Source organism: Medicago sativa, chromosome 6, assembly GCF_051527215.1.
Source record: "Medicago sativa cultivar Bolivia chromosome 6, Bolivia_mono, whole genome shotgun sequence".
Taxonomy (NCBI): Eukaryota; Viridiplantae; Streptophyta; class Magnoliopsida; order Fabales; family Fabaceae; genus Medicago; species Medicago sativa.
This window is the reverse complement of record NC_140754.1, coordinates 16,639,754-16,711,842: the sequence shown is the minus strand read 5'-3', so window position 1 is coordinate 16,711,842 and position 72,089 is coordinate 16,639,754. Positions and strand designations below refer to the sequence as shown.

Here is a 72,089-nt window from a genome sequence, read left to right as displayed (position 1 = left end):
TCGCTGCTTCAAACCATGCATTGAAGATTTTACTATATTGCTAGCCCTTTCCAAACGGACAGATGAGGAGAAAAGTTTTGAGGGGTTTGTTGGTTGAAAGATGAGAGAGCATTAGAGTGTCAACAAAATGGCTGAAGCGATAGAAAGTGTCTTTGACGTGTTGTTCCCTGTTCTCCCGAACAAATTCAAAGTGGAGAACAGGGAGTGAATAGCAGAATGGGGTCCATCGCTTGTAAAGAACGGTTGTAGTGAAAGCGAGTTTAGTTGGGATAAAAGAGAGAATGTAAGACAATAACTCATCCGATAAATCGTTGTTTCTATCCACTACCATCGTTGAGGCGAAGGAAGGAACCAATTGAAGGGTTTGGGAGAGCGGTATTGGAGATCAGTCAAATAGGGTGAAAGTAGGGTCATATGAATTAGGGTAACTTCTATTTATAAGGGACATAAACTTATTTAACCCTAATAAAAAATTGAAATGTTTCTTGCAGACGTACATATATTCAACTATGCTAGAGTTTTGACCCATGCGTCGCACGGGTTTTCTCGACTATAATAGAGACCAATAAATAATCATTAACCCGTAAGATCATTGATATGGTAGAAAATATTTTCTTCAAAAAAAAAGGCAATCGGATAGGAATGAAATTGGTGTGCAATGCATTTTTTTAGATGGAATTTGTAGGTTAAATAATTGAAAACCTAATAAAGCAAATGAGCGGGAAAAAATTAGGTTAAATTGCTGCAGACGTAACAAAATTAATAAATAAGGATGTCAAAAAAAAGGCATGAAATTAAAAAAAATCCAAAAAAAAAGTGTAAAATTCTTGACAAAAAAAAAGTATAAAATAGAAGGATCGTACCTGATCATTGATATGGTAGAAAATATTTTCTTCAAAAAAAAAGGCAAGCGGATAGGAATGAAATTGGTGTGCAATGCATTTTTTAGATGGAATTTGTTAGGTTAAATAATTGCAAACCTAATAAAGCAAATGAGCGGGAAAAAATTAGGTTAAGTTGCTGCAGACGTAACAAAATTAATAAATAAGGATGAGAAAGATGTGATTTAAAAAAAAAAGGTCAAATTACTACTAGGAATAGAAAACTCTTCTTTTTGGAAAAGGTATGCTCTTTTTTTTTTTCTTACTTTCTGGTGGTGGCCGGGCAGGGCTGGCCTAAGGGTAAGGCGACCCAAGCCCTTGCTTTGGGCCCCCGAATTTTGGACTTCGAATAAAGGCCTCACAATAGACAAATTTATGTATATATATATATACACAAATGAATAAAGGCATCACAACAAATGAATTATACAACTTTGTCATGAAGCAAAGATGGTAAACGTGAGACTTTATTCGATGCTTAGAACTTGGGCTCAACACTTCCCCATACAGCTTTACAATGCACACTATTTTTCCGCCGGTGCAGCACTTCCACTTATACGATGCAATATTTATTTTTCTTTTTAATTGTAATGTTTTTTTTTTAATAAAACCTATGAATTTATATTATTTTCTCATTAAAAAAGCCTCATATTATAGTCCACTTTAGGCCTCAGAATGTGTTGGGCCGACACTGTGGCCGGGGTTTGAACCCCGGAGCTAGCATATATATAATGTATTGTCCCTATCAACTGAGCTAAGCTCACGAAGACGAAAAGATATGCTCTATAACAAGTATATAATCCCTCAAGTTGGTTCTTTAAAAATATACATGGATTACCCGTGAATTAGTCTTGTACTCTATTTGAATTAAATATTAAGGATATGTTTTGTAAAGTATATCAAATTGTGGTCTAGATGGTAGGTTGTAAAATTCACAATTGAATTAAACGATAAATTTAAAAATATATTTTTAATTAATACTTAAATTAAAATACGCCATTTTGTAATGACCCGTGATTATATGGTGGGTTGTTGCGGTCTAGATTTCAATGTTTCTTTGTGTGAAGTGTGGATCCTCATGTCTGATCTATAACTCATATGAAGAGGGATGGTTGGAAGGTTGATTGGGGTGGGGTGGAGGTGGATGGATAAGAAGATTATTTTCTTGGGTTGTCACGCGCATCAATGTTTTGGTGTGCTTTTAAAAAGGAAGTTTGTTCTTTCTTTAAGATCGTGTGTGTTGGAACAAAATTAGATTTGTACAATTCCTCTAAAGTTTTGATGATAAGAAAGTAACAATTGGATACGCAAATATATGTTCAAGTGTGCATGATTATAGATTAAAGTTTAACAAGGTCCGAACATGTATAAAAGCATCAGCAACACAAGAGAAGCTAAAAGACTATGGTAGAAGAAATGAAGAAAGGTCAAACAGAAGTCACCATCTTGTATCAAAAGAAAAGAAGTCACTCAGAAGTTGAAGATCTGCATCAGACTCTGAACACCACCAAACTTTGAAGACCTTCAGACTTTGAAGAACATAAGATCCTGAGGGACCCAGAAGACACGTCAGATAGTACAATTTGTCCTCTTCCGACCATGTATAGAAACAAACAAAAGACTTCCATGACAAAGACATTAAACGGATAATTTCAGTTGCAGCAAATTAATTTCAAATATCTAATCAACGACATTATCTAAATCACAAAATAGTCCATCGTCCTTGATTTGAAGCTTCTTAACAACTCTTAAAGCGTTGGCACCTTAACGTCTCTCAAATCCTTACAAATATAAGGAGCTGAAGATTTGAAGAAAGACAACAAGACTTTGCTATTTTTATTGTGGCCTTACTCTGTCAAATTCAAAAGCGCATAAAACACTTAATAATTTCTTACAAAGTTCATATCTTATAAATTCTAAGTTCATAGAGTTTGTTCTGTCCTTAATTGTTTACATCTCTGATAGTATATCAAGTGTAAGAACAAATACTTTTATTTGTAATCTTTAGAAGTCTCTTTCAGTTGTGATTGAGCATTGGAAGTCTCTTACTTGTGTATTTGAGCATTAGAAGTCTCTTGGTTGTGTGCTTGATCAATTTGTAATTGGTTGTGATTATAGTGAAAATCCCTTGGAATTCCAAGGGGATTGGACTATTCCTGGATTGTAGGAGGTACAATATAATTGTTTTGTGTTTTCTCTCTCCATATATATATATATATATATATATATATATATATATATATATATATATATATATATATATATATATATATCTTTCAATGTTTTTCTCATCTTCAATGTATGGCTTGTCTTTGGGTAATTTGAAAAGAACTTAATTCTCGAATTTGTAATAACAAAGCTTCGTCTCAAGATCATCTTCTTGATAGTATTAAACTTTAGTCATGGGAATGGCTGAAGGCACATATTCCGTATTTTCCTTTTAATTTTCATTGTTCGTAGTTTTTGTCGTCTCTCTATACAAGGTCTACCAATTTGTAATTATGGTTTATGGTTTGGTGTTATTTGTTGTATTTTGGACTCTTTGGTTTACTTCTCTTTAGGCACATCTTGTGCTTAATTGGGTTGGTTTTTGTAATAAGTTTCTCGATTGGCTTTTAAAAAAAAAATTAATTATATTTGGGTCTTGTTAACGAGTGTCTCTAGGGAACTCTTTAAACATTTTAATTCAAGAAATTATCCACTAAAATAGTTAATTTTTTCAATTTTCAATGCATTAAATACGATAATTCTCATAAAAATTTACTATTTAAAGGTCTTAGAGAGTATACCGGGGGCACTCGTTAATATTTTCCTTAAATTTTTAATTAAGGCAATGAAAGGAAAATAAAAAGGTATAAACTATATAAACTCAAACGCTACAACTTGAAGTAAAATCCAAAAAGGCACTACAAGTAACTCGAAAAACAACCATGCACTTACTATGAAAAATATACTCTCCACCTATGAGCTAGCATCGGGGCAAGCGATCAGTTTGCCAAAATCGGAGATTTATTGTAGTCGCAATGTCCCTGACGGTCTCAAAACTACTATCACTGACATTCTTGGAGTTCAAATTGTATTAGGTACAGGTAAATATCTGGGGCTGCCTTCTATGATTGGTCGTGATCGTAAAGCCACCTTTGCTTATATTAAGGATAGAGTTTGGCAGAAAATTAATTCTTGGAGTGGTAAGTGCCTTTCGAAAGCAGGTCGTGAGGTAATGATAAAGTCTGTTTTGCAGTCTATTCCCACTTATGTCATGAGCATTTTTCAGCTACCTAGCACGTTGATTGATTCCATTGAAAAGATGATGAATTCCTTTTGGTGGGGACATGGTAAAACGACGCAGAGAGGGATACATTGGATGAATTGGGAGAAGCTGTCGGCACCAAAAATTCATGGAGGTATGGGATTTAAGGATCTTTCTGCTTTTAATTTAGCTATGTTGGGGAAACAGGGATGGAAATTCATTACGGAACCGAATTCTCTTGTTGCTCGAATCTTTAAAGCTCGATATTTCCCGTCTGGTTCTTATCTTTCGGCAACTGTTGGACATAATCCGAGCTATGTCTGGCGTAGTATTATGCGTGCTAGATTTATAGTTCGTGGGGGAGCAAGATGGAGCATAGGCTCAGGTGCTTCCATTCCAATTTTGAACGAACCATGGCTGTCAAATGGGGAGATTATTAGCAGTACTATTCCAGGTGCACACTTTGTCCATAATTTCACTATTAATAGCTTGATGAATCTCTATGATAAAAATTGGAATGAGCAGGTGGTTAGACAGGTTTTTAGCGTGGATATTGCCGATAAAATACTTCATACACCACTTATTTCTCAGGTCGAGGAAGATAGTTTTATTTGGAAAGCAGAACGGAACGGTCGTTATTCTGTTCGTAGTGCATACCGATTGTGCTTAACAGATCTAATTGACTCTTCCCACTTATGGCGCCCGGGGTATTGGGCTGGCATTTGGAAGCTTAAAGTTCCACCAAAGGTTAAGAATTTAATGTGGCGCATGTGTCGAGGTTGTTTACCGACTCGTGTTCGTCTGTTGGATAAAGGTGTAGTATGTCCCACTAATTGCTCTAGCTGCGATTCTATTCATGAGGATCTGTTGCATGTTTTCTTCGACTGTCCTTTTGCTATACAGGTATGGAACAGGACTGGTCTTTGGAGCTCAGTTCAATATGCTCTCACTAATACGGTTTCAGCTACGGAAGCTATTTTCTATCTTTTAGAGCACTTGTCTACTGAGTTATCTCAACGTCTGTCCACTGTCATGTGGAGTTTGTGGAAACATCGCAACCTTCGAATTTGGGATGATGTTACTGAAACAAGTGCGGTGGTGGTTGAGCGTGCTAGGAACATGGTTACAGATTGGCAACTGGCGAATGCACCGGAATCACTTGCTTCACATTCGTCCTCTCAGCATCTAACGGACGTGAATATGGGGAGCTCTACCTCACGCCAACGAAACATCATCAAGTGGCAGCCCCCTATGTCAGGTAGATACAAATGTAACATTGACGCAGCTTTTTCTTCTCATCTTAACCGCACAGGTATTGGCGTCTGTGTCCGTAACTCGGAAGGTACGTTTGTTCTGGCTAAGACTCTTACGCATCCTTGTACTGTTTCAGTCGATGTGGGGGAAGCCTTAGGGCTTCACGCTGCCTTGCAATGGTTGAGCGATATGACGTTTGACAATGTGGACTTTGAAACAGATTCTAAGTTAACAGTTGATGCTTTCCAATCTACTCGCAACGACTTATCTGAATTTGGTTGTATCATTTCTTCTTGTCGTTCTTTATTTAGTCACTTATTTTCTAACTCTAGGGTGGAGTTTGTTAGGCGACAAGCCAATGCGGTGGCTCATACTCTTGCACGAGAGGCCACGCATTCAGCTAGCTCTGCCATTTATTATGAAATACCCGATTGTATTGAATCTCTTATTATCAATGAAATGCTATAAGCATGTTTCTATCAAAAAAAAAAGTAACTCGAAAAACAAAAACACTATAAGCTTGTGAGTGGACAAATGCTCTTAACTTTAGTGATTTTGCTGGCCAAATCTAATTCTCTAAGTTTATGTTTAAAACACTGTCACTCTTTGTTTGTTTTGACTACATACTTATTTAACAAAGAAGCATAGGAAAAAGAGAAATAAAACTAACCTAATCAATTTTTCTAACTATTAAAAGAAGGAAAATTAAGTTTTCTAACTCCAAAGGGGAGAATCTAAAATATTAATTTCTATATTCTTCTTTAGATTCATGTAAGAAAATTCTGAATGATATTTTTCCTATCTTCTTTGTTTTGAATATTAGTCTTTGGCTTTTGTTTCTTCATCTTTGTTAGTTTGAACTTATTGCCATGCTGCTCAAGAACATTGGATGGGACAAAGTGGTTATACTCTTATTGTGGATATACGGCCAATTAATATAGGCTACTCTCGCGACCAATTAATAAATCTCTTTGGCGAATTCATCATTCTCACTTCTCTCCCTCGCTTTGAAATCGTCACTCTCGAGACCTGGAAACTGTGAAGACGAAATTGTTGCTTCCTCTGAAGGGAGGGAGAGCAGGGAAACGAGAGAGAAATAGAGAGAGAGAGAGAGAGAGAGAGAGAGAGAGAGAGAGTTAGAGTATGTGAGAGAGAGATTTCTATGATTCAACATGTTATGGTTTAGTAAAAAAATTATTGGATATGGATATGGATTTGGACATCCAAGAAAAAACCGGAATCATTGAAGTGGATAGCCAACCGTTTTGAAATTGACCGGTGACTTTTGTGTGCAATAATCTTGTTATTTGAATATGGTTTTGGATTTGGATGTTATTAGAGATACATAGTTTAGTTACAAGGAGTACTAGTCCTATTAGTATATATAGGTGTAACCTCCCCATAAGTGGGTTAACTTTCTCATTTGTAATATTACATTTCACTTTCAATAGAACAATTCTATAAGCCTTTCTCTCCTTCATCAATGGATGCCATGTTTCCTAACATGGTATCAGAGCTAATTTGGTATCCACCTTGAATGAATTTTCCGCCGCATTTTCTTGAGAAAATCCGATTTTCTCATAGTTCATTTTTTTTCTGTCAATTCCTTTCACTTTCACTGTTATTTTTTTTCCTCTTTTACTTTCTCGGGAAAATTTCTTGTCCACACTTTGTTCTGATTCTGTTACAATCTCAAATTGAGATTCAATATTCCTTCTTTTCATCTGTGTCCCGTACTCGAATTCAGGTAATGTTCTTGATTTGTTCGATCAATTTCGTTTTTCGTCTACAGCTCAATTTCATCTCCTTCTGCGTTTGATTTCTTGCTGCAATCTCATTTTCGTTTAATTTCTTTGCTTCAATTTTGTTTTCCGAGTCTGATCCTTCATGATTCTGTTCACCAATCACTTTGATTTTGTTTTCATAAATTTTCCCCAATTTCTAGGGTTTCACAGTTCTGAAATCATCGTTTTCTTTTGTTTCGATCCGTTTCTTTCATAGTAATTTCGTTTGCTCTTGTTCCTGATGCCGATCACGATTCTACCTTTCTCCATTTCTTGCTGGGAACAGTTATGAATGATGAATCAAAGCAAGATTTGCTGATTCAACTCATTTTTTGTTCTTTCGATTGTTAATTTGAGGAAGCTTCTTTGTATTCGTTTCATTTTTCAACTTCGACAACTTCGACTGTGTTTGTCGTTGAGATTACGTGATGTTGTTGATTCTTATGTGCAATTCTTGTGCAACTTCAGACTTGGTTTCGTTCAGTGACGTGGTGAGTATGTGTTTTGTTACACGTTTGGATCAGAGAATTTCTCCTGTGCACTGATTGGATTCATCTCAGTTGGATTCATCTCTGGTTGCCATAATCTACATCAGGTTGCTTCAGAGGTTTCACTCTTTCCATATTGCTTTTCAGGTTCAGTTTTATTCAATCATTATCTTCAAGAAAATTGTGGAGAAGATTGTGATGAGTATTGAGCAAGTTATGGTTTGTACATTCTGCTCCTGCGTCACAGTTTCTGATTTGGAAGCCTCATTGTTTGTGATTTGCAACTTGAAACAAAATTGGATATGATTGAGAAAACTTGTTAGTGCTTGTTGTTGGGTAAACCTGTTGCTGCTATTTCAAAGAGTACTGATTGTGACATTTTGATTTTGCTTATTTGGACAAGGTTAATGTCGACACCAATTGCTTTGTTCTCTTCGCACCATTGTGTATATAATCCATGCTTTTGGGTTACGCTTGTTGCTTAGCATGATATGAAATTCTTTATGCTCTAGTGCATTGAATATCTTTCCCTTCCATCATGGCAAGTGATTTGGCAGATTAACACTTGGTGTAAATCCCAACGTTATATGGCTGGTTGTGGCAAACTTCTTTATTTCTTTCATGGTGTTGCTATCACAATTGGTAGTCTTTGCATACTGCTGGGCTAATGTTTTTTTTTTTGGCATTTGATTACTTATCATGGTACTGGATTGATATGGTCAAGCATTCTTCAATAGTAATTGCAGAAGCTCTTAGTACACTCCAAGTTGTTCATATGGTTTCTTTATATTTTGTGTGAAAGGAACAAATGCAATTGTGAGGCTGACATTGTGACCAACCTTCATGCTTTAGTTGCAATTCTTTATTCATTTCTTGGTGGCTTCGGATATGTTTTGGAAGCCTTGGTTTGGTATTTGGTGAGGTTTATGATTTTGGCTCAGTTTTGGATTGTTGGAAGATTCTTGGTTTGATTAATTTTCCTCGGTTTCTTTGTCCTGGATCGTTGTTTGGAGTGCTTCATTATTGGAAGCATTAGTTTTGGCCTATGGTTTGAATGCATCAACATGGGTTGTTTTCTATGGTTTGAAGACACATCACATGGCTATGCATCTCTATTGATTTGGTTTTTCTTGTCTCGGCTTGGCATAGGAGGGCATCACTTTTATCTTTGGAAGCTTGGTCTTGTTGCTTCATGGTACTTTTGGTGTGAAGTTTGTTCAACATATGACCCCCTTCCATTGTTGACTATGGCTCTTCCTTGCATTTGGTTTTTCTTGTCTCGGCTCGGCATTGGAGGGCATCACTTTTTATCTTTGGAACCTTGGTCTTGTATATGACCTCCTTCCATTGTAGACTATGGCCCTTCCTTGCACTTTTTTCTTGTCTTGTGCTTCTATCTTGAGTGATTGGACACTCTTGATGGTTAAGCGTTGTGCCTTAATTGGCTTTGTTGATATTGGCTTCTACCGGATGGTGGTTAAGCGTTGCTTTGATGCTCCTTCCTTCAATTGGTTCAACCTTGAGTTGTGGTTGCTTCTTGTTGGATGAGCACTTGTTTGATATTTTTTTTCTTAGCCGATGTATTTCCGGCATCTTTCCTTGTATTTTCTCATTTCAAGTTGGATGTGTTTTTGAACACCTTCCAACTTGAGGGGGACTATTAGAGATACATAGTTTAGTTACAAGGAGTACTAGTCCTATTAGTATATATAGGTGTAACCTCCCCATAAGTGGGTTAACTTTCTCATTTGTAATATTACATTTCACTTTCAATAGAACAATTCTATAAGTCTTTCTCTCCTTCATCAATGGATGCCATGTTTCCTAACAGATGTGATTTTCTCCGTCTAACCGGATATTTTACACACCCCTACTACTGTAGTCACCTATAATTTCAATGAATCTGAGCCCTTTTGTTCTCACTCCATATCTATTTAGAGTTAGAAAGGATATAACACATATTTATGTTTTAACAAATGAAATTCAGGACAATAACAAATCAAAAAAGAATGTTATAGAACAACCATTATGACGCAAAAATTTCAAAGAAAATGGACAAGTGACAGATATTGAGTCATAGGCGTAGCAATCCAAAATGGAAAATATCAAACCACAAGCTCCTTAATGGTGCCAACATATTCTAGTAACAAGCACAATCAAATGACTCTGGCAATAAATTAAAAGCATGCAAACAGAACCATTATCAAGCCACAAAGGTAGTCCACCTTGGAATTCTTCAAAACGAAAAGACCATCATCCTGGTTAACTTGATTGGTTATATGTCATAGAAAAAGAGATATGTTAATAAGATAGTAATCAATATGAGTAAGAAGCGTACATCACAGAAGGCATAAAAAAATTTCCTTCAACAGAAAGCAGACCGTTATGAACTTTGGTCCCTTTGGGAGAGAAGAGTAAATTGAATAGAAAACAAAGGTGAAGACTTTACATTCACAGAAGAAGTATCTACACTACGTGCAGTAAAAGCAGACTATTCATAATGAACTTTGGTCCCTTTAAGTGGGGTGTGTTTAAATTCAGAAGTGGCAGGCAGAAGTACGCGCACAAAATATATTTAAAAAATGAGAACCAACTTATTGACTTGCAGATTGTAAAGACAGTGCCACAGAACTTCGGGAAATGTATGCTAATCAACAGCATATGACCCAAAAATGGCAAAGAAAATGGACAACTGACAGTTATTGAGTGATAGCAGTAGCATTGAGAATTAAACATGAAGTGAGTGATAGAGATGATCAAGGAAATCTAAAATCGATGCATAACGGAAAATATCAAAATCACAAGAAAAACAATACTTGAACAAAAAGCCCCTTAATAGTCTCAAAGATATTCCAGTAACATGCACAATCAAACAACTGTAACAATAAAAAAGAATTGGAATAATTAACACTTTCAAAGCAATAGAGAAAAAAAAGATTAAAAGCAGGCAAACAGAATCATTAGCAAGCCACCATTGCAGTTCGGCCTAGAATTCGTCAATACTAGAAACTCACGTTTATTAATAAAACCAAGCCTATATATGATGTCCAAATTCTCCTTAAATTATAGTAACTAAATGGTTGCATATTGGAATAGAAACTAATGGAAAGCACTGGTAATTCTAGTAACTATCCTTAAAGTCAAATGAAACTTCACATCCTAAAGATAAAATTGGACATGAGGATAAATTCATCTATAATCTGACTTTTTTCCAAAAGCATTCTATTAGTAGTAACACCAATTTTCATGTCTTGTAAGTGACTCGCATTCCGCAAAATATATTTTGTAAAACAAAGATCACTTGCCGAGCCATTAAAGTTTCAAATAGTACATGATCTGAGGTGAGATGAAACACATTCAATAACCGAGGATGGGCATTTCCATTTCTTGGATAAGGTTGTATTCTTCGACTGTCAAGGAGATAAAAAACAACATTTATATGAAATATATGAAGAAGAAAAAAAGAACAAGCAAACAAACAAACATACTACTCAGCAAACCTTTATAATAGAAAGAATTTGAAGCTTGGGAGAATGGCGGAGCACTTCTACTACATGATCCCATTTATGAAATGAGTAACGACAAAACAACAGGTCAATATGAATTAAGTTTGAAAACACTTGAATGGCTTTGATAAAATCCTTTTGATCTATGATTATACGTAGAAACTTGACATTTTTAATGACATTAAAGTGAGCATCTAGCACATTGATACTAGCTCCAACCAATTTAGATAAGGGCAAGGATTTCAACCCTTCAGATGTATTGTTTCGATCAAGTTTCCTAGAACAAACATGTTTGGCATGCAAATCTTCCAGGTTGGGACAAGCAGAAAGAAAACCTATGTAATCTTTCTGATTTTCAAAATAAACTGAGCTTAAATGTAGGGTTTTGAGCGAGGGAAGATCAACACAGGAGGTATCATTTCCAATGTCTAACTGCATAAGTTTGAGAACAACAAGGGTTTGAGAGATGAAAGTTATGGGATTTAAGATGTGAAAATACATAGTTAGATGAAACTCCTCAACACAAAGTTGTTTCGCCGCTTCAAACCATGCATTGAAGATGCCACTATCTTGCTCGATGTTTCCAAAACGACAGTTGAGGAGAAAAGTTTTCAGGGGTTTGTTGGCTGAAAGATAAGAGAGCATGAGAGTGTCTACAAAACGGCTGAATCTATAGAAGGTATATTTGCGGTCATGCTCAGTTAGACACAAGTATTCCCAACCAAACTCAAAGTGGAGAACGGGGAGTGAATAGCAGAGTGGGGTCCATCGCTTGGAAAGAATGGTTGTAGTGAAAGCGAGTTTGGTTGGAAGAAAAGAGAGAATGTGAGACAATAAATCATCCGGTAAATCGCTGATTCTATCCAACATCATCATCGTTGAGGTGAAGGAAGGAAGCAATGGAAGGGTTTGGGAGAACGGTATTGGAGATTAGTCAAATAGGGTGAAGGTAGGGTTTGCGACATCATGTGAATTAAGGTAACTTCTATTTCTATTTTTATGAAAGACTACTGAATCAAATAATCCTTATCCTTATTTATTAATTTTGTTACGTCTGCAGCAACTTAACCTAATTTTTTCCCGCTCATTTGCTTTATTAGGTTTGCAATTATTTAACCTAACAAATTCCATCTAAAAAAATGCATTGCACACCAATTTCATTCCTATCCTCTTGCCTTTTTTTTTTTTGAAGAAAATATTTTCTATCATATCAATGTTCTTACGGTTAAAGATTATTTATTGGTCTCTATTATAGTCGAGAAAATCCGTGCAACGCACGGGTCAAAAGTCTAATATTGTTGGAAGAAGTAAACATAAAAAAACAGGTTTAGAAAAAAAAGTAAACATAAAAAATCCGTCAAAAAAGTCATCATAAAAAAATTTCAAATCTTATATGATACGATTAGAGCTCTGATTTTATATATATATATATATATATATATATATATATATATATATATATTCTCTAATTATCAAACTTAAAATGTCCAACAGATAGATAATTTTGCTCAAAATATTAAGCAAAATTATCTTCTTTTTTTTTTCCCTCAAAAAAGATAGTTTTGCTTAATATTTTTGACACCTCAACGTATACTTTCCTTTTGTATCTTTTGTAACAAAAGAACCTATTTAGATGAGAGAGAGAGAGAGAGAGAAAATGACATTCAAAAATTGATGTGATTTTGTAACAAAAAATTCCTTTTCTAAACAAACACAAAATAGATTATGATTTCTTTATAAAAATTAAAAAAAAAAACTCTAAACATTGAATGTCAAATTTTTTTTTTTATTTTGAATCGTAACAAACAGGCACTATAAGATTTTTTTTTTTGTGGTGGTCGGGGTTTGAACCCCGGACCTTTCATATAGTTCCATCCTTACAAGTACTTTTTTTTTATCAAAGTAGTGATTGTTATTACGATAAACAAACAGAAAATTGATTATGTTTTTTTTGAAAAAATCTCAAAAAACTAATCTCTAAATTGAACGGGGAGAATCCTTTCATCTTAGGGAATTAATATTATTAATAGAACGGTTGTTTTCAATCCTTTAACTTTTGGCACTGTTATGATGAGAATCATGGTGTGAAATCAGAGATGAGTTGATGATTATTAGGGTTGTTGTTTGAGAGTTTAAAAGTGAGGGCACAAAACTAGGATAATAAAATTGAGAATTTAACCATGTAAAATATTGTTGTAATTAGGTGGACTAAGTGGAAATTAGTGTTTGGATGTTAGGGTAACCTTATAGTAATGTTTGTGGACAATTTGGGTGTGTTTGGGGTCAAAATCGGAGTTGGGGAAGCTCCCACGTCGAAAAATCGCAAAATCTGTTATTTTTGCACAACCTATACACTGAGCACATCCGTGCCCTTAGGGAATACGACTCGTGCTCAAATTTCTGACTATTTTCATTTTTGCGTTATTTTGGGGGGCGCACGGTTATGACCCCTGTAAGCACGGTTGTGCACCTTTCCTAGACCTAGAAAACCTTGCTTTTATGCCTTAAATGAGTGCCTAAAGTGTAAGACAAGGATCCTAACCAATGTACCCAAGTGAGGGGAGTGTGTTTAAGTGTCTTGGAAGAGATCCCTTAAAGCAATGGAGAGCCTAAAACATGAATAAGTTAAAGAAGAGAAAGACGATGATCGGAAGGAATATGGAGTAATTGTTTAGGATAGTTAATAAGGGCAAACATAATTCCCTCAAAACAATAAGGAGCTTAGGAAAGTTGTAGGTTGAAGAGTAAAAGAATTAACATAAACGTTAATGTTAAAGAAGCGATAAGACGGATGTAAATGAAAAACAGGGAGATGTGAGTTAAAGAAACGAGTAAGGTTTGAGATGGTATTAGAGCTAGGGAAAATATCAAGTTACTTAAGGTTAATAAGATGAGACTTTAAAAGTGTAAATAGTGTGGTTACTTGATGAGTCTAAAACACGAATTAGTTGAAGGAGTATAAGATGATTATCTCACAATAATTAATGTGAAAAACTTTAAAACCATAGAAAAAATAACGGTCGTTGTAATGAAATTTTACAGCATGTAGACTTCTCTCAAATAATAGCCGATATTGCGGTGCTATAGATTAGTGGACTTCAAACAAATCATTATTTTCCGCAATCTGCGCTTGACAACACTAATATTTTATCAACTTGTTCAAGAATTTCATTAAAAACTTAATAGTTAGACCCTTTTATATTTCAGCCTTGCTATATGGTACGAAATACATGCACACGACCTGCACACGATAAAGCGTTGGTAGTATTTTTACATTTTTAAAATAAATAAAATTAAAACACAGCCTAAATCCGATGGTTATTGTATATGATCCTATGACTGCAATGAATTCGTTGCTTTTCGTCATATAACCATCGTACCATTAAGCTTTTTCCTTTATATTTATGTGGTGCAAAGAAGGTATGTTATTTCAGCCCACCAATGTATGTAGTTGGTAGCTGCACTTCCACTCGCAAAGGTGTTAGTAGTTTGTCTTATAATTGCGTTATAATGCTATAGAAAAATTTAAACAAATTGTTTTTTTTTTTTTGACAATTAAACAAATTGTTATTGGTCCATGATATTCTATTTAGTTCAAAGTATTGTCAAATTGGCGTTATAGCACACGGTAGCATAGCAAAATTTGAAAAAAATCATTTAGAATTGATATGAATTCATATACACAACTAATCACCTCATTTTTTTACTTGATTTAGAATTCATATCACCTCTTTTGAGAAAAGTTAATCATTGAAAACATAGATAGACCTAATCAGCAACATCTAAATGCAACTCATCATTTATATTCGATCAGTATGTGATCTTTTTTCTAGTCTTATATGTTCTAGAAAATCCCCTCCCTCACCGTTGATTATAACTCATATTCGCGGATGACGGTGGCGTAGAGGCAATTAAATTAAATCGGGACCATAATATTTACGTAGAGATTCTATTTTATAACTCTAACAATTGCATACATCAGTCACTCCTCTATTGGGGGCGTAGACACAACTGGCCAAACTCCACAGTCAATCATTGTTTTCTTGTGCATTTATTTATCTATTTACTTTAAAATAAGATTTTTTATATTCTTACACTCACAATGCCTAACAGATCCTTTGATTATCATTTTCAATTATGTAGTAATTTTATTGAACAAAAAACATAGACAACTCTTTGCAAAGCATGTTCAACCATGGACAAATTAGAAACAGGTCAAGGGCTGCAATTTTTGAAATACAAAATCTTCGTCAATTTGTCACAAACTGAATATGGGTGAACATGCAAGGAAAATGGAAGGTTTTCTACCCCACGACCCCTTCCACATACATCACATTCATTCTCTTCCATTTCGCATATTCTTCTAGCATCACACTCCATACAATGGGCTTGCGCAACCGGTTAACTAATTGAGTATCTTGTTAAGCAAAGAGATGAGTCTCTAGGGAACATCAAATCTTGACCAGACGCTTTTTGAGGTATCTTAAGATTCTAGTGGCAGTTGTTTGTAACGCATTACTTCTATTAAAGCGATCAAACACGCGAATAATACAAATATTGAAGAAATAGACGTTACGTCTTCAAGAGATTCCAAAACATGCATATATAAATTTTCTCAATAGTCGCAGCGGATATATAAAACATACATCTTCAAAATATACATGTCATAAGTCAACATACACCACCAAATAAAATCTCCAAAACCCGACATATGGGTAAAATCTCAATCAACGTAATCAATCCAGAACAATGTAAAAACGGACATCCTAATCAGAGCCTAATTTAAGACTCCAACAGGTAAACAGAGGAAGCTCCCGCTATCCTCGAGCAACTCACCAAACAAGCAACTACTCCTGCACTCCGTCTACCCATTCATACAAATGGGTAGGCGGTCTAAACCACTGGGAGTTAGCTTCAAATCAATCATAATCAACGTAAGCAAGTAAGACATGCAAAAGGAGCATAGTTCAATCATTTGCAACTATCAACAAAGTTTACCAATGTACATATACATTAGTCCACATAGTCAAAATATTCAATAATTTCACCAATGCACAAATTCGCCAATCACATAACCAACTTATGACACAACTCATCAATTATTCAAATGCATGCAATGTTCTAGACCCTTCTAGATGCATGCGGTACCATCACCAACAGCAAAGGCCGTCACCTCATGATGCAACAAAAATATCATATGTAAGATTTCACACCCGTCTTACGTTTCAACGAAGTAAAGGTTCACCACCTACAACAGATATGACTCAATATGACTATGATGTATGGACGTACAAGCAAAGACTCGACAATGCAAAATCACCACATATATATTCAACAAATTCATCGGCTCTCAATAGTGAATATGCATATCCTAGGAAATAAAAGAGATTAGTAGTGGTCAAAATCCGAGAAAAACAAAGGAGATTTAAAAGAAGTTGTTAAAAGATATTTGAAGTGGTTAAAACCCAAGGAAACAAAAGCACCATCACCGATCTATTCCTTGAATGATATGTTAATATGGGTCTTGCTTGCAGCAACTCAATTCAAACGATAAGGAATAAATATATATATATATATATATATATATATATATATAGAGAGAGAGAGAGAGAGAGAGAGAGAGAGAGAGAGAGAGAGAGAGAACAAAGATCAAAGAGCAAGAGATGATAAAAAAGGAAGATTATAGAAGAATGGAACGAAAGAACACATACCATAAGGCGGAAGTGACTAGCGCTGAAGAAGATGACAATGGAGAAACTTGTGCATAGGAAGAAGACTGAACAGTTTGGCCTAAAACATTAACGAAGGAAAAAAAACATTGTTGATGATAAAAATGGTTATGAGAGAGAGAGAGAGAGAGAGAGAGAGGGAGAGGGAATAATTAAGAAGATGAATGAAGATCAATTGAGAGAGAAGGTTCGAGATCTTGACAAAGATAGAAGTTGTATGTTATTTTTTTCTTGGAAATTGAAGAGGATGAGATAGTGCATTTTAAATGAGATAGTATTTACAATGCAATTAGGTGGGATGAAGGAAACATATGAATTTGTGCATGGGAAATATAACATCATTTAATGCAAAATAAGGTTGCATTAATGCAATTAGGTGGGTTGAAGGGAACATATGGATTTGTGTATGAAAAATATAACATCATTTAATGCAAGATAAGGTTGCATTAATGCAATTTGGTGGGTTGAAGGAAACATATGAAATTGTGATTGGGAAATATAACATCATTAATGCAAGATAAGGTACATGTAAAGACTTAACCCTAAAGGATTCATTGGGAAATTTGAAATTTAAATTTGTGTTGTAATGTGTGATAGTTCGTTGGAACAATAATTACATTGATTAAGGCAAAATTGGCGCCCAAAAAAAAGGGTCAGGGTTAGGAAATTAGGTTTTCAATGTTAAGATGGATTAGATAATAAGAATAATAATAAGGATAAGGATATGCATGGGGAAAGTTTCGAACCCCGAACACCCACTTCTCTGCATTTAAATGCATAAGCTCTAGCAACTAATTCATTTGACAAAAAAAAAAAATTATACACATGTTAGCATTTTTTTCAAGGAAGGAAGGATATACGCATGTTAGCATAAAATAAAACAAAAAGAGAAAACATATAGGCAATAGAGTGCCCATTTGCATGCTAGTATACTATACTCCCTTCGTTCATGTTGTAGCTTTACGATATGCATTATTAAGACTAGCGTTTAGTCCTTTTAAACGGGCATTTGGTGCCCGTATGACCTCTCTTCTTATTGCGCTAATGAGTATAAAATTACAATCAGTCTACATTATTTATACATGTGTGGAGTGATAAACTGTAACGTATATTTAGGAACAAAGGTTTGACTAATTAATAGTATATAAGTTCCCCTATTTTTATTTAATATTATAAATTTGACTTAATTGAGTAAAAACAGGTTTGACTTTAATTTTATTTATTTTCACTAGAAAAAAGAATTAACAATTTTATATAATTTGTGTATATAACAGCATAATCGGCTAAGGTTACTCACACCAACAAAACTTTTAAAGCTTGAAAAGATAACAATTATAATACAAGCATCATGAGATTTCAATCTTTTTTTCTTATCCTTGTTGTTTTCTTTGCCTCAACGGCCACAAACCAAGCCCAACACATCAGAGACTTGAACATCAGTGATCCATTCGTGATTGATATCGCTAAATTTGCTGTTACCGAACACAACAAGCAAGTTATTGAGGCAAAATTGAAGTTTGAGAAACTTGTCGGTGGTTTAGCCTCTGATGTGAACGATGAGGTCCACTACATCTTCAACATTTCTGCAAACAATGGTTCAACTTCTAACAACTATGTATCATTTGTGGGTGAGAAGCCACCAAATCACTTTTACCTCGTTTTCTTTCATATTCTTCCCAAATTAAATTATTAAATCGTACTTATTATATGATCATATAAAAATAAAAGTTTATGGTTTGTGTATCAAACTAGATTTTTGATCTTATAATGATGTTTAAACTTCTTTCTGGTTAGGATTTTATGAAAAGTTCAAGTGGATTATATATTTGAGCGTCTGATTATTTTTGAGAGGAAATTGTAAGTATTTTTGAAATGGGGTAAAATACAATTGACAATCAAATAAAAAATAATATCATGTTTGACCATAGACTACTATTTGTCAACCTTGGCCTAGAAAATCATGAGTTTACTGTGTATAGATGTGTCAAATTTTAATCTTCATGATTTCTTATAAAACGTTTCTTTTTGAGTGAAAACTTGTTATCATCTCTAATAACATGATTTAAAAAAAATCTCAATTTTGCAATTCTAAAGAAATAAAACATGAAATACATGCCATATCACAAATAATCTGAAAATACGTTTGCAATTTTTGTAATTTATAACCAATAACATATATAGAAAAAACAAATTTGTTGGTATTTCCTATGTTAATTTTCAATAATACCCTTGATAGTTCATGCAACTTCCGACATAGTCCTTTATATTTGAAATAACATATACATAGGAAAACATACATAAAAGTGATAATTTAATCAACGAAATCTATACTATGTATATAAATAAAATAGGTTTAAAATACATGACTTTGAGTTGACTTTTTCATTACCTATTTTACCCTTGATTTAAATTATTTTATTTACTATTTTATCCTTTAATAATAATATTCTAAATTTTATTTAAAAAAATTAAATCCAATTGAAATAGAAAATACCCCACTAGAAACAATATCAATATTATATATGTCCTCGTGAGCTTAGCTCAGCTGATAGGGATAATGCATAAATATATGTAAGGTCTGGGTTCAAACCCCGGCCACCACAAAAAATAAAATATCAATATTATATATACTAGCTCAAGATGAACTGAGACCGATAAATCAAAGATTACAAAGACGCCGTATATAGGCGGAACATCCAAAATAAACACCAATAAAGACACGAATACAATCATCACCTAACTAATGATTGAACCTTCAACACCCAAAAGACCCACCACTACCGAAACCAACTTCACCACCTAAACAAAACTCCAACGCAAACAACCACCGTAAACAACTTTGGTGTAATATATATAGGTTCATCTGTTAGCTTTGATTTGGTTTCATTTAATTTGATTTAAGTCTTCTACTAACTATGAATATAAGCATGTAGGTTAATACAAGACAAATGAAGTATTTAGTGTCATCATCTAGTATTAATGTTATGGTTATAAAACGTCAAGATCTGAAGTAGACATATGACTATAATTGAGGTAATGACAAGTGGTCACCAATATATAAAGAGAAGCTATTCAAGTTGGATGAATGTTTTTGTTGGTGGTTATTACAATTTTTTCTATTGACGTTTATCTTCCTTCAATGTGAATTTCAAAAATCAGTGTGAGTGGTCACAAAAATCACACATAAAGAAAAAAGGTTTTTGTTCTTAGTTGGAATCAAATCAATTGTAAAGGCCAAGAACAATTATTCAGAAGCATATTGTAAATCCTCTCAAAGTGAGAGTTAGCCTAGATTCATTGTAATTCAATCATGTAGTTTGTGTTAAGTTGCTTTTAGCGGCATCAAAATTTAGTATTCCAATTCATCATATTCGTAGGTACTCACGCGATACAAAAGTCATTCAACAATTAATACTTCCTCCGTCCCTTAATGTAACCTCCCTTTATTTTTTCACATTTCTTAAGAAAAGCTGTCAGTGTAATTATTATGTTTGTTTTGTGTGTTGATATTACCATATTGTCCTTTGTTTGTATATGTATTAAATTTGACTTTTTAAATTTCAAGATAAGTTAGTAGTATTAATTATGGGTATGTTTAGGAAAAAATAACAAATGCATCTTGTAATTTGAAAAGAGTTTTAGATTTAGGGACAAAAATAAAGTCAAATGAGTGGTTAGATATAGGGACGGAGGGAGTACTATTTAGAGTATGGAAAGTTGGTTTGTGTGAACATATATTTTAGTCTGTGCGATGTAAGTAAAGAAATAAGAGTGAAGAGATTATATGGTCGGTACTAAGCTTTGTTAACTAATCGTTTAATGTCCTTTTCATTATTCGATTATATACTCAACATATTTCAATTATATATCCATCTATTCTTCATTGTACAGTGACATGTTTATCTAATGACGCGAAATCTATTATATCAATTAACCTTTAATTCTAAGCAAAATATTTGATTGATTTAATTCCATATGATCGAGCAATGTGTATGAATGCAAACCTAACCCTATGTCTAGGCATTAGCATTTACCAGAGTAGTCAATAGCAGCAGGGGCGGAGCTACCCCTTGGTGAGGGTGTGCACCTGCACACCCTGAAATTGTCTATATTACCCTCTATTATTCAGCTTTACTACTACTTTGCACACCCTCAATTATTTAATTTGCACCAATCAACCGGCTCTCCCACTTTCTGCACTTCAAACTCAGTGTTTCAAAGTAACTTCTTGTTTTTACGGGAGCTTGAGGCATGGAGCAGCAGGACTTTCGGATCAACTTGCCTTTTACTGTTTACTTTTTATAATAGCTTTTGTCTTTTGGTTATTAATTTAATATAGCAACCTCTTTATTTAATGCTTGAATCATATAAATCTAAAGTCGGGCATAAGTAAACTTAATAACTCATATAGTGGCACGTAAATATTATTTTTCAGTAAAACCACAAAACTAATCTAGACATTTTTCCTTCTTTTAAATGACAAATATTATTAATTAGTTTGATTAATTAATATCTACTTCTTTGTAAGACCTTTAATTCTTTTTCTTTTAAGTCAAACGAGTTCAACTACTCATCTCTTTACTAGTCTTCGACTTTGTAGAACATTTTTAAATAGATCTCGAAGACCGTAAGTATTTTAGAAAGATTCATTTTTTGGTCAAATTTCACTTATATTAATCTTCCTGGTATGTTAGAAATTAAATTGATAGTAATTTTTTTTTTTATATATAAGGAATAAATCATAGTATATTGTCAAGATATAGGAACTTAATTGATAGTAAGTTGTTAAATGTACGAACCAACTTACATTTTAATTGAATTGGAGACCATTTTAAAACATTTATAATTCAAGGAACCTATTTGAGACCGACTAATTTGTGTTTGCACTCAAAATTGTATTATTTCAATATACATATATATCAGAGTTAAAATTTTGCACCCCCTGACTCAGGGTCCTGGATACGCCACTGAATACAAGTGCTATAGCAGCTACGTACGCGTAGTGTTGCGGAAATGGAGAACTATGCTAGCCGTCATAATGTGGCTACTTTTTTATTTGATCCTTTTATTCTTCTTCCTTTGCATTTGTTCCATCTTTTCCTTTGTATTTTTTCATACTTTCTATTCTTTGTTCCTCTGTTCACTGCAGGCACATCGTGGAAACAATCTGGTCGATAGAATCAGCGATTTACCAGATGAGTTATTGCTTTATATTCTCTCTTTATTCCCAAAGAAACGGGCTTCTGCAATGGCCATTCTTTCCAAACGGTGGACCCCACTTTGCTATTCACTCTTCAAAACGATTCGCATAAAGTGTGATCAGTATGAATACCCTCCGAAAGAGAGAAAATTTATTGTGTCAAAATGGCTAAAAGCCGCAATACAGCGTCATATAGAGGAAATTCATATCATATTGCCCTCTCACACCTTGAAGCCCCGTCTTTTTGTCTCTCAATCCCTTGTTGATCTAAAACTTAAAAGCGTAGATGTTGAAAAGGATACTTCGTGTGTTCATCTTCCATCACTCAAAACCCTAAATCTGAAATCAGTTACTTTTGAAAATCGGAATGATTACATCAATTTTCTTTATGCTTGTCCTATCCTAGAAGATTTGCATGCTGACCTTATCTTTTTTATGAGACGTGATAAAAACAATGCAATAGAAGAAGAAGAAGAGCTTAAATCCATGACATTGCCTAAGTTGGTTAGATTGAGTATAAGGATAACGGATGGTCAGTTTAATTGTATTAATAACGGTTGGTTTACTGACTTATCCGAGGAATGGAAATGCCCAATTTCGGTTCTTGAATGTGTTTCATCTCACCTTAGATCATGTACTATTTTAAACTTCAATGTCTCGGCAAATGATATTCGATTTTTAAAATGTATTTTACAAAATGCGAGTCTTTTACAAGACATGACAATTGGTATTAGAGATACATAGTTTAGTTACAAGTAGTATTAGTCCTATTACTATATATACTTGTAATAACCCCATTAGTGGAACAACTTTCTCATATTGTAATATTCATTTTCCTTCAATACAAAGAGTTTCATAAGCTTTTCTCTCCTTCATCAATGGATGCCATGTTTCCTAACATGGTATCAGAGCTAATCTGGTATCCTCCTTGAAGGATTTTCCGCTGCATTTTCTCGAGAAAATTCAATTTTCTCACTTTCATTTTTTTCTCTCGTTCCAATTTTCTTTTCATCATTTCATACTCCTTCGTCTTCTCTTCATTGATTCTGATTCCTTTTGCATTGTTTTTCCTTTTCTTCTCGATCAATTTCACTTTCGACTGTTCTTGATTTTACATAACCGTTTTCCCCAATCCTCAGGTCCTTTCTTCAATCCGATTTATGTTCTCTTGCATGATTCAATTCTTCAAATCAGTTTCTTAAGTCTTGTTTGTTTTTGCTTTGAATCACCTTTCTGTTCCAATCAATTCTATTTTGAGATTTCTGTTCGCAATTCCTAAATTCTAGGGTTTATGTTTTTTGATTTCGATCGCATTTCGTTCCAGTATGTGATTATGTTTCATATTTTGATTCGTTTTCTTGCGTTCTGTCCTTGATTCATTTCGATCGCGATTCCTTTCTCTCACAAATTTGTCATCACTGTTGCTGCTTGAAGTTTGGTTCAAGATGCTTTGGACTATGGTTTGTTTTTGGTGTGAGGCAATATTGTGCTCTCACGGTGTTTGTGAAAAGTCTTCACTGAAGCAATTTGTGAATTTCTGCCTGGATTTGAAGCATTGTTCTTGATTCAATTAGGTTGTTTGGTTTGAGCGTTTATTGTGATTATTCATTCTTTCTATTCTGCTGGAAGTTCAGTTTGTTTGGCTTTGAATTTTGAGTTATCAGTTATGTGTTATCTGCTTCGGCCTCATCATTTTTTTTAGCCTCCGATTGGATTCTTGTCCTATCTGATTTTGTTGAAAATGGTGAATGCTTTTGATCAATGAGAATGGTGCTTTTGTCGTCTGGATTATGTGTTCTATTACTCATTTGCATTACAGAATTTCTCCTGTGCGTATTTGGATTCATCTCCAATAACATTGACTGCTAAATCAGTTTTACTTGAAGATAGTTTTTGAGATTGAAAAGTGTGGGATTGGAAATATATTCATCTCTTGTGATTCCTAACTTCATCTCTTCATTTTGAATGGACTTTTATGGTGACTGGAGTTCTTATTTCCTCCCTGTTAGTGGTGTGTATTGCAACAACTATTTGTCACATTCAGCCATGTATTAGAATCCTCTTGTCTGTGGAATGGAGGATCAGAAAAATTTGTTGTTTGGTTTGATGATTTCCTTGAATTCTTCGGTTAATTTTGTGACTTGGATTATGGTCATGGATGTTGAGATGGTGCATACTCATTAATTTGAAGTCTCCTATTTGGTGATTTGGACCATTATTCACAGCCTTTGATTCTTAGTGGATTGTTTTTCTTCTTTTGAAAGTACAAGGCTTGCTGCCATTCATCAGTTGGTACATGTTGACTGCATAATTGTACCCAGCTTTTGTATTCTATTTCTGCTTTTCAGCAGCTGCACGTTACTGGAGATCTGATCCACTTTATACCTTTTATATGTTTTGTGTACATGGGCTGAAGACAAATACAAGTTCTTACTCAGAGGATTGTTTAATTACAAACAGTTTGTTGTGGATATGTTTGAGTTTCATTGTTGAAGGTTTGTCTCTTATTGTGACAATTGAAGACTTTTGGATTTCTGTTATGCTTCTTTGTTGGAAGCATTGGTTTTGGTCTCTATTTGAGTGCATCCACATGGATTTGTTTTCTATGGTTTGAAGACACATCACATGGCTATGCATCTCTGTTGGCTTGTATTTAGTTTTTTCTTGTCTCGGCTCGGAATTGGAGGGCATCACTTTTTATCTTTGGAACCTTGGTCTTGTATATGACCTCCTTCCATTGTAGACTATGGCCCTTCCTTGCACTTCTTTTTGGATATCATCATTGATTTTGGATATCCTTGTATTTCTTTTCTTGGCTTCTGTCTTGAGTTATTGATAACTCTTGATGGTTAAGCGTTGTGCCTTAATTGGCTTTGTTGATATTGGCTTCTACCGGATGGTGGTTAAGCGTTGCTTTGATGCTTCTTCCTTCAATTGGTTCAACCTTGAGTTGTGGTTGCTTCTTGTTGGATACGCACTTGTTTGATGACTTTGGTTTTTAGCTGATGTGTTTCCGGCATCTTTCCTTGTATTTTCATTTGCTTGATGTATTTCCTTGTATTTTCTCATTTCAAGTTGGAAGTGTTTTGAGCACCTTCCAACTTGAGGGGGACTATTTGAGATACATAGTTTAGTTACAAGTAGTATTAGTCCTATTAGTATATATACTTGTAATAACCCCATTAGTGGAACAACTTTCTCATATTGTAATATTCATTTTCCTTCAATACAAAGAGTTTCATAAGCTTTTCTCTCCTTCATCAATGGATGTCATGTTTCCTAACAATTGGCGTTACTACTACTTATGTAATGCATTTGGAAGAAAGTAAAATTAGAAAAGAATTGTCCTCCTATCCAAGGATATCTCCAGGATGTAAACTTTGATTAGAATTTACTAAGTATTTATTCTAGAATCATCAGTGTTTTTCATTACTTTCTTAATTAGTTTGATAATGAAGATGTTCGGTGACCTTGCATGGAAAGGAAGATCGTTTCTACTTGTTAGTTTATTTCATTATGTTTTATTTCTGAATAAATTTTATTTGTTGTTGGTATCCAATGAAAATCAACATTGTCAATGAATTCACCTTTATCTTTTTCTGTTCTCCTTCACTTAAATATGATAATTTGAACAGAAATTTTGTTGCAGTCATACGCTGTTGATTTGCATACATTTTGGCACTGTCTTTATAATCTGGAAGTTAATAAGTTTGTTCTCATGTTTAAAATACACTAATCTTTTATGTGCATGGGATTGGCGTTTCTGTTATGTTACTAAGAAATATATATAAATTTGAGTTATGCAAAAGTACTTATCTACTGTCAAATAGAAAGCTATATTTTAGAATTCAAAGATTTTTCCATGGGATTTGCCCAAAAGTTTTTTATTTCAAGGTTGTCATTGATTCTATCGAATGGTTAAAATTCAAAGATTTTTTCATGGCTTTGTCTTTTGTGGCAAAAAAATGTGCATGTTTGATATCACATTATATTTGTAGTCACAGTTAGTCACCTTCATAATGAACATGCACTAACATAGACAATAGTTATTTCTGTCATCATTCATAGCATATGGCAAATCTGGATCGAACATAACAATCGGTATTTTCATGACAAGGAACTCAATATCCCTATCATGGTCACAAACATCATTGTAGAAGTTAAGTTTAGCTCCTCTCTGATGTCTGGAGATAGTGTTTCCACATTTTCTTTTACCTTTGTTACATAGAGATTCTACAGGTTTACCATTCCTTAGAACAGTCACTGTAATTTGTAATTGGTGCCAGGCCATTCCTGGTGTTTAATTTTCATTACCTTATCCAAAAAAAAAGACTATAGTTTTGATTACCAATTTTCCCTCATATTAAGTTATGCTGTATGTCAACTACCTTTCAGTAATAGTTTGAAATGTGTTTACAACAAGCAAAATGGTGCCAAATACAATGTTTTTAGTGTATATTTGAAATATATGTAAAGTGTAAAATATAATTATGAGATAGAGATATACATGTACGGTATCGACATTTTGATGTTTAAATAAAACGCCTGTTACAACAATCATAGTCACATTCCAAAAAAAAAGTCTTGTCATGTTTTGACAGTTGTGTGATATCCAATCTCAGATAGAGATCACTTTCATAAAACTAAATATACCAATTGAATTCCAAAACGTCAAAAAAATTATGCGAAAATTATGCTAAAATACTATAGGTCTAACGTTTTTGACTGGACGGACCAATTTCAATGTTGAATAGGCCAAACATTTAACAATTTAAGCGAAGCGAACACTTCTACCGAGCGTACTTGCCATCAAAGAATCACAAGAACAATGCTCATTTGACTTGCAAAGTTATATGTTTTTATCATTACTTTCTATTCTAATATGCTGCAGCCATTTAGTTTGATAGTTTGGACAACATATATCTGGCTCGATGATGATTCTGTTTGGATGCTTTTAATTTTAGTTTTCTCTATTGTATTGAAACGTGAGAATGGTTCCAAGTCCTATTTGTTGACAGACGTGTTTGATTGTGCTTGTATATACTGGAATTGTTCCGAGTCCTATTTGTTCCAATTCATATAGGACACTTGATACAAAATTTAGAAAGAAACCTCAAACTAGGCAACGTTGACCAAGTTAAAAGCATTAATTAAGTATACTAAAGGTAAGGACACATAAACAATCCTACATGCCAAATTTGAGGGATTTTAAATTGAATAACTAAGTATGTTTAGGCACTCCTCTTGCTATCGATGATGCTACTCTTAGTAGAAGATTTGGGGTCTTTGCAAGGGTGCTTGTAGATGTTGATCTATCTGAGCAATTATTTGAGTCAGTGGTTGTTGAAACTGAAGGGTACGCTCTATCCATTGATATCCAATATGAGAAGCAGCCTCCTTTTTGTGTCAATTGTAAAGTTCTGGGACACAATCTTCAAAATTGTAGGAAACTGAATGTAGAGGTGTCAATATCATGGGGCCTTGAAGTTTTGGCCCCAGCCCACATAGTAATGGGGCTTAAAAATCCACAAGATTAAAAGGCCCACATTCATGCAAGCCCACAAATCAAAAGCCCAGCCCCAAAATTTCTATAAACATTTTCTTTTAAAGTTTTTTTTTTAAAAAAAAAACTATTTTTAAAGTTTTTTTTTTAAATTCAAAACAGCTTATTTATACAAAATAGCTTATTACGATTTCATTTTAAAAAACAACTTATTTATGCAAAACAACATATTTATGCAAAACAACTTATTCAAAACAGCTTATTTATGCAAAACAGCTTATTCGAAACAACTTATTTATACAAAATAGCTTATTTGTACAAAACAGCTTATTCAAAACAACTTATTTATACAAAACAGCTTATTTGTGCAAAACAGCTTGTTCAAAACAGCTTATTTATACAAACCAGCTTATTCCGATTTCATTTTAAAAAAAACAACTTATTCAAAACAGCTTATTTATGCAAAACAGCTTATTCGAAACAACTTATTTATACAAAACAGCTTAGTTCTGCAAAACAGCTTATTTATACAAAACAGCTTATTTATACAAAACAGCTTATTTGTGCAAAACAGCTTATTCAAAACAGCCCATTTATTCAAAACAGCTTATTTGTGCAAAACAGCTTATTTATGCAAAAATAGCTTATTCGTTAGAAGCTGTTTTGCATAAATAAGCTGTTTTGAATAAGTTGTTTTGCATAAATAAATTGTTTTGAATAAGTTGCTTTTTAAAATGAAATCGGAATAAGCTGTTTTGTATGAATAAGATGTTTTGCAAAACAACTTATTTATGCAAAACAACATATTTACGCAACACAACTTATGCAAAACAGCTTATTTATGCAAAACAAGTTATTTATGCAAAACAACATATTACAACATATTTATGCAAAACAACTTATGCAAAACAGCTTATTTATGCAAAACAGCTTATTCGAAACAACTTATTTATACAAAATAGCTTATTTGTGCAAAACAACTTATTCAAAACAACTTATTTATACAAAACAGCTTATTTGTGCAAAACAGCTTATTCAAAACAGCTTATTTATACAAAACAGCTTATTCTGATTTCATTTTAAAAAACAACTTATTCAAAACAACTTATTTATGCAAAACAGCTTATTTGAAACAACTTATTTATACAAAATAGCTTATTTGTGCAAAACAGCTTATTCAAAACAACTTATTTATACAAAACAGCTTATTTATACAAAACAGCTTATTTGTGCAAAACAGCTTATTCAAAACAGCTCATTTATTCAAAACAGCTTATTTGTGCAAAACAACTTATTTATGCAAAAACAACTTATTCGTAATAAGCTGTTTTGCATAAATAAGTTGTTTCGAATAAGTTGTTTTCCATAAATATGTTGTTTTGCATAAATAAATTGTTTTGAATAAGTTGTTTTTTAAAATGAAATCGGAATAAGCTGTTTTGTATGAATAAGCTGTTATGAATAAACTGTTTTGCACAAATAAGCTGTTTTGTATAAATAAGTTGTTTTGAATAAGCTGTTTTGCACAAATAAGCTATTTTGTATAAATAAGTTGTTTCGAATAAGCTGTTTAGCATAAATAAGCTGTTTTGAATAAGTTGTTTTGCATAAATATGTTGTTTTGCATAAATAAGTTGTTTTGAATAAGTTGTTTTTTTTAAAATGAAATCGGAATAAGCTGTTTTGTATAAATAAGTTGTTTTGAATAAGCTGTTTTGCACAAATAAGCTGTTTTGTATAAATAAGTTGTTTCGAATAAGCTGTTTTGCATAAATAAGCTGTTTTGAATAAGTTGTTTTTTAAAATGAAATCGGAATAAGCAGTTTTGTAAAAATAAGCTGTTTTGCACAAGTAAGCTGTTTTGTATAAATAAGTTGTTTTGAATAAGCTGTTTTGCACAAATAAGCTATTTTTTATAAATAAGTTGTTTCGAATAAGCTGTTTTGCATAAATAAGCTGTTTTGAATAAGTTGTTTTGCATAAATAAGTTGTTTTGAATATGTTGTTTTTTACAATGAAATCGGAATAAGCTGTTTTGTATAAATAAGTTGTTTTGAATAAGCTGTTTTGCACAAATAAGCTGTTTTGTATAAATAAGTTGTTTCGAATAAGCTGTTTTGCATAAATAAGCTGTTTTGAAATATTGTTTTGCATAAATATGTTGTTTTGCATAAATAAGTTGTTTTGAATAAGTTGTTTTTTAAAATGAAATCGGAATAAGTTGTTTTGTATAAATAAGCTGTTTTGAATAAGCTGTTTTGCACAAATAAGCTGTTTTGTATAAATAAGTTGTTTTGAATAAGCTGTTTTGCACAAATAAGCTCTTTTTTATAAATAAGTTGTTTCGAATAAGCTGTTTTGCATAAATAAGCTGTTTTGAATAAGTTGTTTTGCATAAATATGTTGTTTTGCATAAATAAGTTGTTTTGAATAAGTTGTTTTTTTTAAAATGAAATCGGAATAAGCTGTTTTGTATAAATAAGTTGTTTTGAATAAGCTGTTTTGCACAAATAAGCTGTTTTGTATAAATAAGTTGTTTCGAATAAGCTGTTTTGCATAAATAAGCTGTTTTGAATAAGCTGTTTTTTAAAATGAAATCGGAATAAGCTGTTTGTATAAATAAGCTGTTTTGAATAAGTTGTTTTGCACAAATAAGCTGTTTTGTATAAATAAGTTGTTTCGAATAAGCTGTTTTGCATAAATAAGCTGTTTTGAATAAGTTGTTTTTTAAAATGAAATCGGAATAAGCTGTTTTGAATAAGCTGTTTTGCACAAATAAGCTGTTTTGTATAAATAAGTTGTTTCGAATAAGTTGTTTTGCATAAATAAGCTGTTTTGAATAAGTTGTTTTTTAAAATGAGATCGGAATAAGTTGTTTTGCATAAATAAGTTGTTTTGAATAAGCGGTTTTTAAAAAGTCATTCTAATAAGTTGTTTTGCATAAATAAACTATTTCGAATAAGCTATTTTGCATAAATAAACTGTTAAGAAAAAAATTATAATATGGGGCTTTATTAAGCCCACAAATAAATAGATTTTATAGTGGGCTTGACCCCAAACAATTCTTTTCAATTAGGGGGCTTTAATTTAGTGGGCTTGGTGGGGGCTTTTTTAAGTGGGCTTTGAAATTCGGGGCTCTATTGACACCTCTAACTGAATGGATCAAACAACACTGAAGGACCTGTCAAATTGAAAACCAGAAATGATTTGAATGGCAAGAAACAGGTTGATGCTGACATGTTGGGCAAGGTCTCTGGTGCTCGAAAAGACTCACACTCTCTGCCTAGCAAGAATCTAGACGGCTCTGATTTGATTCATAAAGATACTGCTGAGCCTGTGAACTCCCCTGTTAAGATTTTCGACCTTGAAACCACCAATACTGAAAATACACAATCTAAACAGGCTGCTACTGAACTACACAACATAACCAACTCCTCTGATTCTCATTTACGACTTGGAAGCTTGAATGACCTACATGACACAGAGAACTTGCATGAGGAAGGAGATGAGGAGGATGTAGCCATCACTGTTTTCATGAAAGATGTGATTTCAAATCCTCTTTTTGGGATGAACTCAAAATCACCCTCTGCTTTAACTCTACATAATCCTTTTGACAGGTTGCAGGAAGATAGTGCAGTTCATCTTGAGAAGAACCCTCTAATGGATCAGATTCAATGTCAACCTGTTGCTGATCAGGTGCATGCTATTTTGGAGCCTGTTCTCAATATCCCTCGGAAGGATGTTGTCCCTATTCCTTATAAAAGCACTGCGAAGCCTGGTGATTTTGGGGAAACTGAGAGGCCGTCATTCCTTAGTGTTGCCTCTGCATCCATCTCTTCAGCTTGTGAACTGAGACCACGCCTAATGCCTGTTCCATATACTACTATGTATGCTGAGTTGAGTATTGATAAGAGACCTTTTACCACAACACACAACTCTAAGACACCAACAGCTGCAGCACTTAAGAGTGTCCAAATTTTGAAGCAATTTTGGGGAGATGTGGGGGATGATGACTCTGACACTGAAGACCTCACTATTACGCAAACAGGTGCTGATCAGTGCTTGTTGAGTGACACTGAAACAGTTGGCAAAGTCAAGCGTGGCAAGAAGAATAAAAAACAGAAAAGCCCCAAGTCTATGGCTAAAGCAAGTTCTGCTAGAATAAATACAAGATCCAAGAAAAATCTCAATATCACCACATCCTAATGAAACCGTTTGTGTGGAACATCATAGGCATTGGAAAACATGACTTTATGTTTCTAGGAAGAGTCATTTAACACAAATGGATGGCTTGGTTCGCCCACATAAATGTTGTCTTTAGGAGCTTTCATCTGAGTTGTGCTCTTTTTATTAGCATAGTTTTCTTTTAGTATAGATTGGTCACAGTTGGCCTACATATATGTTGTAATAAGGTTCAGGCCTCCTCCTGATTTGCATTTTAATTTTTTTTTCTTTGATCAAAAAAAAAAAGAAAAACTAAGTTTGGACAAGTTAGTTACTAATCTGAATTTAATATCAGCCGTGGCAAACTGGTGTGATCTACATTACTAGTGTTATTGGTTAAGCATACGAGAAATGATTTACTCGTAATTAATTGTTATTAAGCATATGCAAATCAAATATCAGTTGAAGCGTCAGACCATGTATTACTATTTCATTTAACATTCAAATATTAAAATACAAAGTAACATATAATTCCAATAACTAGCCTTCCGAGGATACTGTCAAATGAAATAGCATCTCAGAAACTTTGATACATCATGAGGACTAAACAAAAACTTTGTACTTGCTAAGATGGGAGATTGGCGGGATAACAAATAGGACTGAAAACTGTCATGGACCAGGTGGCTGAACTCAGTAGAAGCTAGTCTGGCTGCTGTTCTGTCTACTCTGGTGCAGCAGATGCGTTGGTATGGATTCCCGATCCTGCTTCAGGTTTCTCGGTTGAAACATGTTATAGAGAGATTCTTCAGTTCTGTCAATCTGCTGGTGTGGACAGCTTGATTTTAAACGATGTCAATCAATTAAGATCATCTTGGCACTACGATTTCTAGGATTGACTTGTTTACGATTTAGTTGTTTCTTTGTCACAACTGTTTTTGTTCATGAGATAGTGATATATTTCTTTTGTAACACCCATACCAGACGTATCTAGAAAGTCTAGCATGTGCGTTAATTTAGTACTGGATACATTAAAAATTTACAACATAAAAACTTCGAATGAATATCGTATACAACAAATGCGTTCGTACAATAAGATTATAACTCGACTTTTCTAAAATATAATAAAGACATCCTTGAATATCCATATCCTGCTGCAGCTGGTACGAACGAACACTTGCTGAAACATCCATCCGGCTACTAGCTTGCTAATCCATCTTGATATCTGAAACAAATAAGGATTGGGATGAGACATAATGTCTCAGTGAGTTCCACCTAACCCTAGGCTATAGGCAACCACGGGGGAAACCTACGGTCACCACGTGTCTACAATACAACCTGCCGGTTGATTATACATGTGTGGGGACTTGCTTTCTTAGACGGCGGTGCTTGCTAGGGCCGTCTTAATATTCTTAACTTGTTATAGGCTTCTCTTCTTATACGTGCCATGGCGGTTAAGGGGATCTAAAACCGCATTGCCAAGATACGATCTACGCATCAAGGCCTTCACTTGCTAAAATCATGACACGACTCTAACCGGACGATTAGGGAAAACCTAAGATCGTCGACGGTATAACTCTCTTAACTTGCTTATAAAAGTGACTCTTTCTAGCTTGCTAGCTTTTGACTTTCTACTTCTATATTCTTTCTAGTTCTTGACAGTCTATGCCAAGGCTCTATGACATAACACACATAAATGTATGATGAATATGCATAGTTAGCTTCATTGATTATGTTAGCGTGTAACAAACAACTTATTTGAGTTCATTTTACGGATTAGTCCCGAGTGGAGTAACCCCGGAAGATAATCCCTTACTACCGGTGAAATGCTTAGCAAGAGCGCACCGGACTCCCTTAGTGAACGTGCGGGTCCCTTACGGCTTACCCCATTCCCCTTGGAGAACCTTTTGTACCCAACCTTGGAAGGAATACAAAAGACACGACACCTTAACTTAGTGAAATGCGGCTCCCTTGCGGCTTAACCATTCCCCTTGGGGAACCCCTTGATTCCAATTTGGATAACAAGAGACATGACACTCTTTCTTTCTTATAAGTCTTAGTCTTATGCATGAAAATTAACTTAAACATGCTAACTCTTTTACCTCGGATCCCTAGACAATCCCACTAGAGGTAACTATATGCTTGCTTAACTTACTTTGTGAATGGATATAAAATCGATTCACGTCTTGCCATACTCGTATGGCACTTGCTCTACGCGAAGATAATACTCACATTACCTCACGTCTTATCAAGCATATTACTAATGCATAGCATTCTATTTCTTTCTAACTATTCTAGTTCTCGATAACTATATCGAGGCTCTAGTTCTTCCCTTTCCTTAAAGATTATCTTGCTACCCGATCGTAAAACCTTTACTTCGCTCATATGTCATGCTATACTACACAAGGAAAATACTTGCTTTACCTTTAAGAAAACCTTTTTACAACCTATATGCCTTGGAATCATGATTGAGGGTTTATAGTTTAAAAAGATTGCTTGAAAAGAACCGCTCGCGAACGCCAGAACCACCCGGAAGCGAACAAACAATGAGCTGCCCCACTGTTTGCTCGCCATGGCGAGTGATTGTGTGTGGGAGGCGAGCACCTGCTCGCCACTGCGAGTAGGAGGCGAGTGGACACCCCCATTCGGCCTTCAAGCTCGCCTCGCGAGCCATTTGCTCGCCGTGGCGAGCTGTGACAGTCCAGAACTCTCAAAAATGATATTTTTCACTCAAAAACCTCAATTCCAATCATTCCAAAGCATATCATGGCACTAGGGATCATATACAACTTGTAAAACAGTCATTGAGCAAGTATTCACATGTGTAAGGTTACATGACATGAAAGGGGCAACTTTCTATGTGTAAACCCTAGAAAATGCATAGTTATCTTACAAGAGAAAACACATAAACCATGGGTGGTAATCTAACTAAGGAACTCACCTTGCAAGTTATCAAAGCAATTCCAAGCCTCAAGCTCAAGCAAGCATCATCTTCCCTTTACATCCAACCCTAGTTTGCTTCCTTGTTTCCAAAGCTTCAAGTTTACCAAGAACACATCCCATACTCTAGCTTGTGCTCAATCTTCCACTAATTTCTTCCAATTTTCCATACATACCATAAACAACCTCAAACCCTAGCTCTTGGTTCACAAATCTAATCTCCCAACCAACTTTATCTTTAGCTCTTAACCATGAGATCACCAAGATAATTACTTAACCCCAAACTCCCAAGCATCATCCTCTTCTAGCATCAACAACCCTAACTTCATAATCTATTCTTGATGGAGAGAAGAAGAGAAAGACAACTCAATACAAACTTCTAATGATTTGGTGTCTTGAAAGATCATAAGGTGAAGCCTTGCCATAGATGGAAGAAGTTAGAAAGGATAGAGGAAGAGAAAGAGAGAAGAAGGCGTGGAAGAAGAGAGAAGGAAGAGAGAAAATCCTTGCCAAAAAAAACTAGAGAGAGAAAGGATAAGTGAAATGGGATATTTTGGTGCCTTTACCAAATAAATATCCTTTCCCGCGCAATTACCAAAATGCCCTTGCCTTTAAACGTGTTAAATACGATACTGATACTTTTCCCGTGTTATGCTGACATGTCATAAAATATTGACTATTAACCACTCTCCCTGAATTATTTCCTCTGGCACGATTGACGGGTAATATTCCGATACTAGCAGGCGGGATATTACATTCTACCCCCCTTAAAAAAAATTTCGTCCTCGAAATTTAGAAACCAACTATCAATCTTTGGGACTAACTTGTCTCCTTCAGTTCTTAGTTAAACATAATCTGTTCATACTCACTCCAAAGGGTTCATAGCATACTTTCCTCATCAAACACGTAACTCATTCTTCTTTCTTAATCCGCGAAAACGAATTTAGTCTCTTCAATCTTAGTACCTTCATCAAAATCACAGAACTATCTTAGAACATTGTGATTGATTCTTACCTTGTTTCATGTGAAATGGTTGTCTTGGATCCACATCTTAACTATTTAGTATAGCCATCAATAAGTAACTTATCACTAACTGAAACACTTAGGATTTGCCTTTTAACTGGGGTCCTAACGGAATCCAGGTTTGCCCTGCAGTGCTTACTTGCATCTGAAACATCTTATCATGCATACATCTTACTATGCATACATAATCTTTCTTACCGCATCTTGCGATTTATATTTCTTACTTATGTTACTTATCTTGATGATTATATAGATCTCTTAACTCTTGCAAGCTCTTCAAAAACCTTTCTAATTTGACACGAAGAAGCGAAATCCATTACGTCGGTTCACCTGACAACTTAATAACTAGTTATTGTGGTTCACTTTCCCTCAAAACTTTCTACTAAGTCCTTTTGCACTTGCATTGAACACTTTGAATACAAAATCATGCTTCCTGTATGATATTGGTATCACACGAACATTGCCATTTCCTCTTTAAAACTTTATCCTCATAATGCTTGTACACTTCCACATACCGTTTCTTGTTAGTTAATAACGATACCCAACCTAGTACTTTGCTTCAAGAAATTTCTAAACTTTGGTACATAGGTTCTTGGAACGAACATTTACTTGAATAAAGAAAATCTCATTTTGAAACCAAGCTTGTAATGGTACCTCAGAACCACAGGACGAGTCTCTAAATTTTATTAAAAAGGTTTTACAACTCGCCTCAAACTTGTCTATATCAAGTTGGTTCTGAAGTCCTTATGTCTTAAGTGAGCTTGCTCACATACGGCGCAACTCATCGGTTTCGTCAATGTAAAAAAAAAACATATTTTAAAACATCTTCGTTCCCAAGTTCCTTGATACCAATCTTAACTTTAAGAAAGTTATGCTCATAGCTTGACACTATTCTAACAAGTATCGTTATCATTTAACAAGTTTGATATAGGAGGGTATGTACTTCATCGTGAAAACCTCATATATCTTATTCCATTATCACAGCACATACTCTTTCCGGACTAGCCAATAGCTCATCTACACATTTAACACCACCAGATAGGCAATCCGATTACTTTCTTTGTGATAACTCTAGTCTTTCTCATCTTACTTAAGCAAAGATACTCCCTTTATACTTCTACCTTAATCAACACTGACCGTGTGAGTATCAATACTTACTTGTCACATCGAGAACTCCCCGTTCGTTTCATAGTATTCCTCACTAAAACTGTATTACCGACTCGAATATTCTTCACGAAGATTCTTACTACAACATTCCATGTTCCATTGTCACCGTCCACAACTTTACCGGTTAATTTCCGTTGCGCTACCCTGATTCCCTTCGGTTGGCTTAAACTAATACTCTAATCCGTTGAGATGTGTGTAACTTCACACTCTGTATTTCATTTCTTTACTATCTTCTTGAACTATTCTCAAGACTTTCCATGTTGCAACCACGTCACAAATTTATACTTACCACTGCTTATAAGATCAAAACTCATGATAAACTTATCGCATACTCATAACACTTTACTTGGGAATATACCTTACGTTCTTGCTAATTGGGTTCACCTCCTGATATTTACATATCATACTTGAACTTGTTTCCGAGCAATCTCAAATTCTCATAGTAGACTTATTTTGCACTTGGACATACATTCCTTAACCATCTAACCTTGTACCTTAGTATTCCCGCGTACCATATTTTGCTTAATCATTCCTATGTTTGCCCGTTGGTTTTTCTTTTAATGAAAACTTCATAACTAACATACGGGTCATTGATATTGATGATTTTCCACTAAATAATTTATACTAATTTTAAGCCCAAGTCGTTACTCTAAAATCATAGAACAAGTTGGTAACACATGCGTGCCATCAAGTCTTGGTTCTAGTGAATTTAGCTCACTCTATGTGAGTCGTAACAATCTGGTACCTACAAAATTTTCTTTGAATTTTCAAAACTGTCAACTTCAATTACCCACATGTGTATGTCATTCTAAAATCTTGTAAACTTTATGATTCAACATCATAACGAGCCTTAGCAAGTTAGTTAAGCAAAACGTAGATTCGGGGAATACTCATAACTCCACAAAATCCAAGAACCTTACGACTTCGTATAAGTCTTCACCTCTTTAACTTCTTTTTTTTTTTTTCAGGTCTTCACATTCATGTCGTCCATTCTAAATACTGGAACCTCTAAACTCTTAGTCTGAACTCCTTCTCTACCCTTGACACATTAACTTCCAAAGCTACCTTAACCGTATCGATTTTCGTTAATAGTTGCTCATGCCTTTTCCTTTGAAAATCTTAGGATGTGATATGCATTCATTACTTGATGTCATAAAAGGTTTTCATTGCTTTAAATATTGTGAAGATAACTCTCCAATAGTTACTGCAAATCCTAGAGACGAACTAACGGTTTTCGGAAAACTGGGAATTTCGCCTCAGGTTCGCTATTGGCGAGTTTCTTCAGTTCAATCTCCTTATAAATATACTTTATATGAAAATTCTTATTTCTCAAGTAGTCCAATGCATATCATTCATTCCTATCAACATAAAATATTCTACAACATATGCACAACAACCATCAACCTATTTCAATACAGTTCTCGACTCGCCGGAAATCAATGCCTTAGTCCTGATGACATAAACTTTCGCTTAAATCCTTAACTCCTTCTACTATGAGTAACTTGCCTCGCTACATTGCGAATTAACGCACTTTCAGAACACTAGAACCTTGTCCACTCTGAGCTTACAATCCCATAACCTCATTCACATAACGCTATCCCTGAGAGCCTACTAATTCCGCCAGCCTACATCAACTTCTTTCTAACTTGCAGCCCTGCGTTGACGTTCTGGAACACAAATCCTTCCTATACAATAAATCTGTTCCAACAACAAATCTTACTGAAGCTTCAGATCATACTTAGACATTTCCAAACTCTTTACTCACGGGTATACGATTCATCTACAACATCTTACCCAACGCTGTCTGAACGTCCCTTATTAACATTACCTTACATTCCCGTAGAATTCACCTTTCTACTACTTAGTTCACCGGCCACCTATTGGCACAATCGAACTTCTTACTAATACTCAATCCAAGTTCTTACTCCTATTCTCACACCTTCCAGTGCATCTTCATCATATACTTCGTTCCTCCTGGGTCCTATTCAGCTCTCAAGCATCCGTTCTAATCGTCGATTGTTAAATTGAGTTGATCAGGCTCAACTAACAACAACAACTAGAACATTTACCCGGAACCCAATGGTCCCACTACCTTTGTTGTAACTTAATGACCCAAGGCACGGTCTGAATCGACCAGCTCTGATACCAAATGTAACACCCATACCAGACGTATCTAGAAAGTCTAGCATGTGCGTTAATTTAGTACTGGATACATTAAAAATTTACAACATAAAAACTTCGAATGAATATCGTATACAACAAATGCTTTCGTACAATAAGATTATAACTCGACTTTTCTAAAATATAATAAAGACATCCTTGAATATCCATATCCTGCTGCAGCTGGTACGAACGAACACTTGCTGAAACATCCATCCGGCTACTAGCTTGCTAATCCATCTTGATATCTGAAACAAATAAGGATTGGGATGAGACATAATGTCTCAGTGAGTTCCACCTAACCCTAGGCTATAGGCAACCACGGGGGAAACCTACGGTCACCACGTGTCTACAATACAACCTGCCGGTTGATTATACATGTGTGGGGACTTGCTTTCTTAGACGGCGGTGCTTGCTAGGGCCGTCTTAATATTCTTAACTTGTTATAGGCTTCTCTTCTTATACGTGCCATGGCGGTTAAGGGGATCTAAAACCGCATTGCCAAGATACGATCTACGCATCAAGGCCTTCACTTGCTAAAATCATGACACGACTCTAACCGGACGATTAGGGAAAACCTAAGATCGTCGACGGTATAACTCTCTTAACTTGCTTATAAAAGTGACTCTTTCTAGCTTGCTAGCTTTTGACTTTCTACTTCTATATTCTTTCTAGTTCTTGACAGTCTATGCCAAGGCTCTATGACATAACACACATAAATGTATGATGAATATGCATAGTTAGCTTCATTGATTATGTTAGCGTGTAACAAACAACTTATTTGAGTTCATTTTACGGATTAGTCCCGAGTGGAGTAACCCCGGAAGATAATCCCTTACTACCGGTGAAATGCTTAGCAAGAGCGCACCGGACTCCCTTAGTGAACATGCGGGTCCCTTACGGCTTACCCCATTCCCCTTGGAGAACCTTTTGTACCCAACCTTGGAAGGAATACAAAAGACACGACACCTTAACTTAGTGAAATGCGGCTCCCTTGCGGCTTAACCATTCCCCTTGGGGAACCCCTTGATTCCAATTTGGATAACAAGAGACATGACACTCTTTCTTTCTTATAAGTCTTAGTCTTATGCATGAAAATTAACTTAAACATGCTAACTCTTTTACCTCGGATCCCTAGACAATCCCACTAGAGGTAACTATATGCTTGCTTAACTTACTTTGTGAATGGATATAAAATCGATTCACGTCTTGCCATACTCGTATGGCACTTGCTCTACGCGAAGATAATACTCACATTACCTCACGTCTTATCAAGCATATTACTAATGCATAGCATTCTATTTCTTTCTAACTATTCTAGTTCTCGATAACTATATCGAGGCTCTAGTTCTTCCCTTTCCTTAAAGATTATCTTGCTACCCGATCGTAAAACCTTTACTTCGCTCATATGTCATGCTATACTACACAAGGAAAATACTTGCTTTACCTTTAAGAAAACCTTTTTACAACCTATATGCCTTGGAATCATGATTGAGGGTTTATAGTTTAAAAAGATTGCTTGAAAAGAACCGCTCGCGAACGCCAAAACCACCCGGAAGCGAACAAACAATGAGCTGCCCCACTGTTTGCTCGCCATGGCGAGTGATTGTGTGTGGGAGGCGAGCACCTGCTCGCCACTGCGAGTAGGAGGCGAGTGGACACCCCCATTCGGCCTTCAAGCTCGCCTCGCGAGCCATTTGCTCGCCGTGGCGAGCTGTGACAGTCCAGAACTCTCAAAAATGATATTTTTCACTCAAAAACCTCAATTCCAATCATTCCAAAGCATATCATGGCACTAGGGATCATATACAACTTGTAAAACAGTCATTGAGCAAGTATTCACATGTGTAAGGTTACATGACATGAAAGGGGCAACTTTCTATGTGTAAACCCTAGAAAATGCATAGTTATCTTACAAGAGAAAACACATAAACCATGGGTGGTAATCTAACTAAGGAACTCACCTTGCAAGTTATCAAAGCAATTCCAAGCCTCAAGCTCAAGCAAGCATCATCTTCCCTTTACATCCAACCCTAGTTTGCTTCCTTGTTTCCAAAGCTTCAAGTTTACCAAGAACACATCCCATACTCTAGCTTGTGCTCAATCTTCCACTAATTTCTTCCAATTTTCCATACATACCATAAACAACCTCAAACCCTAGCTCTTGGTTCATCAATCTAATCTCCCAACCAACTTTATCTTTAGCTCTTAACCATGAGATCACCAAGATAATTACTTAACCCCAAGCTCCCAAGCATCATCCTCTTCTAGCATCAACAACCCTAACTTCATAATCTATTCTTGATGGAGAGAAGAAGAGAAAGACAACTCAATACAAACTTCTAATGATTTGGTGTCTTGAAAGATCATAAGGTGAAGCCTTGCCATAGATGGAAGAAGTTAGAAAGGATAGAGGAAGAGAAAGAGAGAAGAAGGCGTGGAAGAAGAGAGAAGGAAGAGAGAAAATCCTTGCCAAAAAAACTAGAGAGAGAAAGGATAAGTGAAATGGGATATTTTGGTGCCTTTACCAAATAAATATCCTTTCCCGCGCAATTACCAAAATGCCCTTGCCTTTAAACGTGTTAAATACGATACTGATACTTTTCCCGTGTTATGCTGACATGTCATAAAATATTGACTATTAACCACTCTCCCTGAATTATTTCCTCTGGCACGATTGACGGGTAATATTCCGATACTAGCAGGCGGGATATTACATCTTTCATATGTTCGACAATATTATTGTGATGTTGATGATCTTGCTTTTTATTTTTTTTTTAAGTAAAGTGTCTTAACATTTTTCCTTCTGCTGGCTATGGCTTTTTATCAAATTAATGTTGACTATGAATCTTTGGTTCTAAGAATTGATACTTCGTGTGTTGATCTTCCATCGCTCAAAATCCTACATTTGGAACACGTTTGTTTTAAAAATCGGAATGATTACATAAATTTTCTTTCTGCTTGTCCTATCTTAAAAGATTTTCATGCTGAACCTATCTACATACATAGTGAGAAGAATCTTGATGAAAACAATGCACCAGATGAAGGGTTTAAATCCTTGACATTGTCTAAATTGGTTAGAGTGTGTATTGGTTCAGTAGATGCTCCATTTAATGGTATTGGTTGAATATTAGAAAAGAAAGTAATGAAAAACACTGATGATTCTAGTTTATATACCTAATAAATTCAAAAGAAAGTATACAGCTTGGAGATATTCTTGGATAGGAGTACAATTCTTCTGTAATTTGACTTTTTTCCAAAAACATTCTATTAATATTAACACCAATTGTCATGTCTTGTAAAAGACTCGCATTCTTTAAAATAAATTTTGCAAATTGAAGATCATTTGCCTTGCCATCGATGTTTAAAATAGTACATGATATGAGGTTAGACAAATCCCATTCAAGAACCGAATTTGGGCATTTCCATTTCTTGGATAAGCTCGGATACTCCCACTGTCAAAGGGATAAAAATTAAAATTTATCAAAATATATATAGAACAACAAAAACCAAACATTATTCCACTAAGTGAGGTAAGCAACAATATGGATCACACGACGCCATAATGATCTATGAAAAAAAAAAAAAAAGAACAAGCAAGCAAAAATATACCTTTTTAATGCAAAGAATTTGAAGCTTGGGACAGTGGCGGAGCAGTTCTACTACACCATCCCAACAAATATATAAATAACTAGGAAACATTACTTTGATGGAAATTAAGTTTAGAAACTTGATATTATTAATAACATTAAACAGACCATCAAATATCCTTATACTCGCTCTAACCAACTTAGGCAATGTCAAGAATGTAAGCCCTTCTTCAGATGCATTTATGTAATCACGTTCCATAAAATAGATCGGTTCAGCATGCCAATCTTCTAGAATAGGACAAGCATAAAGAAAATTTATGTAATCATTCTGATTTTCAAAAGAAACCACAGTCAAGCTTAGGGTTTTGAGTGATGGAAGATGAACACACGAAGTATGCTTTTCAACATATACGCTTTCAAGTTTTAGAACGACAAGCGTTTGAGAGACAAAGTGATAGGGCTTGAATGTGTGGGAAGATAAAGTGAGATGAATTTCCTCTATATGACGCTTTATTGCGGCTTCTAGCCATTTTGCCACATTAAATTTACTATTTTTTTTTTTTTGGTACAATTAAATTTACTATTTTTCTGATGATGGTATCTAAACTGACACTTGAAGCGAAATTTTTTGATGGGTTGGTTGGTTGAAAGAGGAGAGAGCATGACATTATTGACAAAACAATTGACGCGCATGAATGTTTTACATTTTGTTATGGATTTATAGCTGAGGTCGATAACCAGGAGTGAATAGCAGAGTGGGGTCCACCGCTTGGAAAGAATGGCCGTAGTAAAAGCCAGCTTGGTAGGGAGAAAAGAGAGAATGTAAAGCAATAACTCATCGGGTAAATCGCTGATTCTATCGACCAAATTGTAGGTTGCCTGCCGTGAAAAAAATAATTTTGTATTAGTTGGTTGTGAATAAAAACTATGATTGTCTCATACAACTACTATAATAATTTTCTCAAACATATACACAAAGCAGTAACAATTAACCAGAACCGTAGAAGAAGAATTAGTTAAACAAACCCTCTTTTCTAATTTTTCTGTCGATTCTCGTCTTCCCCTTCTTTTCTTCGTAGATATAACCCTTATTTTCTTCATAGCTGAAGGAATGAATCAATTCTCCAATTGTATAACTTGGTTGCTATTTATGCTAAAAGATCCATCCAACAAGCCCAAACCCAAACCAATATTTTTATATTTCATCTACAAAATATAATTTTGATCTAAAATAATAATTCAATTTTTTTATTTTATTTTTTTAAGGAATTTTTTTTATTTTATGTACGGTGAAGATGAATATGTATAGGAGATATTTTCCATTCTAGTGTGATAATAGATAACATGTATTTTTCAATTTGATATTTTAACAAACTTGAGTTATCTTCTTATATTTAAGCAAAGGAAATATGACAAGTAAAAAAGAAGTAAATAAAATTGAATGACACCAACAAAATAACATTTTTATCGTCAAATTTGTTTAAAGGTATAATTGAAAGTTGAAAAAGTTAGTCTAAAATGGTATATTCGTTTTATTGCGCTAACTCGTGTAAACTATGGACGATTTTTTACGTGAAATTTTAATTTTGATTAAAATTATAAGTACAAATATTTGTGACTTTCAAATTCTAACAAACCCAAAAAAACATGTTTCACTTTTTCAATAACAAAAGTAATTTAACAAATATAATATAAATCCTTATATCTTCTAATACCACAAACAATATATCATTAATATAGAAAAAATTGTGGAAGAGTATAATTGGAATTATAAAATGTTTAGCCCAAAATCTATATCCCCTTCGTTTATAATATTGATAGTATTGTTCCTGTTTTAATGGGATTTAATTTTTTTAATTAAATTTAAAATAATATTATTAGAGTATAAAATAGTAAATAAAATAGTTTAAATGAATGGTAAAATAGGTAATGAAAATACCAGCCCAAACTCTTGTATTTTAAGTCTATTTTCTTTATGTGTGTGTGTGTCTATATATATATATATATATATATATATATATATATATATATATATATATATATATATATATATATGGGTGTTCACGGGTTGGATTGGTTTGATTTTGGGAGGAAAAACATCCAACCAAATCTCTTCAATTTTGATATTTGTTCATCCAATTGGTTTGGTTTTCGGTTTTCATTGTTGTACATTTTTTCTTTTAAGAAAACATTAAAACCATTGAATAAACAACGGTTGTTGTAATGACATTTTACAACAAATAGACCTCTCTCCAATTATACACAGCTAATCCCCTCTTTTTTCACTTTATTTAGAATTCATATCACCTCTTTTAAGAAAAGTTGATCATTGAAAACATAGATAGACCTAATCAGCAACATGTAAATGCAACTCATCATTTATATTCAATCAGTATGTGATCTCTTTTCTAGTCTCATATGTTCTAGAACTCCCCTCCCTCACCGTTGATTATTGCTCATATTCACGGTCTCATATGTTCTAGCACTCCCCTCCCTCACCGTTGATTATTGCTCATATTCGCCGTTAAGTAGGGAGATGCCGGTGGCGTAGAGGCAATTAAATTAAACCGGGACCATAATATTTACGTAGAGCTTCTATTCTATAACTCTAACAATTGCATGCATCAGTCACTCCTCTATTGGGGGCGTAGACGCAACTGGCCAAACTTCATGATCAATCGTTGTTTTCTTGTGCATTTATTTATCAATTTACATTAAAATAAGATTTTTTTTTTTATATTCTTACACTCTCAATGCCTAACAGATCCTTTTCACAGAAGGAAGTGCTACAATGATTAGGTCGACATTGTTTTATGTCACTGAAAATCTGAAATGCTTGTTTGTATTAGCAGTATGTATGTGCGTGCATGTTTAAATTTTTTGCATATTAATATTCACTATTAGTTCTAAGATATCTTCAATTCCAAAGGATCATTAGTTCTTCAATATAACTTAGCATGTACTTGAGAATTAAGAGGCTGATAAAAACCGAATGTATACTTCAATATAACCGAATGTCAATAAAAAAAAAATTTAATTCGTAATAAACAGTCCGTTGAGGTTTTTAATAACTTTAAAAAAAAATAGTTTTAATTTAAAGAACAATGTACTTGTTTGTTATAATTTTTTAAAAAACAAGATTCAACAAAAAAAATCTAAAAGCGTCTTTAAATGAAAAGATATAATAGTAACTTTTTGATAAATAGGGAAAATTACACTCACCTCCCTTGAGTTATGTTCAAATAACACAGACACCCACTCTAGTTGTAAAACTTAAACTAACCTCCCTTGACTAGCTATACCTTTTTGTCGCAGCCTCTTTCTCGATAACGGACCGTTTTTTAAAAACTTGGGGCCGGCAACCGTGTCATCGTTATAAAACTTAAAAGGATTAAAATGAAACTTTTTTTTTGAGACATGGATTAAATGAAAGGAAAAAACTTATGTACAATTCTTTAGGTGCATTTCGTATGGTCCTTAGTAAATTCAATTTCCTTAAATCCATAATTTTCTCAAAGTTTTTTATATAAAAAAAATGTATTTTAAGTTGAAAACCATACGTGAAACCATCCACGTAGGGGAATTATTCATCAGGAAGGCACTTGTTGTATTGGGGGGGTGCGGTTCTTCTGAGACAGCGGCGCATCTCATTCTTCAATGTGCCTCTTCGGTTCAGTGTGGCACTATGTTTATCGGTGGGTAGGCATTTCTTTTATTGCTCCAGCGACAATTGGTGATCACTTTCAGCATTTTGGTCAGTTGGCAAGTTTATCGAGATCTATTCATTCTTTCCTGACAATAATATGGCATGCTTGTGTCTGGGTTATATGGAAGGAAAGAAACAACAGGATTTTTCAACATAAGTTGATTACTTCGGATCGTTTAGCAGAAAGGGTCGAGATTATGTCTTTTAATTGGTTTAAGGCAAATATCCCCAGCTTTGCCTTCAGTTATAACGACTGGGGACAACATCCTTTATTATGCATGGGTGTGCTGGGGTAGCTTTTTGTCTATTTTCTTCTGTTATTCGATTTAGCTTGTGATGGGTGTTCTCTTTTGCACATCTTACTAAACTTTGTTTGTGATGGTTGTTCTCTTTATCACATCTTGTGCGAGATGAACCGCCTATGGTAATTTAATATATTCCATTTTGGCTTGTTCAAAAAAAAAAAACCCTAAAAAGTTGTACCTAAGTTTTGTCCTAAATGAAACTTACAAAAATTTAAACTAACCCATACAAATGTAAAACTTAAGGGCCCTGAGTTATTTTGCCAATAAAATAGAAAGATTAGAAGTTTTTGTACCAAAAAAAAAAAAGATTAGAAGTTTGGGCCTGCGTTTGTTGGGATTTTATTTTAGAGTAAATAACAATTAAGGTTGACAATTAGAGAAAAAAATACGAGAGAGCGTTGTTTCCTTCTATTTCAATCCTCGACAAAACCCTAAACCCTAGTTTTGTTCATTATCAGTTACCACTCATTCTTTGCGGCTTCCAAGGTAACAACATCCTTCAATTACGGTTTCCTAATTTTCTTGTTATCGCCAATATGATTGGGCGATTTGGTTCATCTTTCTAGATTCTATTATTTGTGTTTAGGGCTTGGTTGTTGTTGTAATATGGATAGCTAATAAATTTATTATAAGCCAAAAATCACTTTTTATGTCCACATGCATCAATTATTCAATTAACTTTTTTTTGACCAAATTATTCATTTAACTTAAAAATATTTTCTATTGTAAATATTTTCTATTGTTTTATTCAACAAGGTAGTATCTTTAATTTCTATTATCATATATTCAAGATGATGTTGTAGTAATTCATATGCATGGTATTTTAAATTAGGTTAGGGAAACATGGAGTCTAGCACAAGAAAGAAAAACCATGATACTGAAGAAGACATACTCCACAGCAAGCTATCTGAACCGCAGCTTATAAGTCAAATTTTATCTTTTCTGCCAACAAGAGATGCAGTTAGGACTTCTGTTTTGTCAAAGAAATGGTTAAATAACTGGACATTCGTCACCAAGCTACACTTTGATGATAGTCTCTACTCCCCTTCTTCTCGAATCTGCACTCACTGCAAAGCTGGCTGTTACTCTTCCTTCTATGTCTCTGATAAGGTCATTTTTCTATTCTTCCTCTTGTTATCTTTATTTCATTCTAAACTTTTTTATTTTTGAATATTATTCTTTACAACTTGTTAGTTTTTTTTTTTTTTTGTTTCCAAAATGTTAGATTTTGTGGAGTAAATTTGCATTTTAATCCCATGGAGGTGGAGCAATTTGGTCATTCAAAATAACAAAATTGCAGATTTGTCTCTTAAAAATAAAAAAAAATAAAGTCAATCAATTTAGTTTCTTCCACTAAAATATTTTCTTCGATAATTTCTTGAATATTTAATCGACATATTTACTTGAATAATGTCTTGCTGCATAAGACACACATAGAACCTTTACTATTATGTTGCCAAATTTGAATTTCTGAACTTGTTCAATTTAAGGGATTAAACTGTTATTTCGTAAAACTGTGTTACTAAAATTGACCGACTCTTGCAATGGTAGGGTCTAAAATGCCCATTTAATCGTTTTGTATTTGTTTTCATGAGACTTATTTGATAAGAAACTAACACACTTGTGGTTTAAGGTGTGCTACGATGATTTGGCTTTGTGCCAAAGGTGTTCTGTTTCACAACAAGCACTCTACAATGATGGAAACAGTTTGAGGCGAGTGAAGGTTGGTGACAATGGCATAGGGAATCGCTTTGTAAAATTTGTATACAAGGCACTTCTTTTTACGAATAATAATAGTTCAATTTCAAGAAAGTTGGAAAAGTTTTCTTTGGTAATCTATAACAAGCATGATGTTGCTGATCTCAATATATGGATCTCTTCCGTCTTGAATAGGGGAGTGAAAAACCTAAAGATCCATTCTTCTGTTTATGAACTACCATTTTATGCTAGCACATCCAATAATCTTTTAAATTCCACACTGCTAGAAGAATTGGAATTGGTGCTTAAGATGTTCACCACCATCAAAATGCGCACCAATTCTATTCATTTTGGACACCTGAAATGTCTCAAGTTGTCTGGTATCAATTTTGTCATTAAGCCATCCTCTAATTTTCTTATACTTAGCTTACCAGTTCTCATAAAGTTTGAGATCAGTAACTGCAATTGGTCAAGTGGAAAGGATGTTATTATAGAAGCTTCTCTACTTGAGAGTATTTCCATACAACAAGACTGTATTGAGCGACAAGGCAAATCCATCAAATTTAATGCTTTGTATCTCAAAGAATTCAATTACTATGGTTATGGTATATCACAACAAATTTATCTGTCAGATTGTGGTTTTCTCTCTTGTGCTTCTGTTGAAATTCATTTAAAACAATGTAAGAACATCACCCCGAAGGGAAGATGCTTTGTTTTTCAACTTTTCCAGCATTTCCATCAAGTGAAGTGCATCAAATTTGAAGGGTCGGAGGTAAGCATAATGTTTAAATTTTTCTAATGCTAAATATGTAATGTCAAATAATGAATACTTTATAACTTGTAATTTGAAGGGTTGTTTTTTTTTATGCAACAAGTGTTTAATTTTTTTTGGCTATATTCATAAGTTTGTTATCTATCAAGATCAAAATTGTATTTCTTCCGTCGCAATACAAATCAGTTTCACTATGTCATCTAGGTCATGACACAACCAGAAGATGTTCATCCTTTATCTTTTCTACCCGTACTTGGAAATTTGAGCCATTTGCAGCTTGGTTTAGTTACCATTGAAGTTATTTTAGTCTTACTTTCAAAGTCACCGGTGCTCAAAACACTAGTTCTCAAGGTTGGTATTGAACTCATTTCTGGTAGCTCTATATTCTTAAAAGTTGCAAATTTGTAGAGTCTAGTTTTTTTATTTATTGTTATATGCTTTCGCTAGCTTCTTTGCTCTTTATACAAGTAACTTTGTTTGATGATTAATGATCAGAAAATACCTATGTTTGCCAAAGAGCTTCTGAATTTTGCTGGTGTACCCGATTGTTTGAGATATACTCTGAAGATTGTGAACTTTGAAAAAGTTAATGGCGACGAGCAGGAGCTATTTCTAGCTGAATTTTTTTTGGAAAACGGCAAGATATTGGAGAGGATGGGTTTCATCCTCAGTGATCCAAAGCTGATGAAATCTAAGTCTATGAAAGAATTTAAGGAGAAGGTTTACTCATTTAAGAAAGGTCCCTCTTTTGGTTTTTTGGAATTTTCATATGATTAGGTTACAGAAGGAAGTGCTACAATGATTGGGTCAAAATTGTTTTTTATGTTTTACTATTACCACATATATGATGTGATTTTGTACCTTCAACTCTGCTTCAAGTATTTACATAGAAATGATGACTATGAATTTTTTGCTTATTAATTAATAGTATCTTGGAACATATGGCTTAATCTAATGCTAAGATATATTAATATTGACTATTAGTTCTAAGATATCTCCAATGCCAATCTAAACTAATGGATCATTAGTTCTTCAATATAACTTGCAAGATTTGGATAAGATGAAGCAATATTTTGCATCTCTATCTCATTACAGCCCACCAACTTTACCATGATGAAGCAATATTTGGATAAGATGAAATCATTTATACATTTAGCGTAGTAGAAAGAGACATTGTCCATATCTCATATGGAAATGATCATTAATGCCACAATACTTTTTTTAAAAAAAATATTAGTGCAAAATTATTCGGGTGAACATTGCAAAATTGATCTGCAAACACTAGTTAGTCACAATTCTTTAGTCAAAATTTCTTCAAAAAAAAAATTCTTTAGTCAAAATTGATTTGCATGGTTGTGTACGAACATGTGTTGATGGTCTCATTTTTTATTTTAATAAATCTAATATCCAACCAATTAGTTTGATAATGAAGATGTTCAGTGACCTTGTTAGTTTAATTCATTATGTTTTATTTCTAAATAAATTTTATTCGTTGTTAGTATCCAATGAAAATAAGCATTGTCAATGAATTCACCTTTCTCTTTTTCTGTTCTCCTTTACTTAAATACGATAATTTGAACAGAAATTTTGTTGCAGTCATATGCTGTTGATTTGCATACATTTTTTGATGTTCTTGGATATTGGCACTGTCTTTACAATCTGGGATCGGCGTCATATGCTGTTGATTTGCAGAAATTTTTCCATGGCTTTGTCTTTTGTGGCAAAAAAATGTGCATGTTTGATATCACATTATATTTGTAGTCACAGTTAGGCACCTTCATAATGAACATGCACTACGAGATAGAGAGTATCACATAAACATGTTAGACAATAGTTTTCATTACTAATTTTCCCTCATATTAAGTTATGCTGTAATGTCAACTACCTTTCAGTAATAGTTAGAAATATGTGTTTGCAACAAGCAAAATGTTTTTAGTGTATTTTTGAAATATATGAAAAGTGTAAAATATAAAAATTATGAGATAGGAGATATACACGTACTGTATGAGCATTTTGATGTTTAAATAAGACGGCTGCAACCATTTAGTTTGATAGTTTGGACAACATATATATATATATAGGCATGGTCTTTAGTATTTTTAAATTCTAGGGTGGACTACCATTCTAGCTCAATGATGATTCTGTTTGGATGCTTTTAATTTTAGTTTTCTCTATTGTATTAAAAAGTGAGAATTGTTCCAAGTCGTATTTGTTGACAATTAATCGTGTTTGATATATAGGACACTTGATACAAAATTTGGAAAGAAACCTCAAACTAGGCAACATAAACAAGTTAGTTAAGGACACATAAACAATCCCACTGGCTGTCAAATTTGGGGGATTTTAAATTGAATAACTAAGTTTGGACAAGTTAGTTACTAATCTGAATTTAATAACAGCAATAGCAAACTGGTGTGATCTACATTACTAGTGTTATTGGTTAAGCATACGAGAAATGATTTGCTCGTAATTAATTGTTATTAAGCATATGCAAATCAAATATCAGTTGAAGCGTCAGACCATGTATTACTATTTCATTTAACATTCAAATATTAAAATACAAAGTAACATATAATTCCAATAACTAGCCTTCCGAGGATACTGTCAAATGAAATAGCATCTCAGAAACTTTCATACATCAAGAGGACTAAACAAAAACTTTGTACTTGCTAAGATGGGAGATTGGCGGGATAACAAATAGGACTGAAAACTGTCATGGACCAGGCGGCTGAACTCAGCAGAAGCTAGTCTGGCTGCTGTTCTGTCTACTCTGGTGAAGCAGATGCGTTGGTATGGATTCCCGATCCTGCTTCAGGTTTCTCGGTTGAAACATGTTATAGAGAGATTCTTCAGTTCTGTCAATCTGCTGGTGTGGACAGCTTGATTTTAAACGATGTCAATCAATTAAGATCATCTTGGCACTACGATTTCTAGGATTGACTTGTTTACGATTTAGTTGTTTCTTTGTCACAACTGTTTTTGTTCATGGGATAGTGATATATTTCTTTCATATGTTCGACAATATTATTGTGATGTTGATGATCTTGCTTTTTTTTTTTTTTTTTTTTAAGTGTCTTAACATTTTTCCTTCTGCTGGCTATGGCTTTTTATCAAATTAATGTTGACTATGAATCTTTGGTTCTAAGAATTGGTACTTTAAAAATTGACCTAATAAGCTATATGTCATAGAAACAAGATAGAATAAATACATGCACAAGTGCGCGCTCACACACTCATATGACTTCAGATTTAATTGAAGGATAACAGAAAAATTACCGTCAAAACTATCGTATTTAATTGAAGGATAACAGAAAAAGAGAGAGGTGAAAAAGGATAGCTTTAGAAAGAGCTGAAAAAAAAAAGCACAAGAATGTTCAGGCAACAAAAGAATATATACAATTCTTCAAGGCTATCTGCTCGACTAGGTCTGGAAGAAGAATTATAGAACAACTGTTATCATCCAAAAATGTTGAGTCATGGCAGTAGCATTGAATTGACAGTTAACAGTGCCAAAATATTCAAAACACAAGTACAGTCAAACAATTCTGACAATAATAAGGACATAATTCTCACTTTCAATGTAATAGAGCAAAATAAAATTAAAAGCATCGAAATATAATCATTAGAGTCGCAATGGTAATCTACCATATATGTTGTCTGAACTAACAAACTAAATAGTTGCAACATATTTAGAATATAAACTAATGAAAAAACCGACAATTCTAGTAACTATACTCATTCAAATGAAAGTTTACATCCTGAAGATATCCTTGGGCACCAGGACAATACGTCTCGAATCCAACTTTTTTTCCAAGTTCTTCTAGTAGTAATGCTGATTTTCATGTCCTGCAAGAGACTCGCATTCTGCAAAATATATTTTGTAAATCGAAGATCATTTTCCGAGCCTTGTAAGTTTAAAATCGTACATGATCTAAAGATATCCTTGTGCTTGTTGGGTGGGCCTATTAGTATAAATAGCAACCAAGTTATACCATTGGAGAATTGATTCATTCCATTAGCTATGAAGAAAAAAAGGGAACGGCGAGAATTGAAGGAAAAGAGGGTTCATTCCACTTCTTCCGCTGCTTCGGTTCAGGTTAATTGTTGCTTCTTTGTGTATCTGTTTGAGAAAATTATTATAGTTCTTGCATGAAATAGTCATAGTATTTATTTGTAGTCATAGTAACAAAAAATATTTTATCACAGCAGGCACATCGTGCAAACAATCTGGTCGATAGAATCAGCGATTTACCAGATGAGTTATTGCTTTATATTCTCTTTTACTCCCAAATAAACGGGCTTTTGCAATGGCCATTCTTTCCAAGCGGTAGACCCCACTTTGCTATTCACTCCTCAAAACGATTCGCATCAAGTGTGATCAGTTTGAATACCCTCCGAAAGAGAGGAAGTTTATTGTGACAAAATGGCTAAAAGCCGCAATACATCGTCATATAGAAAAAATCCATATCACTATGCCCTCTCACACCTTGAAGCCCCGTCTTTTTGTCTCTCAAACCCTTGTTGTTCTAAAACTTAAAAGCGTAAATGTTGAAAAGGATACTTCGTGTGTTCGTCTTCCATCACTCAAAACCTTAAATCTGAAATCATTTACTTTTGAAAATCGGAATGATTACGTCAATTTCCTTTATGCTTGTCCTATCCCAGAAGATTTGCATGCGGACCTTATCTTTTTTATGACATTGCCTAAGTTGGATAACGGATGGTTTAATTGTATAAATAATGTCAAGTTTATATGCTTATAGACGTGGAATGCACAAAAGAGGTCTCTTTGAAAGCCATTCCATTTTTTCCAAACTTAATTTCTGTTGAACTAATAGAGTTTCCTCCTTGTTCACATATTTGTTGGGATGGTGTAGCTGAACTGCTCCGCAATTGTCCCAAGCTTCAAAGCCTTTTCATTAAAAAGGTATTTTTATTTGCTTGTTTTTTTGTCCTTCATATATTTCGATCCATGTTGAAGTTTTATGAGTCAACAATGAGTAATTAATTAGAGTCTTTTAATTAATATTTAAGTTTATTTTATTCAGATTTAATATGTTTTTATTTCCTTCTAGAACTATTTTACTTCAATTGCAAGTTATTTTATTTTAGGAACAAATATTTGAAAGATGGAGTCTTGGAGAAAAAGAAAGGAGAATTGGAGTTAGAAAGGAGATGTGATTGACCAAAAGGAGACCGAAAGGAGATGTGATTGACAAAAGAGAAACTTGTCTTTAGAAATTAGGTCTAACATAAAATTATAAGTCTAAAGGTTTGGTTTGTGAAGGATTTGTCACAATGACGGACCAATGATCCCAAGGCTCTTAATTAGAGTCTTTTAATTAATATTTAAGTTTATTTTATTCATGTTGAAGTTTTATGAGTCAACAATGAGTAATTAATTAGAGTCTTTTAATTAATATTTAAGTTTATTTTATTCAGATTTAATATGTTTTTATTTCCTTCTAGAACTATTTTACTTCAATTGCAAGTTATTTTATTTTAGGAACAAATATTTGAAAGATGGAGTCTTGGAGAAAAAGAAAGGAGAATTGGAGTTAGAAAGGAGATGTGATTGACCAAAAGGAGACCGAAAGGAGATGTGATTGACCAAAGAGAAACTTGTCTTTAGAAATTAGGTCTAACATAAAATTATAAGTCTAAAGGTTTGGTTTGTGAAGGATTTGTCACCATGACGGACCAATGATCCCAAGGCTCTTTTAATTTTTATTCTTTTCTTTTAATTTAAAATCTAAACTTTAACCTCAAACTCTCATCGAATCATTATTTAAAGTTTATTGAATTCATAACTCCCTGTCGGAACGATATCTTTTTATTACTACATCGGTAAACCGTGCACTTGCTGTTTTATCCCATCAAGTGTTTGGCACCGCTGCTGGGGAGTTATTGCAATTTGATTAATTTTTTTTAAAGATTAGACTAAAAAAAAATTCTTTTTTTTTTCATTCTTTCTTTTTCTATTTCTTTCTTTTGCCTTTAACTTCTTCGGAAGCATGAAATAATAACGATATGGCTGAGGAACGCACTCTTAAAGACTATGCAATCCTATCTTCAGTTGAGTCATACGATATTATTGTGTACCCAACAATTGAGGACAATTTTGAAATAAAACCTACACTTATTTACTTAGTGCAGCAAAATCAATTTTTCGGATCACCCACTGAGGATCCGAATTTTCATGTTTCAACTTTTTTAAGACTCAGTGGAACCATGAAGGCAAACCAAGATGTTGTAAAGCTGCACCTCTTTCCTTTTTTCTTAAAGAATAGAGCTAGTTCTTGGTTTCATTCGTTGGAAGTTGGTTCTATCACTTCATGGCATCAAATGAGGCAAGCTTTTCTTGCCCGATTCTTTCCTCATTCTAAAACTGTTCAATTAAGGAATCAAATAGCACAATTCACTCAAAAAGATGGGGAATCTCATTACGATGCGTGGGAGTGTTTCAAAGAAATGCTTAGACTTTGTCCCCATCATGGTTTAGAGAAGGTCTTATTATTCACACTTTTTATATTGGTCTTTTGTGTACCACAGCATCCCTTATCCCTATTCTCGCTCTAACCAACTTAGGAAATGTCAAGGACTTAAGCCCTTCTTCAGATGCATAGTTTTCATCAAATCTCATAAAATGGATTGGTTCAACATGTAAATCTTCTAGGATAGGATAAGCATAAAGAAAATTTACGTATGCATTCCAATTTTCAAAAGAAACAGATGTCAGATTTAGGGTTTTAAGTGATGGAAGATGAACACACGAAGTATCCTTTCCAACATGTAAACTTTCAAGTTTTAGAACAACAAGGGTTTGAGACAAAAAAATATCGGGCATCAAGGTATGGGAAGGCAAACTGAGATGAATTTCCTCTATATAACGCTGTTTTGCTGCTTCTAGCCACTTAGTCACATTAAATTTACTATTTCTCTGGTGGTATCTAAGGAGACACTTGAAGCAGAAAATTTTCATGGGTCGGTTGGTCGAAAGAGGAGAGAGCATGACATTATTGACAAAACGACGGAAGCGCTTGAAGGTTCTACATTTTTTTATGGTTTTATAGCTGAGGTCGATAATCGGGAGTGAATAGCAGAGCGAGGTCCTTCGCTTGGAGAGAATGGCTGTAGTATAAGCTAGTTTGGTTGGGAGAAAAGAGAGAATGTAAATCAATAACTCATCTGGTAAATCGCTTATTCTATAGACCGAACTGTTTCCACAATTGTAGAGTGCGTGCCGTAGAAAAAATAAAAAATATTAGTTGGCTATGAATAAAAACTATGATTATTTCATACAAAGCATATATGATTCTCAAACACATATACAACTCAGTAGCATTTAACCTGAACCGTAGAGAAGATGAAGATGAAGTTAATAAATATTGGTTAGATGAATTTTTATTTTAATAAATATTGGTTAGATGAGTTTTAGACTTTTAGTAGATACTAAAGTATTTTTTTTTTTGTGGTGGCCAGGGTTTCAAGCTCGGATCTTGCATAATTATGCTTCGTCCCTACCAACAGAGCTAAGCTCACGAGTATGGATATTAAAGTATTTACAAATACTTGTAAATATTTGTAAAATGATTTTTTTTTCACTACAAAAAAAAAATCGAGTATTTATAATAAAATATTGGGTTAATTAAGTTTTTAGTCCTTATAAATATTCACAATTTTGTTTTTAGTCCCTACAAAATAAAATCACACTTTTTAGTCCCTGTGACATTTTTCTTAAGCATTTTAGGGACTAAAAATGCTGATGGAAAAATTTTATAGAGACTAAAAACGCTGATGGAAAATTTTATAGGGACTAAAAATGTTGGTGGAAAATTTTATAGGGACTAAAAAGTGTCATTTTATTTTGTAGGGACTAAAAACAAAATTCTGAATATTTATAAGGATCATTTACTTAATTAACCCTAAAATATTCATTATTACGAGTATTTATAATAAAATATTCATTATTATAAAATAGGTGGATTCTAGAGTAAGAGCTCAATTAAGTCCCTCATCAGTGAACCATGAAAAAAATACCATTAGATCTAATTAATGGTCTAGATTTATTAAAATAAAAATTAAGACCATCAACACATGTTCATACACAACCATGCAAATCAATTTTTACTAAAGAATTTTTTTTTTCAAGAAATTTTGGCTAAAGAATTGTGACTAACTAGTGTTTGCAGATCAATTTTGCAATGTTCACCCGAATAATTTTAAAGTTGAAAGGCCGTTTTTTACCCGAAGTTTCAACCTTCATTTTAAAGTTGAAAGGTTGCAATTTCCTTCATTTCAACCGAAATTTCATATATTAGGATTTCTCTTTTGAAAAAGTAGTAATCAACACTGATTTTAATTTTGCATTTTGTAACGGCGTGAAAATGTTTGGTGAAAGAAATTGTGGTCATTGTCACTTTCCCATCTCTACTTTTTCATTTTTGAATAGATTTACAGATTTCAAGATTCTAGGAAAAAGGATGAAGAAATTTAATTGGGACAAGATTGTATAAGAAAATGTCTAGATATTCTCAATTTTATATTCAATAAAGCTTGACCATTGATTCAATCAAACGGTATTTTTCTCATGGTCCACCTCTGAAGGACTTAATTGATCCCTCACCCCAGAATTCACCAACTATAAAATAATTGAACTTTTTATTTTTTTCAAGTAAACTAGTGGCTGGAGCTCACACATATTAAATATGAAGAAGTGAGGTGTTCGGGTTCGAACAACGACCTCTATATATATTATGCATTGTCATTATCAACTGAGCTACGGAGACGTAATTGAAATTTTTATTATAAATATTGTGGCACTAATATTTCAAAAAAAAAGTATTGTGGCATTAATGATCATTTTACGGCTATTCCATATGAGATATGGACAATGTCTCTTTCTTCTTTTTGGGTATTGTGGCACTAATATTTCAAAAAAAAAGTATTTTGGCATTAATGATCATTTTACGGCTATTCCATATGAGATATGGACAATGTCTCTTTCTTCTTTTTGGGTACAAGGACAATGGCTCTTTTTTTTTTGGTCAGGTAGCCTAGTGGCTAGAATTCATCTTATAAGGTGAATAAGTGAGGTGTCTGGGGTTCGAACCTCGGCCCCTACATATAATAATGCATTGTCCTACCAACTGAGTTATGTTCACGGGACAAGTCTCTTTCTACTACGCTAAATGTATAAATGATTTCATCTTATCCAAATATTGCTTCATCATGGTAAAGTTGGTGGGCTGTAATGAGATAGAGATGCAAAATATTGCTTCACCTTATCCAAATCTTGCAAGTTAGTGGGAAATATTTTACCCTGTACCCCAACAATTATATCATTACCCCTACAAATTATAAAATAAAATAAAATTACTAATTTTAACCTTTTTATTTTCAAATCACATCCATTCACCCCATCAAGTCACTTCTCGGATCTTTTGCCGAGAACTTGAAACATAACATCAGGACAATGAACGGTGGTTTTATTCTTACGACAGGAGAAGGGAGTGTGAAATGGATTCATCGTTCATGGCTTAATTTCTATCAAATTAACATTGATTGGGCATACAAAGTGTGGAATAACACCTCAACAATATTTATCCAATTAATTAGGCTTAATTAGTGATTTGGTCCCTTAAGTTATTTGTTGGTTACATTTTGGTCCCATAAGTTACTAACGTTACGATTTGGTCCCTTAAGTTATTTGTTGGTTACATTTTGGTCCCATAAGTTATTAACGTTACAATTTGGTCCCTTAACTTACTTTTTGGTTTCGTTTTGGTTCCTTAACTTATTTTTTGGTTTCGTTTTGATCTCTTAACTCTAATAACATAAAGGACCAGAGTGGTTGACGGAGGAAGAGTTAAGGTACCAAAACGAAACCAAAAAATAAGTTAAGGGACCAAATTGTAACGTTAATAACTTATGGGACTAAAATGTAACCAACAAATAACTTAAGGGACCAAATTGTAACGTTAATAACTTATGGGACCAAAATGTAACCAACAAATAACTTAAGGGACCAAATCATTATTTAAGCCAATTAATTAATAAGGGATCAAGTGAAGAAGGGGACTTCCAAATACATCCAAACTAAAGGATCCAATCATCTGAACTTAATTAATCCACCATGCTAATATTAATTGTGAATAGTGATTTCATTTTCTTTTCGGTGTCTTTATTCATACATGTTATGAATCCATCTTGATTTTTATTCCAGGTTATAGGAGTTCTGCAGAAATTGAGTTTGCAATTAGTTTTAAGTTTCTTTAGATATGATGTATGCTACTGGTTTTATTGGGGCTTTGTACCTGTTTGAATTAACATATCTGTCGTTCATTGTTTTCGATCTACAACCCACTTCCACAATTGATGTTTAGTTGAAGAAAAAAGTCATGATAAAGATTCTTCGAGATAGGGGAGACAACGATCATTTGATGAGAAGGTCGATTGCAATTCACATATCTGGTGTTGATGGTTGTTCTTGAGCGATGGTGGTGATTGATAAGTGAAGGTTTTAGTTTATACACAGGGGGTAAAATGGGTAGTTCATACAAAATGTAGGGATGAGGGTATAACCGTTAGGATATAAGGTAAAGTTTCCTTAGTGAGATGTTGGGGTTCAATTATCCAATGATTTCAACATTCTTAATGGACCCCTATTTTTTTTGGCCCAAATTTTAGATTTATTTTGAATTCTGCTCTTCCCCCCAGCACATTTTGCTCGCTCTCTGCAGCCATGCAAAAAATGTCCTTGCGGCAGTTAACTAACGCATGTGTTAAACACTGCGCTACTTAACTAACACTGCGTGAGTTAACTAGCGCAGCGTTAGTTAACTCACGCTACGTGTTGTCTTAAACAAGGCAGAACACCTCATTTCCTCATTTCTCATCTAAAAGATCAAAAAATCTCAAAAACATCTCTTAAATCACCCAAAACCAAAATTCCTTCAAGTTCGAATCAAACAACACTCCAATAACAAGTAAGTTTTCATAATCAAACACCATTAACCTTTTATAAAAACATCTCTTAAATCAACCAAAACCAAAATTCCTTCAAGTTCAAATCTAACACACTCCCATAACAAGTAAGTTTTCATAATGAAACACCATTAACCTTTTATGTTTATATGTTAGATTTTTTCTCTTAAATTAGAAATTTTTTAGGTTTAGGGTTTGTTTAAATTTTTGTTTTTTTGGCAAGAATCATACAATGTTTACATGAAAATGACTTGTGTTGCATAAATGTTTAGATGTTTGCATGTTTATGTTGTAGTTTTGAGATTTTTTTAGATATTGTTTTTTAGATTTAGGGTTTGTTTAAATTTTTATTTTGCTTGCAAGAAAGGATACAATGTTACATGTAAATGACTTATGTTGCTTAATTATGGTTAGATGTTTGCATGTTAATGTTGTAGTTATGAGTTTTAGGGTTTAAGAATAATTTGCACTCCAAGTGTTTGCATGTAAATGACTTATTCTAATTCACGCTGAATTTATTGTAATTCATTTATTTACTTTATTTGAATTTATTAATTCAATACGCAATCGTAAAATAAATGCAACATTTAACAAAAATAAAGAAACAAAAATAATAGATATAAAATATCATTTAATTAATATAATTCTTATTACATTTACAATGGGGTAAAACTAAATCTGCGAAAAAATAAAAACCACTGGAAAACCGATCTCCCTGGCGTAAAACTAAAAGAAATCCACAAGAAAACCAGCTTTCCTGTGTTAAAACTAAAAGAAAACCACCAGAAAACCGACCTTCCTGGAGTAAAACTAAATCTGCACATTTAGCTTTACCCAATCTGGTTCTTTTCCTAAGAAAGTTGCTCACTACTTATCTTTTCCCCCAACATTCCCACTACTTATCATTCTTTCTCTTTTTACACCAAAATAAAGAAGGAAAAAAAGAAGGAAAGGAAAGAAGATTCATAGGGGGAGAGAGTGAGTAGGAGAGTGAGAATGTGAGATGGTGTGAGGAAATAGGGAAGTTTAGAGGTGTATTTATAGGAGGAGATTGTAACATAGGTTATATATACCATAAATAGAGTCAAAAACGTGAAAAAACTTACCAAAAACGTGCAAAACCAATTAAAATGCATTGAACAAAGTCAAAAAAAGTGTGTTCTTGATCTCTAACCACGGGCCAACTTGCGTGAGTTAACTCGCGCACAAGCCAGTGGTGCGTGACTTAACTCAGCAAAGTTCAAGAAACAAGATAGAATAAATACATGCACAAGCGCCCACGCGCGCACACACCCATGACTTCAGATATGAATGCAGCGAATGAGTGCATATCAACAACATATGAATGCAGCAAAATTAAGATATACAAGGATACAACAACATTGTAGCTTTTTTCACTGGATACTAAAAAATAATATATTTTATTCAAAAATAAAACAGGGATATCAAAAGTACTAAATAAAACCAATTTGTGCAGCGCCAGTGCTCGTTTTCTTCTTTTAGTTCTTACCATTCAAAATTCTCCACAAACAATTCAAGAGCCAAATGAAAAGCACAAAATTTTGAGAAAATCAATTAGTTAAATTATAAGCAATTAACCAATTGAGAAAAGGGAGTGATTAGCGGAGTGGGGTCCACCGAAAGAAGGGAGATTGTAGTGAAAACTTTGTTGGAATTTTATTTATTAATTTATTTTAAAGTTAATAATTATTATTATTATTATTATTATTATGGGTCATGTTAACTTGTGCCCTTAGGGCACATGTTAAGCAACCCAAAAATGGAAACATTTTCTTAAATTTTGTGCATTCAATTATTGAAAAATAAAAAAAATAAAGTCAAATGCATTAATTACAATAGAATATTTCTATTTTGAATCATTAACTTGTGCCTTGAGGACACAAGTTAACATTTCCCTGTTATTATTAATTATTATCAATTGATTCTTTCTCTTGAGTCTTGACCAAGTCATATACACGTTTTTTCCAATTCTTTTTTTGATGGGACTAACGGTTTCATGCTTGACTAAATAGCCTTAACTCCCCATTATTTTCATTACTTTCGGTTTCAATTTGCAATTAAGAAGGAGTTTCTTTTATGTGTATATAAGATATGGGTTTGAGAACAAAAAGAAACAGAGTGTATAGAACATGCAGATTAGCTTCTACTTTTCATTTTTTTGTTCTCTAATAATAAATATAAATTAAGTTCCCTCGAGCATTCGAAAGTGGTTCCTGAGACCTTGCTAATTCACGTGCGGTGCTAGCAAGATGTGACTGTTGTATCCTGGAGAGTACTAGCTATGAGACCTATCACATCGGGTAACCTATCCGGGGTGGCGAAATACTCTTAATCCCAGTGCATTTTGCACGCCTCATTCAAATTCGATAAGTTTTTCTATTCTATATTTTATTTTGTTATGAGTTAAATTATTTGTACTATTATTTCTATTTTATTTATTAGTTAATAATAATTCTATGTCTAATTTTTCTTACAAACTTGTGTGATTGGGAGAAAAAAGAGTATGAGAGACAACAGATCGCAGGTAATCACAGATTCTATCAGCCATTGTTTGAGTCACGGAATGGTTTGCTTCTATTTTTTATTTTATTTTTACAGTGGGTTTGCTTCTATTTGGAAGACAGATTAGGAACTAGTATTAATTAAAAAAAAAATCAAATCCTATGTTTGTTATAATTTTTTTAAAATATATGTTAATTAAAAAAAATCAAATCCTATGTTTGTTATATATTTTTTTTAAAATAGAATTTTTTGGTGTAAATCATTTTAGTTGAGTGCTTATGATATCATGGTCACTATTGACCACTTATACCATCCCTAAAATTGTTTTGCAGGTTATGCGGGGATCATATGATGTTCAACTGAGACATTTGATATCATTTGCGACAATATATCTTTATTTTGTTAGGTTTCGGTTTTATAAAATACGAAAATCCCTACAATTGGGTTCGGATTTCATAATCCAAACCGAGGGTATTTTTGAAAAAAATAATAGGGCGTGAATTAGGGTGGAAAAAGAATTGGTCATCTGATATATATTAAAATTTGGGCCTTTTAATATAAATATCCCGACTTGGAGATTAGCATTCAAGATTTGCAGCTATGAAGAAACGGAAGGAACAATTCATTCAGGTTCATTAATTTTTCTAGATAAATTTCTACACACCGATTGGGTTCTCAATGTTTCACTGCACTCCGTTTGTTGTTGTTTTTTTTTATTTCTTTCTTTGTTCAGAAAAATTGTCAGATGAAACCCTAACTAGCGTCAAACTTTTTGATCATTCAGTTAAAGGGATTATTAAACTAACACACATTCTGGATTTACATGCAGGATGCACCTTGTTTTATCTTGGTTTTCGGGTGTCAAACATTGATTACGTTTGAACCTTTCTAACCGGTGATATCTCATTTTTTCTTGGGAAGGGAAAAAGTAAGCAAAACCCTTGAGAATCGAGGTCCGGGAGTTGTTTTCGTTACGGGAAGGTGTTAGGCACCCATAACGACTATAGTATCCTATAGGAACCGTCTTTACTTTCTACGCGCGCTTTATTTTTAAATGCTATTTTGAAAGATGATATTAAGCCTAAGAGTATTCTAAGTGAAGAATTGGAGGGAGAAGATTGTGTTGGAATTTTTGTTTTATTTGAATTGAAGGAATTTTGATTCCTTGCCTACGTACCCATTTAAGGGATCAAATCCACCATAGTTCTCTTCCAAAAAGATTTTTATTTTTGTTGGTTGATTTTAAGTTTGAAAATTGGAATTTGAAGAATGGAGATTGAGAGGCCTCAAGGGCATAAGATTGGAAAAATGTGAGGTGAAATTAGTTATTTTGCAAAAAGGTCTAAGTATGGTTAAAATTCATTAAAGTTTTGATTAAGAAAATGAAAGGAAAATCATGGTATTTTGATCCCAAGGTTTATTAAGAAAAATATTTGAGTGATGTTGTTCATATTTTTGGAAAATTGATTTTTCTAAGTGTAAACCCTAGGCATACATCTAAACATACAGTCCTAAACATACATCTAAACATGCATATTCTAGCCATATACCTAAAGTGATGTGTGTGCATGTGTCGGTGCTTGTGTCGGTGTACATTATTAGAGTCCATTGTCCTTTACATCATTAGCCTAGATACATTCTATGGTCTTGCAAGAATTTTAAATTGCATGAAAGTAAAATATTACAAGAACTCCTAAGTCTTTACATTCTAATTTTTGCATGAACTTTAAAGTGTAGAAAAATAAAAGGATGAAGATGTGAGATGCTCATGATGTATGAAATTCAATAGAGGAAATTGTTAGTAATATAAGGCATAGAGAATAGAGATATAGGTAAGTAAAGCCATCATAACCAAAAGGGAAAAAATGGATATATAAAATAAGCAAGAGTAATGCATAATAGACCTAAAATTCCTCACTAAAGCAAGGCTTAACTATGACTTATAATTCTCATGGTTCAACATATTTTCAAGACATGAAATCCAGGTTTAAAAATGAAAATCTAAGAGTTATAGTAAGCCTTACATTTTAATGTGAATTTAGGCCTATTTACACTATTTATTCACCAACATTGCTTGCAAAGCAAGCAAGTAAACAACATATGTTCATGACCAGTAAAAAACACATTCAAACTGAGGTAAACTTCTCACAAAATCACATATCATGAATCACAAGTGTAAATCAAGAATTGAAAACAAAATTAAGCCAATTTTCACCAATTTTTAACATGAAATTCAAGGAATGAAACAAGAAGTAGCATCAATATTCCCTATCAATTTTTCCAGTATAAAACTATCAAAAAAACATCACAAAAACATCAAGAAAACTCTATGAATTTTAATGGAACTTTTATGAAAAATTTCAAGTTCATCAGAGGTGTGATTGGCAAAAAAAAAGTGTGAGAAATAGCAAAGAGAATCAACAAAACACAGTATACACAGATTATAGGCCCAAGCCCACGCATATGGATACACCTGGATCATCCAAGAGCCTCAGAGGCGTTGGATTGATCCAGATCTTCCAAAACCTAGATCCAACGGCCTCAAGAACGAAGGAGCATGATAAACGGTGTGTGCACGCGCGCGTGGGATTGATAGGCTGGTATATAAGCCAAAACCAAGGGAAAAACCACACAAACCTCACTCGTTTCTCTCTCTACAATGTTCCTAGAGAGAGAGAGTCTGCAAACTCTCTCTTCTCCGACCTAACACCGGTCATCTTCAACCTTTCTCCGACGCGGTGGCCGGCGGTGGCGCCGCCGCGTCGGAGCCTCAAACCACCCAGATCTAAGACCTAATCACATGTTTCTAAAGCTCTTTCTCTCCTCTATTCGATTCCAGCATCAGTTTTCTAAAAAGACTCTTGAATCAACGTAGATCGGAGGATTTGTCTTACGGCTTTGATGTTTTTTCCGTTAACTCTTCTTCTTTTTTCCTTGTTCAAATGATTCTTTGAAGGAAAGCTCTTAAATCGTTCCAATCTACTTTGATTCGTAGCAACAAACGCATGTATGAAGCAAATACTCTAGATTTTCGAAGGAAAAAACGAAAAGAAAAGGAAAGAGAGTCTGATACCTGTGTTTAGGTCGGAGATGTGACGAACGAAGGAGATGTGAATTCTTCGATTGTTCTTCTTCTGATGAACTTCGTATTCTTTCTCTTCTTCTGATGCGACTTCGAATTTGATCTTTCTTTCCCTCTTCTCCTCAAATCCTTCGTGATCGCGTGAGTTTCATCGTCGTTTGATGATGATTCCGCGTTGGAATTGCGAAGGTGAAGCTTGATGATGATGATTCCTTGGAATCTCTGAAAGCTTCTTCCTCTTTTTTGTGAATTCGAACTGTTTTTGTGAAATTGAGAAGAAATTTGATGTTTCTGTGATGCTTCTGATTCGGTTAGGGTTTGAATTTGGTGAGGATTGAAGGATTTTGAACGGTTTTATGATGGATTGTGTTTCTGGAAATTCAGTTAGGGTTTGAGGATGATGAAGTTGTTCATCGTGTTCTTGAATTCTTTGAGTTTTTGATCTGTGATTTTGGAGAGAGAAACTGAGAAAGTGTTTGTGTGAGTTGGCATGAAGTGAATGGATCTGTGTGATTTTGACTGATGAGGTGGCCTTTTATAGGCTGCCACTTGTGAATGCTGGACCAATAGAATAGTGACACATGGACTGGACTTGTAACTGACTGGACAAATGAAAAAATGACACGTGGACTGGACTAATGACGTGGACCAAAAGGACTAAACTGCAAAATAATAAAAGATAAGGACCAAAAATGAAAAAATGAAAAAAAGACACAAAAGGACTAAAATGCAAAAATTAATAAAATTGAATTTTAAAAAAGTAATTTGAAATAAACGTAAAGTGAAACGATTAAAAATGACAAAACGGACTAAAACGAACCAATGGCTTAAATGAGGTACTTTAAAGTAACCTCTCTCTGCCGAAATTTCGTGTGAAATGACCAAAATGCCCCTGGGGCTAAAACGACTAAAAATGACTCAGATGCAAATTTTAAAATGGATTTTTAACAGGGGATTGAAGCAAGAACGTATACAAGCAAAATTAAAAGACTCAGAGACAATTTTAAGAGTTTAAACGAAGTTTTGATACATGAAAAGACTAAAATGCCCCTAGGGGCAAAACTGACTCAAAATTACTTCAAATGCAATTTTTGAACTGGATTTTGACATAGAATGAAACAGAGACTTATTCAAACCAAATGAAAAGACTCAAACAAATTTTTAAAAGACTGAAAGAAATTTTGGCATAGGAAATGACTAAAATGCCCTTTTCCATGAATTTTGCAAATAACATTGAAATAAAATGCAGAGAAAGAAGTAATTGATCAGAGACAGTTCAAATGACTTAAAATGCAAGAAAAGAGGAATTGAACAAGTATTTTTAGGTCCAAAATTAGGGTATAACAGCTGCCCCTATTTAAGTTTCTTTGTCCGGGGAGTCAAGAGACGAAGTCTTAGAGTTGACGGGACGAAGATACTTAAATATTAACATTTGCACTGCTTTTGGACATAAAAATACGTTTTCAGATTTTCAAAAATATGAATGCCATGCAGCATTTTGATTATGAATGCCAGACAAACCACTGGAGTCTATGGAGCATGTCATGTCACTGGGGATCCAGGTGGACATTGACAGGGTAGACAAACCAGGGGATAGAAAATAAGGTACAAGTTGTTCTTTGGATCGAACTAGCCACTTGACCAAGGAATACAAAACAAGAGATAGGTGCAAGCTGTTCTTGGGATCGAACCTGACACTTGACCGGAAACATAGACATATAGGCAGATACAAGCTGTTCTTTGGATCGAACTTGACACTTGATTGAAAATACAAACAGATAGGTAGGCACAAACTGTTCTTTGGATCGAACTGGCTGTTTGGCTGGAGATATAGACAAAAGGGTAGATACAAACTGTTCTTTGGATCGAACTTGCCGCTGGATCATCGCCACATCACGTGGGTGGGTGCAAACTGTTCTTTAGATCGAACTTGTCGTTTGACCGATAATAAAGCCTAAGTTGGGTACAAACTGTTCTTTGGATCGAACTTGTCGTTTGTCCGGAAGTATGGATATATAGGCTGGTACAAGTTGTTCTTTGGATCGAACTAGCCACTTGACCAGTAACAAGATACAAATTGGAAGTCTGTTTTGACAAGATACCAATTGAGGGTAAATTGTCATTGACTTGATTTGAAGATAGACATGACCATTTTTGTTGGCCCAAAAGCAAATTGAGAGTGAATCGACATTGATTTGAATTGAATTGAAAGTTTGAGATTGAAAGAGAGATTGAGAATAGACATAGACATTGGATTGACATTGAAATTGGATTGGAAATTGAGATTGAATTGAATTTGACATTCGAAAATGGATTGAAGGTTGGACTTGGATTGAATTTGACAATTGAAATTGTGATTGGATTGAAATTGGAGATTGAGATTGAATTTGACAATTGAAATTGGATGATTGAAATTGAAGTTTGAGAATTGAGATTGCATCGAATTTGAGACTTGAAATGATTTGAAATTGAGATTGGAGAGTTGAGATTGCATCGAATTTGACAGTTGAAATTGAGTTGATTTGAAAGTTGAGATTGGAAATGCAACATGTATGTATGGTATACCAAGACTATTGAATGTATGAGCACATAAAATGCATGATTATGCATGTATGAATGCTTGAAATGCATGATTGGCTTGTAATTTGACAAGAAATTTCACAAAGGCAGACGAAACATTGGAAGATTGGGCACGTAGTGGCTCATGCTGCAACATATTTACAGGGGAAAACCTCTTTGGAGAGACCGTCGTTGGGAGACGTATCGAAACCATGGCTGAGGGCAATAAAACTTGTAAAGGAGGGAACCCTTGGAAGGTTCTTGGATACAGGTCGCCGTTGTTAGGCGTGTCAGTGCTGGGTAAACATTGGATGTTCGCATCTGTGGTCAATGCTTTTCAATATTTCATTTTTCATTTTTCAATCCCATTTTTGCCTGAACCGCCCTTTCGGGTTTTCGATTCACCGGGGAATAAAGTTCTTTTCATTGCCCCATTTTTGCCTGAATTGCCTTCATAGGTTGTCAATCAGCGGGGTGCTCATTTTTGCCTAAGCCGCCCTTTCGGGTTTTCAACTTAGCGAGCTTTTCATTTGTATTTTTTCAATTTTTTCATTTTCATTCTGTTTTTCATTCTTGCCATTGACCACAGATCATCCTGGGGAGTAACCTGCTTGTAACGTGTATTGAAATAGACATTGACACTCATTCATTCATGCATGTTTCATTGAAATGTACCCTATTGCCCAGGTTTGCTTTCAAAATAGACAGGAAAAGATGTTTTAATTTTCAAAAATGTTTGTTTCAGACATTGACATTATCAAATAGAAAGAAAATGTTTTGTATATAGCATTGAAAGTAGAAAGAAAAATAGAATTTCAAACAAAAGCACAGGTTCAAATTGATGTAGAAGAGTGAGAGTCAGCCAAAGGCATGACTTCACGGATTTACAAAGCTTGGAAAATGGTAATTTTATTGGTTGGTGATACATTGAACACGATGACTGCTACATTTCATAGAAATTTTGAATTCACAAGTACAGAAGCCTCCGATGAGGACGATCATTGACAGTTGTAGATGCCCCAAAGGGTGATGGTAATTTGCCAGATATAGTTACTTGTCTTTTATTGTCAACCTCATTTTTGCATGGACCGCCCTTTCGGGTTTTCGGCTCATCGAGGCGCTCATTCTTGCCTGAGTTGCGTACAATCTCAGCGAGCTTTTTCATATTCATTTTTTTGTCCCTAACTTTTGCCTGGATTGCCCTTTCGGGTTTTCGATCCACCAGGAAGCGCATTTTTGCCTAGGCCGCCCTTACGGGTTTTCGACCTACCACGCTGTTCTTTTCTTTTTAGACAAAGTATTTCTTGACTATATCGGCATTAACAGGATTTGGAAGCTCAACACCATCCATGTGTGTAAGGATTAAAGCACCACCAAAGAAAGCCTTCTTAACAACATAAGGCCCTTCATAGTTAGGTGTCCACTTGCCCCTTGGGTCGGGTTGCTGGCTTATCCTTCTTTTCAATACAAGTTCGCCTTCCTTGAATTCTCGAGGTCGGACTTTCTTGTCAAAAGCATTCTTCATTCGCACTTGATACAACCGTCCATGAGCCATAGCATCCATACGTTCTTCTTCAATCAAATTCAACCACTTGATACAACCGTCCATGAGCCATAGCATCCATACGTTCTTCTTCAATCAAATTCAACTGATCGTACCGACTTTGACACCATTCAGCCTCAGTTAATTTCGCTTCCATGATCACTCGAAGTGATGGAATCTCCACTTCTAGAGGGAGAACTGCTTCCATACCGTATACCAAAGAGAAAGGGGTTGCCCCGGTTGAACTGCGCACTGTAGTACGGTAACCATGCAAGGCAAAAGGTAGCATTTCATGCCAGTCTTTGTAAGCAGTGACCATCTTCTGAACAATCTTCTTGATGTTCTTGTTAGCGGCCTCAACTGCACCATTCATCTGAGGTCTATAAGGAGAAGAGTTGTGATGTTCAATCTTGAATTCTTCACATAAAGCTTGCATCATGCTATTGTTCAGATTGGAGCCATTGTCAGTGATGATCTTGTTGGGAACACCATATCGACAGATGATGTTATTCTTGATAAACTTCACTACCAATTGCTTGGTCACATTTGCATAGGAAGCAGCTTCAACCCACTTGGTGAAATAGTCAATTGCCACTAGAATGAAACGATGTCCGTTGGAAGCCTTTGGTTCAATTCTTCCGATCAAGTCAATGCCCCACATAGAGAAAGGCCATGGGGAAGATATAACATTGAGAGCGTGTGGAGGCACATGAATCTTGTCAGCATAGATTTAACATTTGTGGCATCTTTTAGCATGTTTGTGGCAATCACGTTCCATAGTTATCCAGTAATAGCCACCTCTTAACAGTTTTCTTGACATGGTGTGACCCGAAGCGTGGGTCCCAAAAGTACCATCATGTACATCATGCATCAATTTCTCAGCTTCTTGTTTATCAACGCATCTCAACAAGACCATGTCATAATTCCTCTTGTATAGGATTTCTCCGTCCAGAAGGAATCTGCTAGCCCATCTTCTCAAAGTCTTTTTATCCCTGTTAGAAGCACCAGGTGGATATTCATGATTCTGCAAGAATTGTTTGATGTTGTAATACCAAGGCCTTTTATCATTCACATCTTTATCAGCCTGATCTGGCATATTTTCAATAGTAAACACATGAGCGGGTCTATCAAGACGCTGCACTTTGATTACAGGCACATCATTCCAGTGATTGACACGAAACATGGAGGACAAAGTAGCAAGAGCGTCGGCCATCTGATTTTCATCCCGGGGGATGTGGTGCAGCTCAACCTTTGTAAAGTATGTCAACAGACGTCTTGCATAGTCACAGTAAGGGATCAGCTTCTCATGATGAGTCTCCCATTCACCTTTTATCTGATTAATAACAAGTGCAGAATCTCCGTAGATGTCAAGGTGCTTAATTCTCAGATCAAGGGCTTCTTCAATGCCCAAGATGCATGCTTCATATTCAGCTATGTTGTTCGTGCATTCAAAAGTTATTCGAGCGGTGAAAGGAATGTGGTGCCCCTGTGGTGTTACAATGATGGCCCCAATTCCTTTACCATAAGCATTAACAGCACCATCAAACACCAATCCCCATTTTCTATTGGGATCTGGTCCTTCATTGATCAGTGGTTCTTCACAGTCTTTCGCTTTCAAATACATAATCTCTTCATCAGGGAAATCAAACTTAATCGGTTGGTAATCATCAAGAGGTTGACAAGCAAGATGCTCAGCAAGGACACTTCCTTTGATTGCTTTCTGAGCTTTGTACATAATATCATATTCAGACAACAACATTTGCCAACGTGCAATCTTTCCAGTAACAGCAGGCTTTTCAAAGATGTACTTGATTGGATCCATTCGGGATATTAACCAAGTTGTATGATTCACCATATAATGACGCAGGCGTTTGGCAGCCCAAGCTAAAGCACAACAAGTCTTTTCAAGTATTGTATACCGAGTCTCACAGTCGGTGAACTTCTTGCTCAGATAGTAGATAGCATGTTCTTTCTTACCAGTTTCGTCTTGTTGACCGAGAACACAACCCACTGAATCATCTAACACTGACAGATACATAATCAAAGGCCTTCCTTCCACTGGTGGGACAAGGATAGGTGGTTCCAACAGGTATTCTTTAATGCTATCAAAAGCTTCCTGACATTCATCATTCCATACAATAGGCTGATTCTTTCTGAGCAATTTGAAAATTGGTCCGCAAGTAGTAGTCATGTGAGATATGAACCTTGAAATATAATTCAGACGTCCGAGGAAACCTCTGACTTGCTTCTCAGTTTGAGGGGCCGGCATCTCTCTGATG

At 34.3% G+C, this 72,089-nt stretch overlaps 1 protein-coding gene, 2 long non-coding RNA genes and 1 other non-coding gene across 4 annotated transcripts; 2 read left to right on the top strand and 2 right to left on the bottom strand.

The window, feature by feature from the left end:
• Positions 1–15,749: 15,749 nt before the first annotated feature.
• On the bottom strand, positions 15,750–17,147 carry LOC146913263 (uncharacterized). The gene is made up of 2 exons (XR_015015427.1): positions 16,875–17,147; positions 15,750–16,056 (listed from the first exon to the last, which is right to left on the bottom strand). It is a non-coding gene; the product is annotated as an uncharacterized LOC146913263 (long non-coding RNA).
• Positions 17,148–18,205: 1,058 nt separating this feature from the next.
• On the top strand, positions 18,206–22,951 carry LOC146913262 (uncharacterized). The gene is made up of 2 exons (XR_015015426.1): positions 18,206–18,520; positions 22,042–22,951. It is a non-coding gene; the product is annotated as an uncharacterized LOC146913262 (long non-coding RNA).
• Positions 22,952–47,490: 24,539 nt separating this feature from the next.
• LOC146913261 (F-box/FBD/LRR-repeat protein At1g78750-like) lies at positions 47,491–50,057 on the top strand. The gene is made up of 4 exons (XM_085720900.1): positions 47,491–47,757; positions 48,281–49,117; positions 49,322–49,468; positions 49,613–50,057. Exons 1-4 carry the CDS (start codon positions 47,491–47,493, stop codon positions 49,892–49,894), a joined length of 1,533 nt encoding a protein of 510 aa, XP_085577026.1. The 3' UTR covers positions 49,895–50,057.
• A 5,453-nt stretch (positions 50,058–55,510) lies between these two features.
• On the bottom strand, positions 55,511–55,617 carry LOC146913260 (small nucleolar RNA R71). The gene has a single exon (XR_015017157.1). It is a non-coding gene; the product is annotated as a small nucleolar RNA R71 (small nucleolar RNA).
• Positions 55,618–72,089: the final 16,472 nt, after the last annotated feature.

Bases quoted from the DNA above. Each gene is read 5' to 3' on its own strand.
- LOC146913261 (XM_085720900.1), top strand. From the start codon at position 47,491: ATGGAGTCTAGCACAAGAAAGAAAAACCATGATACTGAAGAAGACATA. The intron at 49,118-49,321 runs GTAAGCATAATG...TATGTCATCTAG, and splicing joins TCAAATTTGAAGGGTCGGAG to GTCATGACACAACCAGAAGA. The intron at 49,469-49,612 runs GTTGGTATTGAA...ATTAATGATCAG, and splicing joins TCAAAACACTAGTTCTCAAG to AAAATACCTATGTTTGCCAA.